The sequence below is a fragment of the Homalodisca vitripennis genome, chromosome 2 (genome assembly GCF_021130785.1).
Source record: "Homalodisca vitripennis isolate AUS2020 chromosome 2, UT_GWSS_2.1, whole genome shotgun sequence".
Taxonomy (NCBI): domain Eukaryota; kingdom Metazoa; phylum Arthropoda; class Insecta; order Hemiptera; family Cicadellidae; genus Homalodisca; species Homalodisca vitripennis.
Genome location: NC_060208.1, coordinates 29,175,738 through 29,236,473, shown reverse-complemented (window position 1 = coordinate 29,236,473; position 60,736 = coordinate 29,175,738). Strand labels below are relative to the sequence as shown.

The window sequence follows — 60,736 nt, the reverse complement described above, 5'->3', positions numbered from 1 at the left end:
AATAGGGCGAATTAAAGTTGTATGGGAAAAAATAAGTGACGAATCATCTGATTATTATAAAATATGAGTTAACCAGTCCTGTTAGAAGGACAATCAAAGCTCACACATGCTGTAAGCGACTCACAAGTATACTTCTGGTGATCTTGCATACTGGAAGATTGATGGTGCGAACCATCTCTCTAGACACTAACTGTAATCAATCTTATGCACTAATGTTGCAAACTCCATGACTGACGTAATTGCCTGCAAAATCAGATGATACAGGTACAATACATAGATGCACCGTGTGCTGAGCCAGGGGTCGCCTCGTGACTCGCCTTCAATAATCAAAGATTTTATCCTAACTATCATTAATGCCAATGGCGCAGTGTAGCACCCGCTATTATTATTATTATTATATTATCGCGGTTTATTATTATTATTATTATTACGGCGGTTATCGCAAGATAACCAGATCAAGCAACGTCGAGCGTGGCCGCTGCCTGGATAGGTGACCGCTGAGCGATCCTGTCCTTGCAAGCGGCCCGCCTGCCCGGCCATTGGTGGTGGTTCGGAAGTCACCTTTAAGCCGTTGGTCCCCAGATTGTGTTAGAGAGGGCTTCTTAGCCCTAACTTCGCCTGGTAAAATAAGACATTCTTTACTTTTTTACTTTTTATTAATTATACTGTGTAATATATTTTAGTCAGATGATCTAAATGATCAAATATTTAATCGAGATGGCATTTGTTTGTTACAATTTGATATGCTGTTCTAAGTTTCTCAATTCTGATACATATGAGTTATAGTATAATGCATATCATTGCAAACCTGGGTTGTAGCAAGTAAACTGACATATAATGGCTTAGAGATATATTAATTGTACTTCGCACAAGTGTAGAATTTTAATTTATGCCTACAACACTAGTATTAGGATTATTGAGGTAGCTTTACATTATTAATACATATTAAATGGTACACATGTGTGTATGTATATTTATATTTTGTGATGTGTCTGAAGAAGATATCTTCGATATCGAAAGGCCTCACAAAAAAAAATAAAAGTATTAAATATTGGTTTTATGTTTTAATGCAAGTAAGTAATTAGAACAGTAACAAACTCATCAGCGGCGTGCTATTCAGTTTCAGACAATATCAACACTGTACGAACCGACATAAAATAAATTGAAATGAAAAATACGTCTTTATTTCTGAGTTTAAGTTTGGTATTGTAAAAAGTCTTCTCTTTCATTTCACCTACAAAATTAAAATTAAATAAATAAAAAAATCAAATATGGAATTATTTTAATTGTAACGATGCTGACACTTCAGAACATTATTTAAAAATAATTTAATATTCTAATAATAAATCATTTCTGGTTGTATTAATTTTCTTATCTCCACCTTGCTTCGTATAAGAACACAGCATTGTTGTTTTCAAACGTTGGTATCACTTAAATCAGGTGAGCCTCTTACAGATCATAAAAAAAAACTATTGATATTCTTCTGCTCTTTGTCGTTTAACCTGGAGAGGTCGTTCAGTGAAGGTGTGATTTGTGGTAGTAAAATAATTTTAGAATGGCTGCGAAAAGAGTGGCTCAATCCGCCATAAATTGGGCAGCTATTGCCGAACGAGTGCCTGCTGAACAAAGGGCCCATTATCTTGCTTTTAAAGCCAAATCCGATGGATACCTTAGAAAGTAAGTTGTCTCCAATTAATGGGCACCTAGGGATATATTAACTTGTTAAAATGCTGTAGACCTAGTATAATAGCAGAGTATTAGTTTGCTTTATATGTGCAAAGACTCAATAATTTGAAATTTGCATTTTCTTTAATTACATTTCTTCTTTTTAATCATGCCTGCCTGCCCATAGACCAAAACAAAATATTCACATTGATACTGAATTTTACATGAAGGTCCTACTAGGCTATATAGGCTTTCTTTAATTTTATACTCATATTCTGTATTGTAGCCTATTGGTTTAGGATTTAAGATTTCAAGAGTTTACAATCAAAAACGTTTCAATGTTCACTTTCGTTTGAATGATTTGAAGGATAGGATACGACAAGCGGACCCGGTCTTTTATATCAAAGAATGTAATCATTGATACCTAATATTCGGATCTCAAATCCTAGACTATCAATCGATATAAAGTATCTATAGTTCCCAATAACAATCATATGTGTTAAATTAAAATCATCATCATCATCATCGTCAGACGTTTCCGTTCTCACGGGTCGTCGTACACAGCCTCCTCCACTTTAGTCTATCGTTCCAGGTCTCCTCTTCATCCACCTGTATTTTCTGTAGTCCCCTTCTCTCTATGTCTTTCCACACTTGGTCCTCCCATCTTCCTCTCGGTCTTCCTCTTGGTCTTCTTCCTCCTTCCTCCTTCTCCAGTGCTATTCTAGGCATTCTATTATCTCCCATCCTCTTCACATGCCCCATCCACTGTATTCTTCTTCCTTCCATTGTCTCTTGCAGTGAAACTACCTTCAATCTTTCTCTGGTTATTTCGTTCCTTATTCTATCTCTTCTTGTAGTCTTCTCTATCCCTCTTAAAAATCTCATTTCTGCAGCTTGCAATCTGCTTAAATCATTTTTAGTCCACGTCCACGTCTCTGCTCCATATAATAAAATTGGTTGGAAATAAGATTTATACATCAATACTTTTGATTCTTTCCCAATGTTCCAACTCCACACAATCTTCTTTACCATATTGAAAAACTTTCCACTCTTCCATACTATTCTGTTTCCTATCTCTTCTCTTATTGTGCCCCTATCTGTTATGATACTTCCTAAATAAATATGGATCTAATATTTACAGTGATGAAACAAATTATTATAACCAAAATTAGGAAAACTGAAGACGGCCATATTGGCTCCTCTCACAGTTACAGTTGTTTCTTTCCCACGAATTTTACATAATGGGTTTTTCCGCACGAGTCTAACATGTTGAAGTCATGAAAAACATATGTCTTATCATCTTCCAAAGCAATGTTGTTTAGTTTTCTAAAATTGACTGTCATTTGTTACTTATATAAAATTGAAATATTACCTTACTGACTTGAATTATTTTTTAGTGTTTACAGCTGCTGATATAGATTATTTAAGTTAATTGTTCAAAATAATTAATCAGTATCGATGGTTATGATTAAGTAATATCGTTTGCCAATTTCGATATAAAAAACCGGGTCCGCTTATCGTACCCTACCCGATTTGAATGGTCACTTTGCATTCGAAAATGTTAAAATTAGTAGGCCTACACTTAAGTTATCATGTACCTATTTTTTTTTTTTTTTTAATATAATCACTGAATTAATTCATTATGATATAAATTAAACAAAGTAATTTTATTATAAAAGTAAGAAACATATCTACCTATTAAGCATCACACAAATACTTTTACAAAATTTAATTTGTAACAGGATAATCGTAGAATAAGGAGCGTCATGTATCCTAGTAGTTTGCATATTAATAATGGAATATTTATAAATATAATTATAAAATCACTACTAATATAGCCTGATATTCAAAATAACAACATGGCTGACTGACTACAGTCCCAGTGAAGTGGCTCCAGTGAAAAGTGTATATAATGTGGTAATTATCCAACAAACATTGCTATATGTGTGCACACAACTTACCTGGAACATCTGTAAGTCCACTCACTTGAGTTTTCAAGATAATATGACGACACAAATAACTGACCCAACTTCAAGAAGCTATGCATTATTAATTATTATGCATTACTCTTTTTCCTTAATGGCACAATAACACTGTAAATTTGACCATATTCAACAAGAGATTCTTTATTTGACATTAATAGTCAAATATATGACGTCACACTTGCCAGATGTACAGCACTTAATCAGTGACATCATCACCAGCTCACACCAACAGGTGGCAAGTGTTCCACATCACTACGCTGTGACCTCTGCCACTGACCCTGACATTGCATCAGCACTACCTGACACCTCGGCACTCAGCACTACAGTCAGCCAGCTGTCCGTGCTGCACAAGACCTGAAATTCATTTTAGCCTCAACACATACTAATTTTAACATCTAACATTAAATATCAGTCCTGCTGTTTACAAATCACGTTATCCAAAAAGCTGTACTTTTTTATCTACAGCAACTACTGGAATCAGTCAAACCAGCATATAAAAAACTGTAATTTTTATCCTCCCTCACTACTGGAATCAGACAAACCAGCATATAAAAAACTGTAACTTTTATCCTCCCTCACTACTGGAATCAGATAAACCAGCATATAAAAAACTGTAATTTTTATCCTCCCTCACTACTGGAATCAGACAAACCAGCATATAAAAAACTGTAACTGTTATCCTTTCTTACTACTGGAATCAGACAAACCAGCATATAAAAAACTGTAATTTTTATCCTCCCTCACTACTGGAATCAGATAAATCAGCATATAAAAAACTGTAACTTTTATCCTTTTTCACTACTGGAATCGGACAAACCAGCATATAAAAAACTGTAATTTTTATCCTCCCTCACTACTGGAATCAGACAAACCAGCATATAAAAAACTGTAATTTTTATCCTACCTCACTACTGGAATCAGACAAACCAGCATATAAAAAACCGTAATTTTTATCCTCCCTCACTACGGGAATCAGACAAACCAGCATATAAAAAAAACTGCAATTTACAAAAAAATAATGTCAAAATTTCCGTGCGGAAAGTGCAGAACTGGAGTGAGATTTTCAGGAATCAAATGCACAGGTCCCTGTCAACAATGGTTTCACTCAGCTTGTCAAGATCTAGGACTACTAAATAAAAACACGAGCAAGTGGTCTAAGGCGCAGATTGAAAGCTGGTATTGCAATTACTGTATTAAGAAATCTCAGCCTCTAAATGAATCCTCCGTGAAAAACTACATTTTTAGAATGAACATACTTTATTTGACATTATTTGGCAAAAAAATAAAAACATTCCTTGAGATAGTACCTAAATTCAACCTCAGATCACGTGAGTGGTCATGAAGGTTGTCTTTAACTTTGGTAATATAATTATGATTACCTAATTCAAGTGCCTTACATGCCGCCTGGAGTAGCCATGATAGCCATGTGGTGATGGATAATCTCTCGCTTGAATATGAATGCGATCTAGCGGAATAAATAAAAAACTGTTTCAAGTAGTTTTTGTTGTTCCCTCTAGATTGTAGTTGTTCTTTTATTTATATCTTTCAGGCCCAATTGATGGTATTTAATTAGTTGTTCCAAGTAATCAGCTGATTCTATTTCTGTCTGTTTAGTGAATACAGGTTGTAACCTCACTTTTACATTACCAGTTGCCTTGATTGTAAACGTTTTGTTGTGTTTACTGTGAGTAAATAAGACTTACAGACAAATTTTTGGCTAAGATGCTCCCCTGAGACTTACTACTCAGCATTTTCCCGCCACCATGCCTGCTAAAGATAAAATAGAAAAGCCAAAGAGAGCATGCCACGTGTGCGGACAGACCAGCGTCGGCGAGCAGCGGTGCTGGGATTGCACCGTTCCACTTTGTGTGTCCTGACTGTTTTCGCGCCTTTTATACCATCAAAGATTTATGAGGACTTGTGTACTGCTGTTACTAACTTGTACCTAACCTGTACCTTAATATGTTTATGAGAAAATGCTGAATATTTATTTTATACTCATATTTTGTAAATATAATAACCTTTGTGCATAATTGGATTAATTTCTGTATATATTTAATAAAAACCTCACAAATGTTTGTTTAATTGGGTGTTTTTCATAAAACATTTACTATAGTAAATACAAATCACAAATCGCATAACAAAAATCGAAAATAAAAAGTAACTAATTTTTTAGGACACTCTTACTGAGGAAAACCCCACCAGTCAAAGGATTAAATCTGTACAGCTTATTACACATTATTCTTTTGAAAGGTGATTGATTAAGAACACATTTACTATGTGCTGATTAACAAATAAACGGAGTTTCCAAGACCAGTGGGGCATAGTCCGGAGAGATTGTGGAAATTGAAAATTGCCTATTTGTTAACCAGGAAACCCAAGAATGTTTATATAAAATTTCAGTACAATCGGTCCAGTAGTTTTTAAGTGATTAACACATACACATAGAGACACCACTATTTTTTATATAATAGTATAGATTTATTTGAATAAATTGTGTTTTAACAAAAAGTCTACAAAATACACATTGTGGGTCTGATATTTCTCGCTAGATACCAAATCTCCAAAAATGGTTACAACAATTATTAGTCACCAAAGGGTTTGACGGTATTTTAATGTTATATGTAAAATATTTATTAACCCTTAAAATGCTGAAGAAAATTTTGCTTCAGTTCATTTAGCGCACATTTAAAAATTGATTTTCAATATCTAAATCTGGTAATTATTTGTGTTTTTACATAAATGTTTCTGAAAATGAAATCCAATAGATATTACATTTCACAGTTAAATCTTACCATCGAAATTGCAATGTGAAAAATAAGTCTAATGAATGGACACTGAAGTTAGTTATATTGTTGACAGCTCTGCTTCAAGAAACATAATCTTATAAAACATCTTCTTAATAGTGTTGTACTTTCAGAGTCGTAGCTCTGCCTGAGCAGCCACCCAAGATTGATTGGGCCATGTACAAGAACAAGGTCCCTAATCCAGCCATGGTTGATGAGTTCCAGAAGAAGTATGATACATTCAAGATTCCTCTCCCAGAAGATAATGTGTCTTCAATAATAGCTGCCGAAGAAAAACAAGCGGTACGCAGCTATATTTTAATAATAAATAATAGTTTAGTTATTTTTTAGTTTAGTTTTTATAAACAAATACAAATTAGGTTCATTATCTTAAAAGTGTCGTCTATAAAATCGTTGTATTTGCCGGGTACAAATATTTCGAAAAAGAAAAATTAGTTTATTTATACATACAGAGTGTTCACAAAAGGGTATCACAAACTTCTGTGGGTGAGAGTATTCATAATTTCAAACAAAAAATGTCATAAATATAGGTCGAGAAATATCTCATTTAGCCACTAGCCGTCATTTTGTATGGTTTATTAAGAGATTAATATCTATAAAACTAGTTCAGCTAAAGAAATCAAATTTGGTACATAGGTTTAAATAGATAAGAGGAAAAAAGTGTTACTCTCTTTAGTATTAACAAAATGGTGTCTGTTGAACTTTTTAGTAAAAAAGAAACACAAAAACACCAATATAGTTATATAACATTTACTAGACACCAACTATTTAACCCTTTTAGGACGACAAAAATTTTGGTTATTTTTTAGGTACGCATTTTTTGACGTGACCATATTTCATAGCGAACATACCAAAGAAGACGACGGTGAAATTGGGCAAAATGTAGTAGTTTGATAAATATATTATAAGTCCATTATTTTAAATTGTCCTTACACACCATTTTTTTATCCACATGTACATAATTAAATTGTCTACAATATGGTAGCATTTATTACTATTTACAATAACCAGAAAAATTAAAAATTAAATAAAATTTTAGAATTTTTTATTTTATTTTTTTATTTTATTAGTTTGGCTTCAGTTTACTATGATAAAAAAAATTTTTTTTACTGTGGGAACTAATATTACTATGTTTCTTTACATAGTTTTCAGTTTAAATATACAAAATTTTATTAACATTGGTTGAGAAATAATTGTTTTACAACAAAAAAAAACTTACTTTCATTACTACAAAGTACCATAATTATATAAAACGGACTAAAATAAAAGTCAAACAATTTAAAGTGGTTTTTACTTACCATATAAAGTGGTTAACAGGTCAAATTTATCACCACAGGTATTGAAAATATGTAGTATTGCTAAGAAAACACTAATAAAACACTCACAAAAATATATCACTATATACAACATGGTCTAATTAGTTAGCACATGTATGTTTTGGAAAGCAAATCGGGTGACACCCTTCCTTGCAAATTGAACAAATATAGGAGGCTCGTTTCCTTTTTCTTGATTGTTGACTATGTCCACCTTTTTCTGAACAAAACCCAGCAAGTTTTTTGTTGATTTGGAGAAAGTTTTTACTAATTCCTTGTTTTGACGGTTACCATTGACTTGGTTATCCCCAGCGCCATTACGCATATCAAGCCAAGATTTAGAAATATCCCCTATAACATTTTCAATAAATGGAAATCTTGGCATAGGTTTTATTTGTATTTCTTTGCATTTTAGTGTGTAGAGAATATACGCATTTAATAACATTCTAGAAAACAAGTTAAATGTAACCTTCTTCAATATTTTACTTGTGCGTCTCTCGTCAATATATACACACATCATCATGTCAAAGGCGTCTATCCCGCCCATGAACTTGTTGTAGGAAGCCACAATTGATGGTTTTATTTCATTTATAATTCTCCCACGGCGACGTTTGGTAATTTCTTCAGATGTTATGGTAGTGTTTGTTGAGACTAATAAAACGGGCAATTTTTGGGTTTTCTTTTCGCGGTATGCCAACGCAACCAGATTTCTTTTTTTGTTGTACAACTTTTCTCCAACACTGAACTTCTTTTTTATACTTTGTGGTAACCCTTTCCTATTTCTGCGAATGGTACCGGTTACAAATGTTTCCTGGCTGTACAAAACATTGGCCAATTGAATGCTGGTAAAAAAAGTTGTCAATAAAACACATGATACCCTTTTCGTAGATAGTTTGCTGCTTCTAATAGCTTCATCACAATAGAGGGACCAAGACCATACTTTTTCATTTGCTCTTTATCTTCATTGGACGCCTTTCCTTTATAACAAAAGAATTTAACAACAATATTTGGATACCGAATCACAAAGTGCCCATAACTTGATACCCCACCTATGGTGATGTTTATTAGGCATGTATTGCATTAAACTGGTTTGATTTTTAGTGCCGATCATACTCTCATCGATTGATACTTGCTGGTTACATAAATAATAAAAAGGAAATAATCTGTTACAATGGTCAAAAATTGGTTGAAATCTAGCGCAGGCATCATAATTTGGCTCATTGGGTTTTGCAACTTTTGACGTGTCTACCATGTGAAAAAAAGATAACAGATTTTCAAATCGGTCACGTGAAAATACTCGTGTAAACCATGGTGTTTCAGAGCAAGTTTTACTCCAGTACGACTTTATCGTTGGTTTTTTTACCAAAACCCATGTTAAGAATTGTAGCTATAAATATACGCATTTCTGGGACAGTGACAGGCAACCAGGACCGGAAACGACTTCTTGGAGAAAGGGTGTCTCCTTTCATCCTGAGAAAAGATTCTGCATATCTGTTTGTTCTCATTGACAAAAACAATTCAATCAGTCCGGTAGTAAAAAATAATTTAAAAAATCAATAGGTTTTATTGCATTTTGTGGTATATGTTTTGGACCAGGAGTTTCTTGATAGTCAAAATGGTGTTCAATGTTAGGTGGGCTACTCTCAACTACTTCCTCCCAATCACTTTCAATATCATCATCGTCGTCATCAGAACTGCTCAATACTCTCCTATTTCCAGCATTAGGCCTACTGTCAACATTGTCAGATTCGCTGTCAGATTCATTGTGAAGGTATACTCACGGGTAACCTAATATTTTTGGGCGGGGATGGTGTGGGGTTAATAAAATCTTTTAGAGTCATAAATATATCTTCAAGCTGGAAGTCAGGGTCTTCGTCCGTGTCGTCTACAAAATCAGAACTAGAATGTTCAGATGCACTTTCTGAGTATTGTAACTCACGGTCCAGTTCACTGCTGTGATCAGCTAAGTTAAATTGATCCATATTCACAAAAGAAGTTGAACAAAACACATTTCACTATAAATCTATAAACACTAAGTTTATAACTGATCTGAAAACAATCAACTATAGTCAACGCGACCGCACTGTGACTGACTGAATGTAAACAAAACTAGACGGAATTGGCGCGCTCCGCCGACTGGCACTACAATAGGCGCTCACGTGCAGCTGTTCTAAAAATAGACATATGTTGTATTGTTTGGCCAAGATAAGTTCCGAAATACTCCATTTCCTGTCTCAGGATGTGCCTCTACAAGGAAAACTAATTTTGTTCAGCGTATTTTCGATATTACGTGAGTATTATGCAAACGTAAACCGGCGGGCACATAAAAGTCCGCTCGTCCTTCTTCGGTTTAAAACTAGTGCGGACTATTGAAAGCCCGCATCGTCTTCTTCGGCAAAACTAGTGCGGACTATTAATAGTCCGCTCGTCCTAAAAGGGTTAAACAATTTAACTACAATTCCAACGGTACTTGTTTCAACAAAATCCGTCAATGCATAGCGTAAGCGAGCACGGCCACTTTAAAGATAGGCTTGTACAAACTGGGAGCAACAAACATTTTGTATTTTGATAGGCATTAAGCAATGGACAAAGCACTATGAGTAAAACCCTTCACAAAAGTATTTTTTGCATTAAGATTTAAAATCAAATAAGCTTTATCCTACCACTAGATTAACGATATCTACAATCTTTTTGAAAATAATAGCAATAGTTTATCTCCATCTAAATAATTGACTACCCTATAAATTGTACTATTTTTCTGGACAGGATAAGTTACTACTACTACTTATAATTAGCTCTTGTTTATTTACCTAAAAATAATTATTGCAAAGTCTATGCACTATATTCTACGTTTTATTTTATAGTAAACCAAAGAACTTGATCAAAACATTTTATTTATGCCATAAATTTTGGCTAAAAGTTAAAAGTAAGTACAAGGGAACAGGGTCCAGGAAATTCCAGAGGTAAGAGTTAAATTTTTACACATGAACTAAACTATATGTTAACTCTGGCTACCAAGTGATGCAATTTCTAGATGTTAGCATCAGCTGGGCTCTCAGTTTGTGTGAAGTTTAATGTGGAATCATTTAAACTTGAACAATTTTCATCTATTAACCCCAGCCATTTTTCCATGGACTTGCCAAAAAGCTCCCACTCAGAGAGCGGATGAGGAGATATATTCAAGACAAGTCGTGTCATCTGCAAGTTGCGAGTTTCCTATTAATCTGGCGCACAAAACACTAGATTATTTTACATAATTTAGTGTTGTGATCTTTCTATTATTTTTTTATTTTTCTAGATTTCCGTGATTTTATTAACATTTCTCACGAGCAATGCTCACATGAGAGGATATACACTAGGTGTAACTCAGGTACTGCTGATGATTTCTGCAGCAACGTTCTATCACTCTCAACAAAGTTGCAAAAAAGCAATTTTATAAAGTAACTATAATGCTTTTTTTTCTGCAGCAACGTTCTATCACTCTCAACAAAGTTGCGAGAAAGCAATTTTATAAAGTAACTATAATACTTTTTTTTCTGCAGCAACGTTCTATCACTCTCAACAAAGTTGCGAAAAAGCAATTTTATAAAGTAACTATAATGCTTTTTTTCTGCAGCAACGTTGTATCACTCTCAACAAAGTTGCAAAAAAGCAATTTTATAAAGTAACTATAATGCTTTTTTTCTGCAGCAACGTTGTATCACTCTCAACAAAGTTGCGAAAAAGCAATTTTATAAAGTAACTATAATGCTTTTTTTTCTGCAGCAACGTTCTATCACTCACAACAAAGTTGCGAGAAAGCAATTTTATAAAGTAACTATAACGCTTTTTTTTCTGCAGCAACGTTCTATCACTCTCAACAAAGTTGCGAAAAAGCAATTTTATAAAGTAACTATAATGCTTTTTTTTCTGCAGCAACGTTCTATCACTCTCAACAAAGTTGCGAAAAAGCAATTTTATAAAGTAACTATAATGCTTTTTTTTCTGCAGCAACGTTCTATCACTCTCAACAAAGTTGCGAAAAAGCAATTTTATAAAGTAACTATAATGCTTTTTTTTCTGCAGCAACGTTCTATCACTCACAACAAAGTTGCGAGAAAGCAATTTTATAAAGTAACTATAACGCTTTTTTTTTCTGCAGCAACGTTCTATCACTCTCAACAAAGTTGCGAAAAAGCAATTTTATAAAGTAACTATAATGCTTTTTTTCTGCAGCAACGTTCTATCACTCTCAACAAAGTTGCGAGAAAGCAATTTTATAAAGTAACTATAATGCTTTTTTTTCTGCAGCAACGTTCTATCACTCTCAACAAAGTTGCGAAAAAACCATTTTATAAAGTAACTATAATGCTTTTTTTTTGCAGCAACGTTCTATCACTCTCAACAAAGTTGCGAAAAAGCAATTTTATAAAGTAACTATAATGCTTTTTTTCTGCAGCAACGTTCTATCACTCTCAACAAAGTTGCGAAAAAGCAATTTTATAAAGTAACTGTAATGCTTTTTTTCTGCAGCAACGTTCTATCACTCTCAACAAAGTTGCGAAAAAGCAATTTTATAAAGTAACTATAACGTTTTTTTTTATCCAGCAACGTGCTATCACTCTCAACAAAGTTGCGAAAAAGCAATTTATAAAGTAACTATAATGCTTTTTTATGAAAGTAATGGTAGCATTCAATAGAGGATAAATAAATGCATTGATTAGTATGAAGTTCGGTACTTTTCGATTTTTGATACGAGTTGGAGAGAAGAAGAATATTGTATGTAATTTTTATTCTTGTCATATCTTTTCTGTTTTTGGATAGTTTTGGATGTATTGGATAGTTTGTTTGTTTGTGTTTCTTGTTGCAAGTATATAATATTATTTGAAGTTGTTATTGTCAAGTGGTATAAACATGTTTTGAAACATGTTTTGAATGGTATTTCTCTTTCACGGGAGTGATGTTGTGAAACAAAAAATTAGTGTTTTGTTTCAAAATAACCTAAAATTTTTAATCTATGTAGGCCTAGGTAGGAGTGTCAAGTTTGTTATTTTAGCAAGTTTTATTTATTTTATATGTTGAATTTTACCAACATTACATGCATTTGAAGTGGATAGGAACTATTTAGATCAATCTAGTGATATAAGAGTTCTTAGAAAGTGAACCAGTAGACCATGCCAGCGTGGTGAATCTGATTGAGCATAGTTTGTTATCTCAGTGCCCCAACCAAAACTATGTTTAAAATTGTACATTTTTATAACAATTGGGAATATGTGATCACAAAACAGAATGTGTTTAGTGGATAAATAAAATTTTATTTTTTCAAATGAGAACAAATTTGAACATTGCTTCTAACTTTGAAGATATAAAGTTTGTCATGTAAGAAAATGTATGTTTTCTGAATTCATAAATATGATGAGTTATGCTACATAATTTTGTACTTATACTTGATGAATTATACGTTATTGCTAACTCCTGATGTTATATAATACTGTTCCATGTGAGGAATAACTTATTGTTGTAATATAGTATATTACCAGTGGGGCAATGTCAATTTTAATAAAAAATGTTTTGTTGCATGTTTTATAAATTTCAAATAAAGTTTAGAAAATAAGTCCATCAAACTATATATTTTCTGAAACTAGAGAAATGTATAAATAATTTTTATATTTTGGAATTTTTATTTAGTACAAATATTCTACTTCTGTATGTATCCCCACCCCCTTACAACAAAAAAAATATAAAAAAGTTTCAAATTAAAAAAAAAGAATTTTACTTATGTACACGTAAGCATAGTAAAAAATATGGATTTTAATGAAAAAAAAAATTATATATGACAATGCATAATCAAATAACTTTTATTAATTCTTATATTTTTTATAAAATATCTCTGCCCTGGAAAAGTGGTCTGCCAATAGAGGTAATTTAGTTGCTAGTTCTTCGGTTAAGTAACCAAATAAATTTATTTTGGACATATTAATATTGGAAAAGGAAAGAAAGAAAATCAAAAGTATGTGGATTTTTTATAAAATATGATTACTATATGAATATTTGAACTTTATTCATTAATGTCATATTAGTTTATGTCTAGGAAATATATTTTATTACATACTATAGATTATAAAAACTGCCTTTGATAATATTGACATTCTTTTAGACAAAATGAATATGTAGCCTAAAACTTCAAATTTTTCCTCATCGTCCTTAGATAATTACAAGTGCACTGAAAGTTAAATTTGCTTTCAGGCGGCTAATGTTCAGAAATTCAAACAAGAATCCGCTGCCCGTATTGTCCAACATGAAGAAGAATTGAAGAAGTTGTCTGCACAGATTCCTCTGAAGGAAATGACTTTAGAAGACTATGCCTATGCTTATCCCAATGACTGCTTGGACCCTGCCAACAGACCAACTTTCTGGCCCCACACACCTGAAGAGCAGCCCGGAGAAGATGACAAGAAGGATGAACATCACTAGAACTGGGGCGCCAATAACTAATGTAGAAACTTGATAACAAACTCTTCTCTCATTTGTTTTTCTTTGTTAAAATAAATATAATCAATAAAACCAATATGAAATAGTTTATGTTTGTCTTGAGCTTCCTATACATTTTCCTTGAGCCTAGCAAAATAATAAACTATAGTACATTGTTAGAAAGTGGAATGTCTACCCAATGATGTAGTTTTTCAGATTGGTTTATAACAAGACATTTAGTATATTTTACAAATATTCATATAAGATTGTTCAAATTTATGAAAATAGAATGAATAATGAACTAATATAATTTAAGAGATGTGGAATACACTAAAGTAATTCATAATATTTTTAGAAAAACAAGATATTTAGTTTATGAACATTATTTTTAATATTTAATATTCAGTTAAAGACATGTTGAAGATAGAGTTTGTATTGGCTATTCTTAATTTATTCACTACATTGAGAACACACCAACCAATACTAATCACTTTTTATTTTTGTGAGGCCTTTCGATAGCAAGGCTATCCTTATCTGAAGTCACCTTTAAGCTGTTGGTCCCTAGGTTAAGTGTTAGAGAGGGCTTCTTAGCCCTAACTTCGCCTGGTAAAATGACATCTTTACTTTTTTCACCAATAGGTGTAAAATATTACAGTAACAGTATAACCCCAGATGTTACTGTTAGACCATTATTGAGTTTTTTAGACTAATGCCAGATCAATATTACTCTTTTTTCACTTTGTATAACTGGCCACGCTACTGGACGAAGTGGTCAGTTTTATTTCTCACTCACTCAACTCATTATTTTTACAAGTATTTCAATATGGAAAATCAAATTCATTTATAATATTGAAGTTTAAACGTTTGCATTTTATAAAAGCTTAAACTATTACAAAATTTTTAGAACCAGAATAATTTTGTATTGTGATTTTCTTAAAAGAATGGACAAATTAATTTATAAAACACAACACATACATAAATTACAGTAATGTATTTGTACATGTCATGATAACTAAACTAAACATTGGCATCTACATCTGAGTTAATAAATCCATTTACAAAGTAACAGGCTTGATTTGTGAGCCGTTTGGAAATCTTTAAAATTTAATACTCTAGATTTTTTTAGGAAATCTGTTAAAGAGCTTGATTTTCAAGTACAAGTCATTGGTATGTCTTTTGTAATAATTAGAATTGGCAATATCTCTCGTACATAAACTAAATTTTGGAACATAGAAATGCATGGATGTCATTGTTATTATTAATAAAATATAACGCATAATTACCCCTGCCCAGACTAAACAAAATTCTAACGCTCCCTTCTGCTATAGGAAAACCCGACCTGTTTGCATTCAACCGATAAGAATGAAGAATCTATGGTAAGCAATTTTAACTGAGCCATTAACTCAGGTCTTCATTGTAAAAAAACTCGACGGCTTTGAAATTAAATTTTTTATCCCTTATAAACCTACGATCTAAAGTAACGCTTAAGACCATTATTAGCCGTAGACAATCAGTTGACTAAGAAACTTTAGCCCAGTATTGGGCTGAAAAAGTGCTCTAGTCTATAACGCATCAGCATTTTTGTACAACAGTACCACCACTAGTTGTGCATATACATTAGTGCCCCCCGATCCAGCTAAGACACAAAAAGTTGATGGAGCAGAGTCCAGACCCCGTTGTCAAGTAGTAGTACTACTATTTTTAGCAACTGATCTTCCACGGCTAGTAGCCCCAATTTGATTCAATACGCGCAACACCACCGTGGACCAGTGATACAACGGGTTGTACCACTAGTTGTCCACAGCTAATAGCGGGTTAAGAGCTTTACCGACTTCAAAATATTCTTGTATTTCAATATTTCTTAGAGAGAAAAGCATGCATTCATTTTTAAGAGATTGGACTCAAACCACAAATAGGCTGAACTTGTACCCAATTTTTTCCTAAGGGAAAGAGACTTTTGTCCTGCACTTAGTACTAAAATAACCTTTGCGCCTCCCTAACTTGTATTTATGTCCTCAAACTCTGAGACTTTTACAGAAACCAATCAGATCTGAGAGCTCCTGTTCTCTGATATCCTTGGGACTGAGGAGATATGCCCCTAGGAATCTTTTCCAAATTGTAGATATGGCAGTACAATTTAGGCATACGTGTTCCACTGATTCTTCTGCTTCTCCACAGACAGAGTCTGTATTCATCAGTCTGGCTGAGACCCACCTTCATAAGATGTTTTCTGAGGGGGCCATGTCATGTCAGATCTCTATAACCTTTACTCTGATCTAGGAGAGATGCCCAACCTTTAGGATAAGGAGAGATAGAACATTTTTTATTGTCAACCCTGAGGCCCTTCTCTAATTAAAGTATCTTATCCTATTTTCCCAATCTTTTACAAGAGCTTTGCTGTAGGAGAAAGCTACCCCGCAGCCCGGCTCTAGCCCTACCATAAAAGGATTCTGTTCCTTTTTGGCAAGGGTATCCGCTATTTCATTACCATGAATGCCCTAATGGCCCAGCACCCAAACAAGTGTAACTCTATTCTATTTTGCCAGTTATACGAGAACATTCTTGCATTCCCAGACAGTTTTCAAAACAAAGGAACAGGTGTCAAGTGCCTTTAGTGCAGCCTGGCTAAATATTTTGCTCCTTTTGGCCTCATTTGTATGTGTTCTTGCAATTTGTACCCTTATGAAAACTTACATTCCATCAACACATCACCTCAATGTAGGTTATCGTACTTTTTGTACCTTGTCACACAATTCAATAATCAATTATTTTGAGTACGAGAAAATAATTAGAACTTCACAGGATTATAACATACAGACAAAAATACTCAAGAGTAATGAAACGTAATAACTTAATAATTAATTCACTGTGACAGATTGTAAACTAGCTTCGCTTATATAGAGGAAAGGAATAGAAGCTGATCTCAGATTCTTTTCAAAACTACTAAGCTTGCATTCAGTATTATTTTACTGGATATTCAATGAAAGATGTTTACAATATAATCACTATATTTAATCAGCCTTGTGTATTTTATTATCCTTAGGGGCAATCTTGAAATATAATAAGTAAGATGAAGAAGATTGGAGGTTTCTCTTTATAATCTTCATGGATGGGTTAAAGAACTTAATTGCTTTATGTCACAAGTGAATTCAAGCTGTACTTGCATAACGAGATTGAGAAGTGTTGCTAGCGAAATGAGTATTCAATGTCCATTTAATCTACTTATGGATTTAGTGTTTATATAGAATGAGTTTTTTATCAACTAGAGGCTGAAGGACAAGGATTTAAAATTAAATTAAAATAAAATACAAACATTTATTTCGCTACAGCAGATCTGGCAAACTGTACAACCATTGGTTTATCTTTAAGAATGTATCCATTCGTATCTTTGAGGGCAGCTTGGGCTTGCTCCACGCTCTGTAATGTGATGAATGCTTGTCCTTTCATCCTGCCTTCTTGCATCAGCCTGATGTCAAACCTATAATCATATTTTGATACAGAGTTTACAACGTATACAATATTGTGTGATAATACCCTTTGCACTCAGATTCGAACTTGTGTCAATTATTGTCCTCTCAGCTCGTGGGGTCACTATAGATGTTCTCTGTGTCGGGTCGGAGATTATGACTACATCCTGTCCCTCAGCTCACCAGGCCACTCTTAATGGCCCTCGCTGTGTTTCTCTTCAGCTGATCAGGCCACTACATGTGGCCCACTGTATTGCATACTACTTGTTGCATTAATAATAAATAATAACCGTGCAAAGTTTTAAGGTTAATAAATTAAGTAATAAGAGTGTTTGAGAATTATATTTAAATCTGTCATTTAAAGGTCAAAGGTCAAATACTGCCATTTAAATACGAGTGAAAGTGACATGCATAGTTATACAATCGCACTATGCTGAGTGGTGCTGCAGAACACAGCCGTCCACTATGCGTGGCCTGCCAAGCTGAGAGGACAACTATATACCTGTAATTTCATCTGAGATGAGCAAAAAATCAATATGGGCCACACAATGGCCTGCCGAGTGAAAAGGGTTTAAACACCTGTTTAACATAACATCGTTGATCTGAAAATTAAATTTGTATCTGTATGTGTACAGGTACACATCAGTTTCTTTACAAATACAATCAGATTCAGTGCTCATTTAAATTGTAGATCCCTTAGTTTCCCTTTTTATTTGATGCCCTTACAACACAAAGCCTCAGATTATGAGACAAGCATTCTATTTGCTAGTGTTATTAGCAGTTAACAAAACCTGTGGCTTTGATTCCCAAAGTCAAAATTCAAACTGAAAGAATACAGTTTTCAAGAAGTACAGATTGAACAAATCCAATGGAGCAACTTTGCTGCATTTCATACAGGAAATTAAAAACTTGGAGCTATGGGAACAGCACTTGGTGAAATTTGAAGCATCATGAGTAAACTACTTTAAATGATTATAAATCTCAAAGGAGGTTTTTGAATGTAAAATATTACTTTACGTGAAACTTTTCATTTATAAAATACCGGTACCCAATTTTTGAAACATTTTTAACAGAACTTAATAATAAATGCACGTTTCCATGAAAAATAAATCAACAGTTCATGAACAATCTACTGCTACTCACATTGAACCTTGCACCTGGTCCAATTCTGGTCTGTAGTACCTTCGGTAGATGAAATGAAGGTCCCTGGTTAGGACCTGCTTGGCCAAGTTCTTGACGTAAAGTCTACATGAAGGAGCACCAGGCTGATAATTTTTGAAAACAGGCAGTACTCGTTGGTCTGGAAAATACCACCGTTAATTATAGAATAATTTGAATTCGGTCTTCATTGAATAAATTTAAATCCCTTGACTATTCCAAACTAAAATGGTTCAAACATTTTAATAATTAATGGCTTACACTTAAACATTATTTTAAACAATTGCTACAGGTTTCTAGTAACATTATGATTAATATCATTTACGTAGTCACCTGCCACAGTAATCCCTACTATGCAGTATATCAAACAAACTATTACACTAGTTACAGGACTTTTTTCAATCCAGTACCATATATTATTTGATAACGTACACAAAATGAATCACATTCACAATAAAAAAAAATATAAAAAAAACAGTTCTCTGACTAGCTAGAAACATGAGGTTAATTAATAAAATATTCACTAAAAATTATAAATTAATTAGGTCATACCGTAAATAATAAAAAAAATACTGCATCTAGATTTACTGAATCACTTACACATGTCTTCTAATTCGAATCTGAATGAGTATCTTATTATCGGCTGTAGTATTTCTTTGTACTTCATATTTCAAATTTGGCTTTACATACTTCATTTTGTATTAAGTATTAACAAATGATAGTGAAACTTTAACACTTAATAAGTGTAAAAAATGTTTAAAGTATATCTATCTTTAAGGGGGGTCGGACATGAATTTTCACAAAAAAAATTTTGTTTTGTTTTTGATGTAATTTTAAAGCTCGTGATTTTAGCTTTCTTTTCATACCACATTTATAGATTTTTGTCAATTTAGTTTTTTTTTTTTTATAAGCATATTAGTAGAGTGATGCAGCGCCAATTTTGACGGTTTATGTCCAAACGGTGACGAAAGTTGGTGTAAATACCAGCGAGCGATAGCTGAAAATACAATGTATGACCATGCTGCTCACACCCACTTACCTTTAGCAGTAATGGAGGAAATTAAACCCATTTTCAGAGATTTGTCAAACCGAGAATTGCTACGAAAATGCCTGCACAAAGGAACTCAAAAAATCCTAACGAGTTATTGAATAATATTATGTGGACAAGGATCCCAAAGACAAAAATTCGTCATGAAGAAAAACCCTACAATTTGGTGTATATGAAGCTATTGCCACCTTTAATTAAAGGTAACATAGTTAGATTAGAAGTTTTAGAGAAACTAGGAATTTTTCCAGGCAATCAATGCATTGTGGTAATGAAGTCGCTGGATGAGCTAAGGGTAAAAAAATTAGAGAAAGCGATGCAAGAAATGGAAAAAAAAGTGCCGTAAGCAGCTTGCCTTAGCTAAAAAGAGACTAGAAGACACTTATGAAGTGATGGAGGACCCAGACAATCCAAACATATGGAGCTGGAATGCATTGATTGTAAGTTTTTTGTTTACATAAGTTCTTAAAAATATTAAAATGCGATTTCCCGAAAACTTGCGTTTTTTTTATTTTAGGAACATATATCTCAAGAACCACAAAAGATATCATCTTGATTTTTTTTTAAATTTGTTTCTATTTTATAGCTTTACGTTTTAAACAGAGAGATCATTAAAATCATTCATATTTATATTTTTTCACAATATTTTAATCATTTTTTTCCATCGTAATTTTTAAAAAAGTTTTAAAATCTGTAAAAAATATAAATTAAATACTTTAATAAAAAACCCTCCGTTCATTACAACACTTAAATACATGTACTTTAAAATAAAAAAAATTGCAGCATCCTAAGTCAGATAGTTTTGGATAAATTATGAGCGGCATTAAGCAGAAAGGAACCAACCAACAAAATTGTAATTTTGTGAGATTTAGTGATGTCTGGTTTGTGAATAGAAGATTACGCATTCAGCAAAAAGGGAACCAAACTCAATATTAGTAGTAAGCATCGTAGAAAAATAAAAAGATATTTTTCTGTGAAATGGCGAATGAGACTTTTGATTTCAGCAGTAAAGAAACCATCATTGGCTCTTTTATAATATTTTGAGATGTTTTCATTACTATTTCAACAGAACAGAACCAACAGTAGTTGGTTCCACATCTAAGGGAAGTGTGTGCATTTGTATTTTAGCAGAAAAAGAAACCAAGCCACCCTTGGATCTGTTCAGCTGATTTTGGTGTGTACGAGTATTAAGATTCACAAGGTGTTATTGTTGTTGTTGTCAGTTGTATTGGAAAATGTCAAGAGGGACAGTTCTTAGTGTCTCTAGCTAGGAAAAGCCTTGAAAAAGAAGAAGGTAAGACATATTTTCTTTACTATTTTAGATTACTAACTTTTGTTTTAGTCTAAAACATGTTTTAGAAATAATTGAGGTTATGTTTAGGATTGGTTGTAATGGCAAGGTATTTTGTTGATGGACAACCCTGTTTCATGTTTGGATAAAATAAAATTAGCTTAATAAAGAGGCATTTGAAATGTCAGTGAGTACTGATGTTATTGCATGCAGCACATTGGCATATTTCAAGTTATTAAGTAGTGGCCAACAATCAATATTTGGCAAGAATGAAGGTTATACAACTGATATGGGCCTAAACTAAGAATATTGTATAGGAGTGCAAACAATGACCATATTACTCTCAGTAAATAAAAGTATTGTATAACAACAATACAAACTGTAGTCTGAAAGTGAGACCAATCCACCTTTGACACTACAACTGTTGCCGGTTCTACCATTGAATGGAGGCAGGCCCCAACTATGCATTTACCTTTATAGTAGTTGTCAGAAATAAATCTATCTTAAAGCTAAAGTTTAAAATGTATTATTGTCCTATTTCGTTGTATTGAATAACAACAATGCAAACTGTTCATTTTTAGCTAAATAAAGAAAGATTTTGCTTACACAAATATTTAATTTTATATAGGCACTGATCAGTTGATTTTTTCAGGAAGCGCTGATGTAATTCTCTAAGCCACAATTTTTCTGCTGAGTTACCAATAATACGTATGCAGTCTGAAAATGAGATCAACCCGCCTTTGATTACTCTGTCTGACTACCAGTTTTACCACCGAATGAAGGTAACAAGGATTTATATTAATTGTCAGAAATAAATCCATCATTGTAATTCATATTTTGAAATGTATATTGTATTTTTGTTTAATTGAATAACACCAATGCAAATAGTATTGTTGGTTGTTTTAGTTGAATAAATGTAAAAATTTTTCATACTGAAAAATTTAATTTGTAGGCCTAACAAGTTGATGTTTTCAGATACTGCTGATGTATATTCCCTGGACCAGAGTCTTTCCACTGAGCTGCCAAGTCTACAATCTTGAAAATGAGACCAGCCCACCTTTGATAATCACTGTTACCAGTTTTACCATCGAATGAAGGTAACATTGCATAGTAGTTATCAAAACTAAATGCATCCATCAAATGTCTATTGTTTAAAATGTAATATTGCAATTTTATTGTTTCTCTCACTAACACCAATGCAAATTTGTATTGTTGTTCTTTTTTAGTTAAATAAAAGATATACTGAAATAATTTATTTATAGTCTCAAGTAAGTCCTGTTTTCAGAAACTGCTGATTTAAATTCACTGGACATGAATCTTTCCAATGAGCTACCAAGTGTAGAGTCTGGATATGAGATCAGCCTACCTTTGATTACTCTGTCAGGCCTACCAGTTTTACCACCAATTGAAGGTAACACTTTTATTTTACGTTACTTAATGTATTAAACAACTTTTTAGAAATAAATCATCTCACGATAAAAAAAAACTATTTATAACAAAGCAGTTTGCATTTATAATTTTCAATAAAAGTCACCATAACAGTAAAAAGTGAAAAACATATTTATATTTATTTTGTAAAGTAATTTAATTTTTATATTTGTCTATATTAATATATTTTGTCTGTCCACATACTGAGGCTTTTGTTTATTGTCTGTTTCAGGAGAAGAAATCAATAAGGACCCATCTACATTCAGTGTACGACTCATCTCTGGTGGTGTACGAGGAAGGAAATTTGCCCTGATACCAACATGACTAGTCAAGAGTGCTACATTGTGGTATGTGCAGATGAGATGAATCCTGAAAATTCAGCTGTGCCATCACAGAATATTGTGTCAGAGGGAATAGAAGTTGAGATGTCAAACCAAATGATTGACCATGATTTAGAAGTGGATGTTGAAGGTAATAATGTTTCACAACATGATCCTGATTGGCTTCCTCCTTCTGATCACAGTGATTCTAGAGAGGAGTGGCCAGGTGAAACCAATCCTGATGAGACTATTGAAGGCGATGTAGTACAAAATAACTTGCAAGAAAGAAAAAAGAAGAGGAAGAAAGAGAAAAAATAGAAAAGTCAAACTAAAGAAATTGCTAAGAAGAAAAGAAATAGCAATGATAAATATTTTGATTATAAAGGGAAATTGGTTGAATCCAGGCAAATTCATAAATTTCAGATGCAACTGTATAAAAAAATGTCATGAGCTTGTCTCAGAAGATTTAAGAAAATCTGAATTTGAAAAATTCTGGAACCTGGGAGACTATAACTCTCAAAATATGTTTATTGCAGCATGTGTAAAAGAGATCCAGAAAAAACGACAGTACACAAAACAAAAACTCAAAGAGAAACTATTCAAGAGTATATAATATAAGATCAGTTCCAGTTTGTCGTGAACAGTTCATAGAAAACTTTTAGAATTTCTACTAAGAGGGTTAAAACACTGCTCTGTGTAAATTAAGATCTGATGGACCTTGGTGATCGGCGTGGAAAGGAACAGGGAGGTAAAAAACAAGATTAGTGATGTTAGAATAGAAGAAGTCAAAACTCAAATCAATAAAATACCAAAGTATGTGTCCCCACTACAAACGAGCAGAGAACAACAATGAATTCCTTCCTCCAGAAATGACATTACAAAAAATGTTTGATTTATACATCGAAGAAAAAAATTGAAAGAAATGGCGGAGAGTATTTGAAAAAAATAAATGGAAAAATTGGAAGTGAAAAAGAAAAAATAGGAATATTGAGGCAAATGTAGACGCTGTAAGCTTTTCATCATACAGACGGATCTTTTTGAAATATTTTAACTTAAAATTTAAAGCGTTAAAAAGTGACACATGCAATACATGTGACAATTTTTCTGCAAGAATTCAAATCTGCTACACCTTCTGAAAAGAATGAAATAGAAGATGCTCAAAATAAACATATAGCTCTGTGGAAAGAAGCAAGAGAAAAAATGAAAGAAGATGGTGAAGAAGCAAAAAGAAATAAAGAATTTGAATGTTTAACGTTTCGACTTAGAAAAAACACTTTACCCTACCGAGGATCCCTACCAACCTCATATTTTACAAAAGGCAATTATGGGTGTATAATGCAGGAGTTCATTCTTTCAAAAACAACACTGGATACTGTTATGTTTGGACTGAGGGAGAAGCGGGGAGGGGAGCACAAGAAATTGGCTCTTGCTTAATAAAACACATAGAGTCCCAACTTGGGAATGACATCAAACATTTAGTTCTTTGGAGTGATTCATGTGGAGGGCAGAATAGGAATATAAAAAATTGTTCTTATTATGAAATCATGTTTGGAAAGTCATCCCTCACTTGAAACTATAAAAACTAAAATATTTAATACCAGGGACATAGCTTTCTCCCAAATGACTCTGATTTCTCTGACATAGAGTCAGCATTAAAGCATGTTCAAAGACTGTATCTCCCTGACGATTATGTCCAAGTCATGAGAAGCTGCAGAAAGAAAAAAACCATTTTCTGTAACCAGAATGGGTACCAACTGACTTTAAAGGAACATCAGTATTGGAAAAGAAAATTGTTAATAGGAAGCAAAACAGATGAAGAAAAATCCTAAAAAGATTAATTGGCTGAAAATAAGGGAAATATATTTAAAAAAAAGAAAGAACCACTAAAACTGTTTTGTCGGAATGATTTTTACTCTGAATATGACAAAATTGATTTGGAAAAAAAAAGCAAAGAAAGGGAGACCCAATAGTGGAAATTTCAGTTTTAAGCAGTCCCTGCAACCTCTTTGGATTCATGGAAAGGAGATTTCTGCTCCAAAATTAAAGGATATAAAATCAATTCTACACCTCATCCCAAACGATGCTAAGGCCTTTTATCAGTCTTTAAGTGGAAGCAGGGCAGTAGAGGATGATATCGATGGGTACAGTGCTCCTCTGGATTTTGATCTTGAAGAAAACAACTAGCCAACCTAATCTGACACTTTTTTCCGTTTGTGTAATATATTAAATAAACTTCTGAAAATTTGAATTAATAAGCTGGAGTTTTTAATCTGCACCTTATTGGTTCCTTTGTTATAAAAATTCAATGTTTCCAATTTCAGATAACAGAACCAACTACTTGGTTCCTTTCTGCTTAATGGTGATGTACTTTTATTTTAAATAGCAAAAATAGATCCAGACCTATTAAAATTGTTTATATTACAGTAAATTTTTTGGTGTAAGCAAATTATTTCTTCATTAAAAAAAGGACAAAAATAACATTAAACAGATTAGTATAAAAAACAATAGTTTGAATGAAAGTATGATTTATGGCAAGGCTCTAACTTTGAAGGCTCCTAACACAACATTTTATTTTTGTGTGTTGGTTCCTTTTTGCTTAATGCCGCTCATATGTTCCTAAAAATCAACAAAATAGCATGGAATAGATCGGCCTGTCCGACACCCCTTAAATAACTCTTGTTTATATTGTGTTATTAAAAAAATAATTAATGTTTCATTAGGATTTTATTCATAATTATAAATTAATATCCCCCAAAATTCTATAACTTTTTTCCTGGAAAATGTAAAATCTATTTTTTGTGAACACAACAAATATGAGTACACAAATCTGCAAAAAGGTTTATAATTTATAATGTAACATAGCATAAGGCACAAAGTACTTGTGCACATTAAAAAATAGGTTGTACACACAATGTTGTTTATTTCCAAAGTAGTATTTCATCTCAATAATACTTTCCATTAAATGCGTGCCACACATAATGTGTAAGCACAAAGTAAAAAATATAACTGAAGATATCATTTTATTCATAATTATAAATTAATATCCTCCAAAATTCTATAACTTTTATTCTGGTAAAATGTAAAATCTATTTTTTGTGAACACAACAAATATGAGTACACAAATCTGCAAAAAGGTTTATAATTTATATTGTAACATAGCATAAGGCACAAAGTACTTGTGCACATTAAAAAATAGGTTGTACACACAATGTTGTTTATTTCCAAAATAGTATTTCATCTCAATAATACTTTCCATTAAATGCGTGCCACACATATTTAATGTGTAAGCACAAAGTAAAAAATATAACTGAAGATATCTTCAGAAATTTTCGCTTTACTTCTATAAATTTGCCAGTCATGTTAGAGGCATTGCCGTAGCCTTGATGTCAACATTAAGTTCAAATTCAATCAGAATTCACTTGGTAAACTATTAATTAATCTGTTATTTTGAGTAACAGGTAATTAATTATCTGACAGCTCTTGAAGATGAGTCTGTACACTCCATAATTTTCCAATTCACACTCCTAAGGATGAAAGGCAAATTTACTTTGGGCAAAAATAACATCAACAAAAGCTTTCTTGCAAGTCTACATCAATGCCTCATGTGCCTTCCGGTAAAATGTACCATGTCTGCCGGTATTTGAAAACTGAGTGACCCTCGTACTGTGATATAATTAGATCCTATTTTACTTAAATTAAACATTAACTTAAAATTCAGGATATGCTTATGTAATGTATGCGGGTCGACACTGTACTCTCTATGGGTCGGGAAGAATAATTAAACTACACATTTAGAGTAACATTGCTCTAGGACCGCTCGTAAAGGAACGGAACGGAACGCGGAGGTTACATGACGGTGTCTGGTGGTGTGACTCGGGGTGGACTGCTGGCTAGTGATGGGAGAATCGAATACAGAATCGAATAGTATTCGAATACAGCCAGAGTATTACACATATTCGAATACATCAAAATGAATCCGAATACTTTTGAAATGAATACAATTTCTCTGGAAGAATTGAATTCAAACCTGGAGTATTCGTTTATTCTGACAAATAATAGTACTCAAATAAAAATATTCAAGAGCTTTATTCGTATTTATATGAGGTTTAAAATGAATACATATATGGAGACTTTGAAAAGAATAATTTAGGGGAGCTTCATAATTTAAAAAAAAATTACATTTTTTAATACTTGAAAAAAAATGTATAATTGTATAATTATTAAATTTAAAAATACATATTATTTAAGAGTTACAGTTGTAGGTAAGACAAATATGAATGTTTATTTCATATTGTTATGTAAAAAACAAAATATCATTGATGTTTTCTGGCTTCAGCCTATTTCTACGGTAATTAGTGACAAGACCTGCTGTGAAAATAGTCTTTCAGACGGAACTGAAGTAGCTAGTAAACAAAGATATTTCTTCTGAAGTTCGTATATCATGGGTATGACTTGTTTAATCCGAGGCACCAAAAGCCAAAGGCACAAAAAGCAAAAAAGTATTCGAATACATATTCGAATACAGTAGTGAATTCGTGACAAACAAGTGAAATAACCCAGGAACAGAATAGATTGCGGGAAAGAAGTAGGACAGGTCTAGACACCTGTCTGTTAGAAACACCCCAGCTGAGCAAAAGTATTCGAATACATATTCGAATACAGGGGGTGAATTCGAATTCACTGTATTCGATTCTTTAAGTATTCGATTCTCCCATCACTACTGCTGGGCTGGCCAGCTTGGACCGTTGGTTGTAGGGTAGTGGCGTGATGTGACGTCACAGGAGAGCAGCCTATGAGCATTCTTTATTCTTTTAGACCACATCGTATGTTACATCGCCTGACAATACATACTGCCAACATCACTGGTGCAGACATTAAATATCACTATGGATACCTACCAACTTAGTACTTCTCACACTAAATACACTACAATCCTCCCCCTTAAATACATAAGTCCCCTACAATTTTAGAAATTTATCAATTACAATTTGTTTTACAATTCTCCAATTTTAAATCAATTACAATGAATAAGAAAAATTGACATTATACTCTTTTATTTTTGTAAGTATAGATTATAGAGAACAAAATACAAAACTCAATATAATCATTTTAACACAAATCACAAACACTTCAATCAAAACCAATAAATCAGAATATAGCAATTAATAACACATTGAATGAACATGAACAAATTAACAAATCGATAATAATAATGCTTAAACAATATTAATTATATACAAGTCACAATTGGGTTGTATTTACAAGTCCATTTTGACTAAAGGTATTACGATCCCTTAGTGGGTATCGTCTAACAGGTGTCATTTGTTTGGGTGAAACGCTGGAACTGTTATTGTTTACATTTGTACGTGGGCTGGGGCTTTGCCCCTGAGCGTTTCTGTTATTGTTATGGTTTTGCGGAGAGGGGGGCAAGGTCGTTGCTAAAAGTACTGGCGACCTTGCGCTCGCTCTGTCCCGCGACTGTAATATCGATCGTTTCCTGCGTGTGCTCTGTTGCCACGCTTGCGTCTGGGAGTCTAGGCATTGTTGTCAACTCAGACATTTCCGGACTACACTGTAAAACCTACCAACTGGTCGATATGTCGTTTCCACCTCATGCCCGTATTCAGTTCAACTAAATACGTGACTGGTCCTTAATCGTGAAACTACCACACCTGGTATCCACTTATTTCTACCTCTGTAATCTCTGGCTATGATTTGGTTGTCCAATAGCTAACTGGTCTAGTTTTACTACCCCTATAGTACAATCGTTGTTTTTCTTGATTATCTGACATTATTGCTTTAACATTTGGGCGAATTAAATCTAACCTAGAACTTTAGCGATCTGCCCAACATTAATTGAGCTGGCGATAGATTGGTAGTAGAATGCACTGTATTTCTATAAGTGGAACAGGAAGTTACTCAAAGCTAATTCTAAATCCTTGGAATTATGAAGAGCTGTTTTCAATTTATTTTTAATAGTTCTGGACTGACCGTTCTGCCAAACCATTGGTTTCTGGGTTGGTATGGTGGTGGTGAAAACGTGTGTTTGATACCATTTGACATCAAAAAATTCTTTAAACTCTTGACTGGTAAAAAGGTGGTCCGTTGTCGGACACTATGTGGTCTACAATACCATACCTACTAAATAATTCCCTTAATTTCACAATCGTGTGTGAACAGCTGCCGTTTGAAGCAACGGGCAACACCTCTGGCCACTTAGAGTACGCATCTTTTACCACCAAAAATAACTTGGACTGAAAAGGTCCCAAAAAAATCAATATGAATTCGAGACCAAACTCGTTCCGGAACATTCCAATGATGCAGGAAAGCCTTGGGCGGTTTTGCTCGTTCCTCCAATACAGGCTGCACAGCTGTTAGCTAGTTGTTCTATGTCCCGGTCGATATTAGGCCACCATACATATGCACGGGCTAATGCCTTCATGCGAACAATACCTATGTGTGAAGTATGCAATTCGTTCAGAATGTTTATTCTGAACCTTTTAGGTATTACCACCCTGTACCCCCACATTAGGATTCCTTGCTCCAAGGTTAATTCCGACTGTCTAATTTCAAATGGCTTTAGATCTGGTTCAGTTACAATAGGCCAACCTAATTCTACATAGGATATAATTACCTTTTTGATTTCACTATCTACCATTGATTCTCTTTTTATGTCTACATAGCTTAATGGTATGTCATTTTCAGCTAAACACTGCAAATAGGTACCTATGACATTAATATTAAGGTCATCATCCGAGATTTCATCTTTAATCTCACTATTTACAGGTAATCTTAGATATAAACCATCGGCATTGCCATGGTTTTGGGACTTAACATACACAATCTCATATTGGAAACCACTTAAAAACAAAGCGTATCGTTGTAACCTACTGGCTGCGAAAGCAGGTAACCCTTTCTTTGGTCCAAAAATAGCCACTAAAGGCTTATGATCAGTCTTTAACAAAAAACTGTGTACCATATAAAATATTGACTAAAATTTCTTAACACCAAATACAATGCTTAATGCTTCCTTATAACTATTTGTGAATAGTTTTTCTCAGCGCTATTTAACACTCTACTTGCGAATGATATAGGTCTTTCTGTACCGTCGTATTGAATCTGACTCAAAACTGATGCAATGCCATATGGACTAGCATCACTGGCTAACCACTAGTGGTAATGCAGGATCATAATGCGCTAAAACTTCAGCAGAGATTAACTTTTTGCTTTAATCTCTTGTAGTGCCTTCTTACATGCTAAAATTAAATACAACAATCGGTATCCTTTCTTAAACAACTGATACATTGGGGTTAAAATAGTGGATATCCTAGGAATGAAAACGTGAATAGTAATTAACAAGACCAAGGAAGGCTTTAAGCTGTGTCACATTTTGAGGTTCAGGTGCCTTGACAATTGCTTCAACCTTACTAGGTGCGGTATGCAACCCTTGTTTACTGATAACAAAACCTAAATATTCTAATAACTGTCACAGAAAAATTTACATTTGTTCTTGCTCACTGTGAACCCATTGTCTTCAAGTCTTTGACACACTAGTCTAAGTCTATGCATGTGTTCCTCATTGTTTTTTACCTGTTACTAGAATGTCATCTAAAAATACAGTTACCCCCGGGATACCTTGTAATGTTCGTTCCTATTATTCTCTGGAATATTCCCGGTGCTGAACTGAATACCAAAAACATAGGCGATTGTAAGCATACAATCCTTTGTGTGTGCTAATTGTACAATACGTTTGACTATCTACATCTAGTTTAAGCTGCTGATAAGCTGAAGATAAATCTATTTTAGAGAATTTTTCTCCGTTTTGTAGGCTGGCAAATATTTCTTCAATTTTTCGGTAACGGGTGTCGGTCTACCTCCAAGAAAGGATTTACCGTTATTTTATAATCCCCACAAATTCTTATTTTCCCATTAGCCTTAATAATTGGTACAATGGGAGTCCCCCATTCACTGGTATCTACTGGTGAAATAACGTTCTCTTGTTCTAGTCTAGTCAGCTCGGCTTCTACTTTTTCTTTAAGTGTAAAAGGTAACGTCTAGGTTTAAAGTATTTTGGTACTACATTTTCTTTTAACTTTAATTTAACTGGTGCACCCTTGAAACATCCCAACTTATCCGTAAATACATTTGGGAAACTCATTGTACAGTAATTCTACTTGTTTGTTGTTGTTGACAACAGACGGATTGACAGATGTTTGTTTGTTTACCTCTACAGGTGTGTTGTGGCTTCCACTGACAGGCGTGCATGCGTCTGCCGCGCTGCCGCCTGCAGTTGGCACAACCCCCACCATGCTCGTGCGATCGGCTGACTGTACATTGTTTACATTACTAGGCACTCTAACTGTTAAATCTAATGCTTGCATCCAATCACGCCCTAACCAAGGGATTAGCCCCATTAGCTACGATGTATAAAGCTAATTGTTTCTCTTTACCTTTATGTTGTACATTGACCATAACCTTACCTAAAGGCCTGATCTTTTCATGTGTATATGAACTTAATACTAAGCTAGTTGGATACATGTTTATATTTCCTAACTTAGTCTTACAATCTTTTTCTGACATAACTGAAACACAAGCTCCACTATCGACTTCAAATACAATTTCCTTACTTTCCACTAATAACTGTACCGTTATTGGCTCAATTTTATTAATCTTAGTTTCCTATTTCTTTAACCGTAAATAGATTGGAAATGTCATACACATTCGTCATTGTCTTTATGTTTTCCAGTGATTATCTGAACCGGACTCTGCTGATTCTTTACTTTCCTCTACATAGTGCTGCCTACCTTTATAAACATATTGCTTTTTATTGCTGTAAAACTGTTTCCCTTTAGACTGAAGGCTCCTTAGACCTAATTTGTAAAAACATTTGGTTTGTTCTCATTAGGTTTTGTTAACATAATTTTTCGATCTACAAACTCTTTTCAAGGTGTGTCCCTTCTTTTTACAATGATTACACGTGTACTCACGAAACCGACATTGCGATGCTGTGTGTGATCCTCGCTTGCCGCAACAATAGCAGGTGATGTCTCCCAGCGCGCTTCCCGCCGTCCGATGACCGTCTCGCTGCGATGCTCGCCGCCTGTGTCCTTTTCGGTATCGACCCGCTGCTCTGCATCCGGTGAATACGTCCTCCTGCAGTTGTCATCTGGGCCGCCCCCTTCTCAGCAAATTCCATTGCAGTAGCTAGTTGCACGGCTTTTTCATAAGTGAGGTTCTCCTCCCCGAGAAGTCTTTTCTGTATCTGTTGGTCTCGCAGACCCGCGACTAATCTGTCCCTTAAGTAGTCTGGCAATTTATCACCAATTCACAATACTTAGATAACTGTTTTAAATGCACAATATAAATCGCTAACCGTTTCATGATCCAATTGATTCCGCCTACTAAATTTAAATCTTTCCGTGATAAAAGAAGGCTTGGGATGCAGATGATTCGCTATAGTGTCCACAATTTCCTTGTACGACTTGTCAGACGGTTTGTCTGGTGTAATTAAGTCTTTCAGTAACGTATAGGTCCTTACACCCATAACTGTCAACAAAGTGCTTAGTTTCTTTGAATTATCGATATCATTACAATCAATAAAAAACTCAATATCTCTCTATATAAGACTGCCACGATTCTTCCGCACTATCAAAATAACCCATAGACCCGATAGTTGCCATTTTGTTTTCTTGTACACTCCGTAATAACTGTTATTAAAATGTCCCCGGTAAAAATAATCGTCTAACGGCATTAATTGCAACGATTAAAAATCAGCTTGTGCGCTGCTTACACCAAGAATAGTTTATATCGATCGGCGTACCTTACTACTCCGACCGTTGGAATGTCCGGAATGTCCTTGCACATATCGCGGTTATTTGCACGTGTTCATTACGATAGTTGCCCTTCCGCACTATATCACTGTAATTCACTGTTTCAATGTCCCGAATGTCCCTGCACATTCGTTGTTATTTGCACGTGTTCATTACGCTTGTTGCCCTTCCGCACTAAATCACTGTAATTCACTGTTGCAGTTGTTTTCCTCGTCGCCACTGTAAGCGACGTTCCACTGTTGCAGTGTTTTCCTCGTCGCCACTGTAAATGTATGCGGGGTCGACACTGTACTCTCTATGGGTCGGGAAGAATAATTAAACTACACATTTAGAGTAACATTGCTCTAGGACCGCTCGTAAAGGAAACGGAACGGAACGCGGAGGTTACATGACGGTGTCTGGTGGTGGACTCGGGGTGGACTGCTGGCTGGCCAGCTTGGACCGTTGGTTGTAGGGTAGTGGCGTGATGTGACGTCACAGGAGAGCAGCCTATGAGCATTCTTTATTCTTTAGACCACATCGTATGTTACATCGCCTGACAATACATACTGCCAACATCACTGGTGCAGACATTAAATATCACTATGGATACCTACCAACTTAGTACTTCTCACACTAAATACACTACAGCTTAGGAAACCCACACTTGTTCTAAAGTAGGGTTAAAAATCCACCAAATATTAAAAATGTACAATATTTTACCTCTCAATGAGATCCTGTTGGCAGCAAGCTGTTCAGCTGAAATAAATGTTGAACTTGAATCTTCTAAATTGCTATCCTCATTGGTGTCTGGTTCTACTGGATTTTCTTGTGTCTTTTGTGGCGCTTTTATAACTTCAAAACCTTCCTTTGCACCACCAGCAGCTTGAATTTCCTGAGCTTCTTGAATGGAACTTAAATCTGACGTAATTCTCATCTCTATTTTTTTAGGAACTTGTTCTTTCTGAGCGCTTTCAAAAACATCATCCGTTTTCAAAGTAGGAACCTTGACACTTTGAACTGTTGGAATCTGGGGTTTCAAAAATTTTGGCCTTTTTATAACTTTTCTGTGGCCTCTTTTTCTTTTCAATGGTATTATCTCTCCAGTCTGACATTCAAAATCACTCCCCATCTCTGACTCATCTTCTGATGTACTCATATCTTCTTGAGTTTTCTCCTCTTCAAATGTTTTTACCTTCTCGTAAGCTACAGGTTCAACTGGTTTTTCTTCTTTAAACAGATCACATTCTAGAGGATAATTATTGGTAAATGGGCAAGGCAGATTCATTTTGTTCATTAAATGTAGGACTTGATTGTACAGTTTCGGTATGTTGGCCATCGCTTTACATATGTTTTCCAAAACTATTCTTGTCGGGGGTGGATACTGATAATAGATGTTTAACGGAGGTGGTTGACTAAAGTCATAATTTTTTATTGAAAGGCCTAATTTCTTTAAAAAAGCTTCTCTTGCTTTCAAAATTAGATCTTGTTTGTCATCGTAAACATTGAATGTGCTGCAAGACAAGATTAATCATTAATAACATTTCATAATCATATAAAGAAAAAGAAACTTAATTCCAAGCAAACATTTTGAATCCAAAATTATTTCAATTTTAAATAATACTTCAACCTAACCTTGTTATTCAGATTTGTTGGTAACAAAGTTTCTTCCTTGTAACAAATCAAAATATATACTTCAAAATAAAAAAGGTTTGTTTTATTTAAAAAATTCTCTTCCTTAGTAAGTACAAGTAAAATGTGCAGTTCAATCTTACCTTACGCTATTTTATGATAGAGAAAAAAAGTTGTTTGTAGTTGAAGATTGTCAATTAGTAATTAAATAATGTACCAATCTTTCTTAAATAACTCGGACTATAGTATGAGACATATTGCAAGACTGGCCAGTAGGCTTTATTACTAATTAATAATATAAACAGATCTCAATTAATAATTTTAATACTAGTGTTGGTGCAATAAATTAATCTTGTATACTAATGCTGAGTTTAAACAATATAGCTCAGGCCTAAGTACATTAATTAACAGTTTATTTGCAACAACTCATGCTTGGAATGATATGTCTCGTACTATAATGAGTCAAGTGATTTTTTAATAAAATATGGAGATGCAAATAGTAACTGCAAAATCCTTATTTCAAATTCTTCACCATGTAATAACTTCTTCACTCAAGCAAAAATTAATTAATTAATCCATAAATGTTTCCTGCTACTTTTTGGAAGAAATCACTTTCAGCTTGGCAGCAGATGAGGACAGTAATTAATGCTTTTGATAATATAACTACTTAAAATCACAAGCAGCATTGCCCAAATTTGTTGGCTGAATACAGTTTGTGCAGTGTCAACCGATGGTCTATTCAAGATTGGATGTTCAATACAGTTTCAAACCAAAATAGAAAGTACAACACTGGAAATATGAGATATTAACATTTTGTAATCATCGAGTTTGTCCCCACTTCTCTAGCAACAATGACAAAATTGTTGAAGTATGGAAAGGTTCCACTGAGGTTATTACTTGTCACAAAAACTTGTAGTTAACATCTAACCCTGAAGAAGAAGTGGTTAAATACGTCATTTTACGTACAATTTATAGTTTTCAATCTAACAAATTTTATAAATAAGGCTTACATTTAGCTCTGTTTATACTGCCAGTCAATAAACAAACAACTGGTAATAATTTAGCTATAAAATCAATTTAATATAATGTGTTTTTATTTTTTTATTTGTACTTATTAAAAGATGAAGTTTTACTTGGATCTGAACTGTGTAGTAATTCTCTTTGCTCAGATTTTAGTAACTTGTGAAAGTCTGGCCAATTTTATAATCTTGAGCTTTTAGCGCCACAACAGCTTTCTGATTTATTTGAACGCACTTGTTATCATTATGGAATCTGTTTTGTGTAGATAAATTGCTTCTATATTTTAAAAAAATAAAAATTTTAAACAATTGTACTTTCTTATTGCACTTTTAGTGGTTTACACAAAAGTGAATGTTAGTTCATTTTTATATGCATGCCATTAGTGGTATTTGCTCTTATCCAATCTTTGTTGATCGCCAATGTGAACTACCATTCACTCATCCTTAAATTATTTTAATTTCTCATTGAAATTTAAATCCTTTCCACATGTTCAATGTATTGCAAATTTTATAAACTATTACTTTAGTTTAATCAATTTGTAAAACAAAGAAACCAATGTTTTTTTATTTATTATAATATGTCTTTAGTATTTCTCACCTAATTTGAATAGGATCATCCGGATTTGTATTGGGCCCTCTTGCTATTTCAGCTGATATCTTTTGGCCAAGAACATCCAACTGGTGCAATTTCTGAACAGCAACTTCAGCTGCCTTGCTGTTTTCAAATCTGAAATCATTGTGGTTTGTATAATATAGATGATATGGCAATTAACCACTGCAATGTTTGGTATGATTCTAAAAACCACATATTTAACAATAAATTAAATAGGCTGTATGGTTTAAGAATAGTTCAATGAACACAAAACTTTCATTACTAACCTGGCATAAACCAGATTTGTCTTTTTTGTTTCTGCACCAATGATTTTGACATCCTTAGCACCAAAATGTTGCAACAGGTCTGTCTTCTCTTGATGTGTTAGGGATGAGGGTAAGTGTCGAATTAACACAGTGTCTTGTAGCATGGTATCTTCACTTTGTTGTCTTTATATTAGTTGTCTTCACTAAAGTTGGTCAAATGGTACCTACAAAAAAATGTATTTTAACAACAAACATTACAAATTTACAACAAATCATGCACAGTATTAGCCATGACACGAAAGAAATGAACTTGTAATTTTAGTGCAAAACAACAAATATTGAGTTCTATGACAGTTGTTTACCAAAAATTATACCAAAACGATAAGAAAATATGAAACATGTGTAAACAAATAAATAAATATATATATATATATATATATATACAAGTAAATATATATATATATATATATATATATATTTTAGTGGTTTTTATATATTTCTTATATATATAAAATAAGAAATTGAAAAAATGCAATTGGTTAATATACAATGTTTTGTCAGGTCACAAAATATTGCTTTAAATATAAGCCAAAAAATGTTAATAGCGCAGTAATCCCCAATTTAGATTCTATTAACTAAATGCAAATTTCAGTCAGTAAAATAAGGAAAAATTAAAATTACCTAACAGCTCAGGAATGCCACAGTAAAACAGTAAATATTTTGGGTATAGTAGAATAAGCAGACCCGGTTTTTTAAATCAAAATTATCAAATGATATTAAATATTAACATTCATCAATATAATCAGCCAATAGTAATTAATTTGAACAGTAGGTACCCAAGTTATAAACACTAGTCTAACACTAAACACATTTTCAGATTCTAAACACAATTTATACTAAAAGTGACTTCTTTCAAATAATAGCAATAATTAATTTTAGAAAACTGAACAAAACAACATTCAAAGTTGGTCAACTGTATTCTTCTTACTTTTAAGATATATATTTTGTTATGATTTTTTTAATTATTTAAATGACATTTTTCCTATCACTTGTTTTAATTTTATCATTTGATTAACTGTTATGGTTTCTTTATTATTTATGATATTACGTAATTGTTTATACCGTTTCCATTAATTTGAAACTTCTGAGTTTTTTATTTTAGATACATTGATATCGATTGACAGTTATGTTATTCAATAAACTGATAAGTATTGATGATTGGGTACTTTGGTATTATTCCGGAGGCCACTTGAGTGCTTGTCAACTATTTATATTTATAAAACGTATGTAATGTATTTACCGACTCATATAGTCTAATAACATATAGTAGATAAGAGACAAATCAAATCAAATCAAAATCGAATTTATTTCAAAATTTGCAAACAAGCATAGTACACATAATATGAATGAAATTAGTCCCACATGGGCCATAGAGGCTTGTGCGTGGTGACGAGTCAGTTTCTAGTTGCTGTGCACAGCGGTATCATAATAGTTATCCTTAATAACAATAAATTATTTTACATCTATTTTTAAAACAATTATTAAGTATGAAATCTAAAATAATCTGTGTAATTTGTAGGCCACAGACAACATTAATTATGCCACAATACCCAGTAGTCTAATTATTTGATATAAAAAATCATATAAAAATAAGGTATGTTATTTGCTATAGTGTAAATAATTAAATTGAACAAAATTAATTACTAACGATACTTAGGTTAAATTTGGGTTATTAGAGGTATTCAAATCCATCGGAGAGGCGAAACGGCACAAGACGGCCATCGCAACAACAGTGGAAAACAGTTTGTTGCGTGTAATAAAGTAAGTTAGTCCAGTAAATAAACGTGATCATATATTTTAGTCTAGTATATAGATGAGAGCAGCGACTCAGCGTGTTCAGCGCGGACCTCCAACAGCCAGACAGAGACAAGATTTTTGTATGCGGACAGCGGGACTGCTACCTTGGACTACACCATAATAAACACTCATTGTGTCACTTAAATGATTGTTTATAGAGACTGTTTGTGTACGTCCACTCAAATAGCTTCTGAACCAGTTCAGCTCTAATCCGCGAACTCAAACACATTCTAATTTGTGAAAAAGCAGGTTTCTGTTTATACTATCAAAAGCTTTTGCCAGATCAATGTAAAGAAGTAGCACTTTATTATTGTTATTTAAGACATCTGGAGTCTGAAGTATTTTTGTTTTTGTGAAAGCCGTATTGGGACTCTGACAGAATATTATTATCTTCGAGGTATTTCTGTAATTGAGATTTTACACACTTCTCTAGTACTTTACTTAGCACACTTAGCAATGATATTGGCCTATAATTGTGCATGTCTGATTTACTATTGTTTTTATAAATTGGGATTACTTTTGCAGATTTAAATAATTTTAGATAAACACCTGAAGATATACTGAAATTTATTATATGTTTTAGAGGGGACGCCAGCTTACTAATTTGTTGCTTGAGCAGGGCTACGGGGAGGCCGTCCATACCGGGAGCCGATCCACCTCGCATTCCCCTGACACACTCCTCCACCTGGCTGTCCGAGACCGGGCGCAAGCGAAAATCATGCCCCCGTACCCTATGCACTGTATCACCCACCAGCAGGGGACCAGTTGATGCCGGCACTTCCACGGCCAACTTCCTTCCCACTTGCGAAAAGAGTTAGCCACTTCCTTAGTACTTCCACCAGGATTGTCACTGTTTTGAGTAAAATGGCGCACAGGAAACTCCTCTCTCTTTTTCCTGACAGAAATGAACTCGTTAACAGTTGTCCAAAACATTTTCATGTTTCCCGCTGAATTTAATAATTTTTCTTTGAAATAAGCCGTCTTTGCTCTTTTTATTTCATTGCTTAAGTTGTTCCTAAAAATCAAGTAGTAGTTTCGTAATCGTTCATTAAATGGTTGTCTTTTTAATATTTTACTTAATTTATCACGTTTTCTAACAGCATGAATTAAATTATATGAAATCCAAAGTTTCAGTTTTTTATTTCTTGTAGATAGATATTTTGTTCGTAACGAACGTGCTCTAAGCTTGTCAAACGTGTTTAGGAAAGCATTACAGCTAGCGTTTACTTCTTGTAAGCCGAGGACATGGTCCCACGTCTGAGCCGCTACCAGCCCATCCAATACCTTCATGTCCAAGTACATGTTATTTGTGTCCAAACCGCGAGGAGAAGTAATTGGGAGACGTATCATAACAGTGACAGCATAGTGGTTGGTAATTCCTGTTTTTAAAATACCTGAAGTAATAAAGTCATAGTTATCATGTTTTAAGAAGATATGGTCAATACACATCAAAGAATGAGCGGTAACCCGTGTTGGTTTGTTTATACAGTTGATTAGTCCAACTTTGTACATTATATTTAGATAACTGTCTTGTTGAGCATCGTTTATTGTACTATCTTAGATATTAATGTTTATATCACCAGTGAATTATGTGGGAAGTATTGTTTGCCAGTTTCGAGTAGTAAAGTTCTAAATCAGATAAGAATAATTGGCAGTCCATTGCAGGGCTGCGGTAGATAGCTAATATATCAAAATGTCGGCCGTCAACGTCAAAGTCGAGTTGTAGTCCAGTCGCTTCCCCTAGTTTAATTTGTCGCGAGCCGCCACATAGATCTGTTCTCAAGTAGACCACCGTACCGTCACATCTGTTCCAGTTGTCAATCGTACAAAATACCTCATATCCATCTATATTAGTTAGAGTCTTGTCTGAGTCAATCTACGATTCTGTAAACACAATGATATCATAAATAATGTTCAAACTTTGTATTAATATTAGTGCCTGGTCGATATGTTTATAATAACTACGTATATTTAGATGAAATATTTTAAGACTTCTGTTTATCCCGTTATGGAAACATTCAGTCAGTTCAGTATGGCAGTCAAACTCCTCACAATAAACTTGTCCGTGGCCGTCAAGCGCAAGTAACACGTCTCTATCCAACCTCAGCAACAACCCGACCGGTTGGGTTCCCTCTCATTGACATTGCTTCTTTTTGGGTGGGAGAAAACAAGAATTAATCATTATAATGACATGCAATTTTTCATAATATGTCAAATAAAGTTTGTTCTTTCCAATAATGTAGCTTTTTAGGTTCCCGGTATGAAAAACCCTTTCAAAAATAGAGGCTTCCGAATAATACCAAAGTACCAAAGATTGTAATAAGCAATATAGATCAGGTCAGCTTACCCTGCCAAATAACTTGTTAAAATATAAACGGGTTTTTTTTTCAAAAGAAGGTTATTTTAAAATCAATAACCTTAGTTTTACGATAATTAAGGCAATTTTTTGAAAATTTAATATGGTCATATTTAAGAAATGACTTGAGATTGAGGTTAAATATTTGGTATTTTTCTTAGTGTACACATCCATGAATATACAAAATTTTGGCATTAATCTAAGATAGTGAGGTAAATTGAATGTGTTGATTTGAAATGGAATGGCTTATACGCAGAATACAATAGTATCATTTCAAGTATTTTCAAGTATCAAAGGGAGCAGTATAATAAGCGATTATCATCACAATCAAAATCATTGATATTCATGACTATATCAGCTACCGAAACCAAAATGTCAAAACGAGTTACGTTATAGGTATTTCAAATTACAGTATACAGTAGTCCAGCTGTTGTTATATCTAAAAAAATAATAATTAATGGCAAATAAAAAACTATGATATTTGTATTTATTAAAAGTGGGTAGACTTTAATAAGCGGGCTACACTCGTTATTCGGTTGTTTTTATTGAACGGTTTGATGTTTTTATCCGAAGGAATAATACGATATTACAGTTTATTTAACTTAGCGTATGGTTTCAACTTATTAGTTATAATAGTTTTAATGTAAACAATAAACAGCAAGAAGTAACTAATATTTTGAGACTTAGAAAAATTGCAATGAATATGGGGAAATATGTGAGATTTGTTTAAGTGACATGTGGGTTTGGCTCCTGGTAACCCATGGGGAGAATTCTTTCCTGAATTTCACAAAAGCGTTTACACATCGATATCAAGTTATTAATATTATAAGGTTTCTTTGATATCTAAGTCTAGGCAATAGTGGTTCTGTTGTTTTGTAATGTTAGTGTTTAAATTTATGTTTTTAAAAAAAATTTTAATCTACGAGATTCTTCTTGTTTCGGTAATTAATAAAACTCTTATTGAGTATAATTGCCACATATTGAAGTTGCATAATATATCGAATTGCTCAATAAAAACAAACCAATAACGAGTGTAGGCCACTTATTAAAGTCTACCCTTAAAAGTAACAAACAAAGCAGTATAACATTTAGTTACTTATTACTATATTTAAAGACAAAGATGTCTAACAGGTTGTGACACAAATAATGATGCAACATGGTATTTATAAATACCCTTAAAACCTTCTAGACACATTTGACTAGCATTCAAAAAATGCTTGACACTTAGAGTTGAATCGGATAGGTTTAGGTCATAACCTCCAAATGTCATAATATTATAATAATTTAATCACACTAATTTTACAATTGATTTATTTTATTCCATTTTTGTAAAAAAAATGTTTTGCCAACTGATACAATTGTACATTTATAAGGATAAAATATTATACACACCATAACCCTCATAAATTAATACAAAAACTTGACACTGAGTACTGATGGTCAGCCGTCAACACATAACAAACAAACAGAAACAAATAAAAAAAAATGGTGGTGGTCGATGACACAGTAACACCAACATACCAAAAACAAAAACAGCATATCGTGAACAATGAAGCCGATATACATGTTACTGGGGGGGGGGGGGTGGGGGGGGGGGGGGGTGGGGGGGGGGGGGGGTGGGGGGGGGGGGGGGTGGGGGGGGGGGGGGGTGGGGGGGGGGGGGGGTGGGGGACCCAAAGTTAGCGGATTTAAAAACCAGCATCTGTTGGACCAAAATATTACAAATTTAATGAAAATCAAATGGCAACTTTTCATATTTAAAATTTAATACACAATTCTGTTTTTTTAAAATACTTTCAGAAAGTTGATAAACCCTTTTTTTGAGAATATTGATAAAAAATATCAAAAATTTGTCAAAAAATTGAAACATTCTTGTATTTAAATTTTCAAATGTTTTAATAATTTAAGGGGCCCAAATTTTTCATAGAAGAAAAAAAAAATACATGTATAGTTTTTTGTTTAATTTTTCAAATATTTTAAATAATAAAAAAAAAAAAATGTTTTTTAACCAGGGCGGATTCATCGGGCCCCGGACTTTAACGGACCTTAAGGGTTACAAACGAAAAAATTAAATCAAATTATAATTTTCTGACTAAAAAAAAAAAGTGCAGAAATTCTATCCGAAAAAATTGGGGAGATGTTATAAGAAATTTTTATAGTTCACAATGATTGCCTTATCTTTAAAAAAGTATTATTTGAAGTGTTTTAAAACCCCCAATAAAATATATTTCATAAGTATTACGAATTTATTTTTTCTGTCACCTTTTTGTTGAACAATTTAAAAAACTTTTTTTGGGAGGGGGGGAGGGAAACACTTTTAAGGTTTTTAAGAAAAAAAAATTGTCACTGAAAAAAACCGGGGTAAGGAAACACACGGTATAATGGGCGGTTTGGGGGGGCTGTATTTTCACGGGAACTTTTTTAGTATTGCTTCGGTGTTATCTCACGCTCTGCCGGGGGACCATTCGTACCCGGGGAAATTCCAAAAAAAAATTTTGTGAAACCCGATCAATGCGAATGGTGTGTCAATATAACAAAAAACTCATACTTTGATTGAACATGCAATATTGCAGCTTAAAAATTGCCTTTCGGAAAGATCTTGAAACTACCCCTTCCCACGGGCCCTAATACATTTTTTTTTTTTTATATTTATTTAAAAACAAAAATTTATTTTTATCCTCATAAATTTAAATTTTTTAAAAAGAAATTTTGTTTTCTTTAAAACATTATAAACAATAAAATAACAAAAACTAAATTTGAGATTAAAAGTATACTAAGGTTAACTCTACAATGGGTTTTTATTAACTTAAGTTTAAGATTTTTTTAATTTGGGATTTATCATTATACTTCGAAATAAAGTGGGTGTGGTCCCCTCGACCAATAACACACAGGCCCCGTTCTTTGGTTTTAAGTCCGCAACCAAAACACGGGGTTTTTAAACGTAATACATATTCCCAAAAATTGAGAAATTATTCGCTTAAGATAATTTGCCTGACTTTACCTATCTTAATGCATTGATAGGGAAACTTTATTGATTTACGCTTGGGGAAATCTAAAAAAAATTTAAATTTTAAAAAAAATTGGTTTTTTGTGGTTATTTCTTTGGATTGTAGTGCCACCGGGTTTTTTCGTCGCCCTTTTGAAATGTACAATTCCCGTTTACATTTTTTGTTTAAGTCGTGGGGTTTAGTCAGTATTAACAATGAAAAGCGCTCAAAAATTTAATTTTTGCTTTTTGCAAAATTTCTTTGATTAAAATATTTAAAAACAAACCAGGGAAGCCAGTAATAACGAATCCCAGTTAAAACCGTATCAAAATCGGTGAGTTAGAAAATACGATGCCTAGACCACAAAAGGCCTTTTTTTTAAGATTGTAATGTATTGATGTCACCATTTTTCTAAATTGGGGATCTAAGGGGGCTCAAAGTAGTTTTAAGCTTTTATAAATAATAATTACATAATAATATAAATTCTGTAAATTAAACACTCACCCAAAAATTTTTTGGGTTGTTCAGTATCAGTATTTTTAACATTATTAGTAGCTCCACCACTTTCTAATATTTAAATGTCCTACTTATCGAATAACTCATTTCTTTTTTTCGTATATCTTTCTGCATTTTAAATTCAGTAAGGGATATGGCTCTAAAAATAAAAAAAACTAACTCTAATTAATGAACATTAAAAATAAAACCAAAACCGTTGTTATTTGAGAAAAAAATTTTTTTGTTCGGGTAAACACCATCGAATGAAGCTCCACACCGTTCAAATCGATGTCTACCGGCGCGCGTAGGGCCCAACACTGATCTAGTGCCAAATTTTTTGCATGACAACGCATAACCTCTCCTAACCTCAAAGTTACCGTTGATTTTTGCAGATCATCTATTTTAAAAGGTTGTGAACAATTAAAAAAGCACCGATAATAAAAATTAGGGATAGGGGGTCGTAAAGCATAGAAACAAATTAGTAACCCAACAGGTTTTTTAAATTTCCACTTTTTGTTCAATATTTACTTTGGGCTGAAACCCAATTTTAAAATGAAACTTGATAAATTTTTGGGGTTTGGGACGATAAGCGGACCCGGTTTTTTTTTCGAAATTTGGCAAACGATATTACTTTAATCATAACCTCGAAATGAATCTATACTGATTAATTTTTTTTTCATTAAATTAGTACTATACAAACTTAAACATTAAAAAAAAACACGAGGGTAATATTCAAATGTACATAAATAATTTTAATTATTAAAAAGGCAGCTATTTTAAAAAACTACATACATTTTCTTGAAAAATATAAAAACATAAATAAAATAGGGTTATTGTTTTTGTGGGTTTAACATGTTGGACTCGTACCGAAAACCCCATTGTGTGAAAATTTTTGGGGGAAAAAAACAAAATTAACTGTAGAAATCAAATAGGTAGACTTCTTTTCCTAATTTTTTTTTAAAACTTGTTACACGTAAATATTTTATTCATATTTAATATAAAAATATGATTGTTATTGAGGGCTATAGATCTTTTATATCAATTTTTTTTGAGACAAATTGGGGATCGAAGACTACATTCTTGATTTAAAAAACCGAGTTTTCCCCCCCATCGTACCCTAAAACCAAATTTTGCATTTGTTCGGGGCCAAAATAACTAACTCTACAATATTTATTGTTAATTTATTCATAAATTTTTTTTAATTTGATAAATGAAAAATTAAAAACGGGGTCATTCCAAAAATAAACAAAAGTACAAAAAAAAACTGAATAAAAAAAGGAAAAACCACTATCAAATAATGTAACATTTTTAGGGAAAAACCCAAAAAAACAATTTTTTGGGGTAGTCTGTATGAATTATAATCATTTTTTTTAGTCGGAAAATTTAATTTCCCCCTTTAAACCCCTTTTGGGGAATTATGAAAACAGCTATGTATTTCAAAGATACTTCACCCAAAACTAAAATTTTTTCCCCCTGAAAACGTTGGGGGTTTTTGCCTTTTTTGGGGGCAAAATAAAGGGAAACATAAATTATAAATATATTAAAAAAAAATATTAACAACTTTTTGTATTAATAAACTCGGGAAAAAAAATTAAAACATTTTTAAACCCTTTAAAATTTTAAAATTTTTAAAAAGGAAGTAATCACAATGAGATTAAAAGGGTTTTAACACCTGAACAAAAGATTTAATATAGTAGCGCTATCTATGATATAAAAAAACAAACTAGCTATACCGAACAAAATTTTTTCCCAAACAAAAAACAGGAAATTTCCCCGTATGTTGCAAGATCTATTCCCTGAAAGTCAAAGATTAAACTCAATAATTTGGGTTACTTTAAAACGAAGAAGAACTTTTTTCTTTTATTTTGTGTCCTTGAAAAGGGGTGTTGTTGTTTTATTTCCACTATCGTGATTCTTCAAAAAAAACGAAATTGTATGGACGAGGGTTTTCAAAAAAAAAACTCGGGTTTTTCCCAAAAAAAAATTTAAAATTTTTTCTGAAATAACGCATGCAATTTACGTGTTTAAGTAAATAAGTCAAATCCCTTTGGGTTTAAATTTTTTTTTTTTCTATCAAAAGGCACGGGGTCACAAAAAAAAAAGCAATAAAAAATGTTTTGTTCTTTTCAAATTAATTTTTTCTTTAAAATTATGGGGTTGGCAAAATTTGAAATAAAGGTGGGGCTCCCATTTAGATCTATCTCAAATTTAATGAAATTGATCATATTAATAATATATTATTTTAAAAATTTGGCAGTTTGGGCGGATTTTTTAAAGTACCGAATCATACTTTTGTAACCAATAAACCTGTATAAACAAGAACATACATGTATTCAAACCCCAAAGGAAATAAATTTCAGATGTTTATTTATTATTAACTTTTAAAAAAAAACAGTCTACCTGAAATTTTTAAAAAGGGAAGTGTTTATATATTTGGGCTAAAACATGTGAATTTCTAACATTCCGAATACTTTTTTTTTAAATAAAAATGTGGATTTTTGATTATCTTGAAGAAAATTTTTACATACTTTTTATTTTGAACTTAAAAATTTTTCAAAAAATTTTTCAGGATTTAATACTCCGCTGACAGTGTAACTTTGATTTTTGTACTCTGCTTGTCTATATATTAACACAGCAAAATTATCATACCAATTTTTTTAAATATAAAATGGCAATAGTTTTTTAATTTATTAGTTAACATGTTTCATGGGAGTGTAAATAACTTCGCCATTTGGACTTGAAGAGCCGCTCTGAATGCAGTAAAAAAATTTTTACCCCCTAGTTTTTGAATTTTGAAAACAATTTTACCTTCATCCCCCACGGAACATGCGCCAATGTAGCCTGATCGTAAAAAACCCGGGCACCCTGCGAGTATATACCACAGAACACCACAATTGGGGGGGTGAAACTTTTTTAAGTTTGCATAATACAATATTTCCCTTCGATCCCTTCTTTAATTGTTAAAAAGAAATTTTTGGGTTTTTTTATTTTATAATGACCCCAAAAAAAAAAATTAAAAATATTAATCAATCAATCAAACACTTTATTTTCCAGAAACTTTAAAAATAATTTTAAACAATCGTTAATATTAACCCAAAATTTCAAAAAGTCACACTACATTTAGATTCCCCCTCGAACATTCAATTTTTACTAACTACTTCTTTTTTTCATGCCAATTTCCCCCACTTCCAAACCCGATTCTCAGACGCTAATTAAAGGGGGTCAAACCCCTGGTTAAAAGCCAAAACCGTTAGCTAAATGCCCTTTAGATAATAAAAAGCGTTTTAACAGATTTTTAAAGCCTTGGGGTTTTGGGATTTTTTTTTTTGAATTTAGGGGCCCCCTTTTTAAAAAAGCGACCCCCTCGTGTAAGGCAATGTTTGAAACACCCATCCTGTGTCCCCCCATTGTACTATTTTTTTCCCCCCTTGGGGTTTCATAAGAATGAATGTCTCGACCGCTAGCCCCCAGCACTTTTTAAACATACAAATAATTTTTCCCTAAAGGGGGAAGAGCCTTGGCGGGGGTCAGTATTAAATTTTTTTGAAGGTTTCCCTTTACTTTTCTCTCTTAACTTCACCCCTTTTTAAACCTTTTTCCCCGCTTTTTTTTTGGGGATTTTAAAAGCTCGGGGGAACTGCCCTTTTGTGCTTATTCCCCACAACCTAAACCATAGGAGTTGGGGATGTAAACCCAAAAACGCCCCCTCAGAACCGGCATTTTTTTGGGCTAAACGGTAAAAACATAAATCCCGGGGGCATTTGGAGCCAATGGCGCATTCCACTCAATCATCTCCAAAATTTTCCCCAAGGGAAAAAAAAATTTTTTCCATTAAATCGGGCTGATCACTTTGCGAAATTCAAAAGATTTGTTTTTGGGGAAACTCGTTTTAAAGAGAGGCCGTTAAATTTTGGATAATGTCAAAAAGACTTTTTGGCGTTCCATTTTTTTTTTTTATTCTTTTCCCGAAACAAAATGTAAGCCCCATCATGTACGGGTTTTTTGTACCCCCTTAAAAGGGTTTAAACTCTACATCATTAACATAGACGGGGAAAAAAAGGGGACTGAAAATTTTGGATCCCTGGGGGGGTTTCCCAAAAACCCCCGGAAAGGGGGTTTAAAAAAGTTGATTTAGATGGCCATTTTTTTTAATTTGGCTTTAATATTTTTAACATGTTTTTAAAAAAAAAACGTTTGGGGTTGGGGAAAAAAACCAGAATAAACCCAAAAAACGTAAATGTAGTGCCAAATATTCATCTAGCTAAAAGAAGGTCTCTTTTTTTTCCAAAAAAGATTGTACCGATTTCCATTTAAAAAAGTTTTTTTAAAAAGGAATTCCCGGGGGACACAACCTCTGTGGGGTAACCGGGGGGCTCTCTTGGTTGAAATACAAATTTTTCATTTTTTTCTATGAATTTTTTTTTTTAAGAAAGTTTCTTTTAAAAAAATTTTATAAAAAATTTTAAATTAAATTTCCCCCCTGGGGAAAAAAATTTTGAAACAATTAAAAAGTTAATAAATTTTTTTCCCCCACTTTTTTTTTTTCCCCCGGAAAATAAATTTCACTAAAAAAGGGGGTTCGCTCACGATTTATTTAAAAATTTTTTTTAAAAAAAATAAAATTTTCAAAAAATTTTAAAAAAAAACCCCCAAATTTTTTTTTTTTAAATTTTTCCTTCACGTGGCCACCACCTTCAACACTAGACTGAGTGGCAAATGAACGATTAATGGGGGTCCGTTTGGGAAAAAACCCAAAATCTATTTATTCCCCATAAAAAGACTCTGAGAACCTTTCAGAGGGAAAATTTCCCTTTTAAACCGGAATCCCCCGGGCCCCTAGGGGGGGGTTCCCCAAAACCCCCGGGGTTTTATTTTTTTTTTTTTTTAGAAAACTTTTTTTTTTATATTTTTCGTTTTTTTAAAAAAATTTTTCTTTTAATAATTTACCTACTTTTTAAAAAAAACCCCAAATTTTATATAAAAAAAAATTTTAAAACCCCCCCCTTTTATCTATTAACTTTTTGGTCTGACATCAATCTCTTTACAAAAAAAATTTTGGGGGGAAAAAATTCTTTTTTTGGGGGCCTAAAAAAAAAGTTCTAGCTTAATACATATTTATAGTAAAAATTTTTTATTTAGTATAAACGATTACACAATTAGTTTTTATTTAAGGGGTTTTTTAGCGAAAAAAAAAAAACACCATTAAACTTATTTAACCCACTAATTTTTAAAAAAAATTAAAAAAGGGGAAAATATTAACTAAGCATATTGTCAAAAAAATAAAAAAATTTCAAATATAAATTTATAGTAAGGGGAATATTATTAGTAAATTTTGGGGTTGATCAAAAAATTTTAAAAATTTTTTTGGAGTTTTTGGGGATCTAAAAGGGGGAAAAAACAACGCCGTATTTTTTCAAGTTTAAAAAACCCGTAATTGGGCCCAAAAATTTAAAATTTGGGGTTTAAATTGGGGAATGTAGGGGGAAAAGGGTTTGGGTAAAAAAAAAAACAAAAAAGAGGAATTTTTAAAAAAAAACAGAAAATATTTTTTAAAAAACAAAAATTTTTCTTTTGGGGGTTGGGGCCCACTTTTTTACAGTTGGATTCTCAAAAAAATTTTTGCAAAAATTTCCCAAAGCGTTTTCAAAACCCCCCCCCAAATTTTTACCTTAAAGGGGCCTAAAAAATGTATTTTTAAATCCCCCAAATTTTTAAAGGGGTTTAAAATTTTTCCTGGGGCCCCTTTTACCATTTTTCCCCAAAATTTTAAATTTAAAACCCCTGGGAAAATTTTGAATTTGGGGCCGGGGGGAAATTTTAAAAAATTTTCTTCTCACCTCCCCAAATAGTCACGATGACCTAGTCTCTAAACCCAAATAATTTTAATTTTTGTTTTGAAAGGGGAAATTTAAACATTCCCCCGTTTAACCAAGTCAAGTAGGGGGCCGGAAAAAAATTAAAACCCCTTTTTAAATTTTTTGGTAAAAAAATTAAAAATAACCATTTCCAAAACCCCCCAAAACCCCCCTAATTTTTTAAAAAAAAATTTTGAAAAGGGAAACGAAACTGGGAAAAAAAAACAAAAAAAACCAAAATTTGGGGTTGGGGTATGTGATTTTTTATTACCCCATAAAAAAAAATTTAAAAAAACAAATTTTTCCCTTTTAAAAAATTAATTGGAAAGGGGTTTTTTAAATTTAAATTTTTTTCTAAGAAAACCCCAAAAACCCAAAAAAATTTTTGGGGAAAATACTGATTCTTTAAGAACGTTTAAAAACCAAAAATTTTTTATTGTTTTTTTTTTTTTTCCCTTTCAAAAAAATTATTACGTTATTTCCATTAAAATTACATTATAAAAAATTTTTTAAAAAAACCCTTATTCGATCTAATTAAGCACCCTCGATTATGTGCCCCACCAAAATTTGCTGTCTAAAGTTTTAAAAATTTCTAAAAAAAACTTTTTTTTTAAAATTTTTAATACCGTCAACGACACAAATTTTATGACTGCATATAAAAAAATTTTAAAATTTTTGGCAAAAATAGAAACTAATTTAAAAATTTTATCCCAAAATTTTTTTGTAACAAAACCCCCAAAAACCCTATGGATCGGAAAATGTTTAAATCAAAAAAATTTTGGAAGGGGGTGTTGTTAAAAATAAACACTTTTTTTTTAATCTCTCTGTATAAAGGTGGTTATGGACAAAGGGGGGGTTTTTCCAAAAAAAAAAATTTTCCTCCTTCCGGGGGAACCATGCAGGGGGGGGGGCCGCCTCCCCCATCCATCCCCCGGGGCATTTTTCCCCCAAGCTGCCTTCGGGGGCCGTCACCAAAAACAAAAAACATCTCTCCCCCCTGTTTTAAACGACTGGATCCCTTCCCTTTTCCCAAAAAATTTATCTATTAAAATTTTTTGGGGGGTTTTAAAAATTTTTTTACTAAAACTAAATTTTTTAAGTTTTCGCTTTTCTAAAAAATTTCTTGGTGCATTCCGCGTCAAGTACCACCGAGAACAATCGGCAACCCGGGGAACCCGGGGGGAACCTTTTGGGAGCCCCCAAAAGGGGACAGGGGCCAGTGTATCCCTGGTTTTTTGTCACCACCCCCCCCAAATGCTCTTTTTTGGGGAAAAGGGCCCTGGCATGACCCAAAAAAAGAAACCACAACTAAACCCCTTTGGCAAGCATACTTGCAATATTGCTTTTCTTAAATATCCGTATTTTTTTTTTTTTACAAGCAAAATCAAAATAAAATTTTCATTTTGTTTTTTTTTCGGGCATCGTTTTTTTAAAAAAAAAGGAAAACGTTTTTCTCGTAAGGAAAAGGATTGATGGGGGGATTTTAAAAAGGGAAAGGGGTGAAAAACACAAAAACGAGAGAATATTTTCCTACGGACTATGTTTTTTTGGGGCCCTTTTAATTATCCATCCATACGTATTTTTTTTCAAAATTTTTTCCCATTTTAAAAAAGGGGATTTTTAAGCAAATTTTGAAAAGGGGGTTTTTTAAAAACCCCCTTTTTAAAAATTTAAACTTTGAAAAAAAATTTTAGGTTTTAAATGGTGTTTTTTTAAAAAACCCTTTTAAAAATTAAACCGGGGGGTTCGCCCCCCGGGGTGGAGCAATACTTTATGTGAAAAAAATTTTTTAAAATTAAAATATTTATATTTTTTTTTTTGGTGAAAAAATAAAAATTTTTTTCCAACACATTTTTTTTTTTTCCGAAAAATTTAAAAACAAGACATATGTTAACCCCCTTTTGGGGTTTAATGATGTAAAAAAGGGGAAAAAACCCCCAAAAGTCTTATTGTATACAAAAGGGGGGGGTTAAAAAATTTTTTGGTTAAGTTTAATTCCGTGATTTATCCACACTTAATACGCCACTTCAACAATTGAAATTTTAACTCATATTAAAAAAAAGTTACACAAAGTAAAAAAACTTCTTATTTTGTACAAGACAAAACAGGGGAAAAAAACCTTTTTTAAACATTACCTAAATCAATCCTTTTCCGGGGGCCCCTTTTCATTTTTCCTCTATTTTTTTTTAAAAAAAAATACTCACGAATTTAAAAATTTTTTTTAATCTTTCTTAAAATTTTAAAAAATTTTAAAAAAGGGGCCCTTTTTAAAAACTTATCATTATTTCCCCGCTGAACTTAAGGGGCCCAAAAAATTTCATGGTAATTTAAATAAAAAAATACCATTATAAATACATATCTTTAAAATTTAAAATTGGGGAAAAAAATAACGAAACCCCAAATTTGGGGAGGGGAATTTAAATAAAAAAATACCTTTTTAAATACATATCTTTTTTTTACTGCTAACAAACGTCAACAAATTTTTCTGGAATTTTTTAAAAAAAAAAATACCATTATAAATACGTTCATTATTTACTGCTGAACAAAAAAGGCCCCAAAACACTTCTTTCTTTCAGTTTTACTAATCAGAAGAGACTGAATTATACGGGGTTTTTTTTTTTAAATTTTTTTATTTTTGAATACAGTAATGATGAGGGAACCCGGGGTTTCACCTAAACTGTGAAAGGGGTTTTTTTTTTTTCCCTGATCATCAAAAAAATTTTTTTAAAATGTTTTGGTTTTTTAAATTTTTTTCCCGGATCACGAAAAAACTTCAAAATTGGGGGAAAAATTTTTTGGGGTTTAGTAATTTCCTAAAGTTTTTTTGCATTCAGTTAAATATTTATTAAACCCCCCCATGGGGGAAGCCAGTTCGTAATTTTTGTTATTTTTTTAATTTGTTACGGGGGCCCCAAATTTAAACCCAAAAAAAAACTTCTGGGGAAAAATTTAAATTTATTTTCTCCCTTACTTCACTTTTACATTAAATATAATTTTTCCCCCTAAAATTTTTAAAAATTTTAAAACATTAAAATTTTTAAATTTTTTGGGTTTGTTTTTTTTATTAAAAAAATTTTTTAAATTTAAAATATTAATGAAATAAATTTTTTTTACGGCCCTTTTTTTTAAAAAAATAAAAAAAAATGCAAACAAAGAAACCAGTTGTTTTTTTTTTTTTTAAAAATATTTGGGGAAAAAATTTCAATACCGATAAATTTTTTATAAAAAAAAAAATCCCCCTTTTTAAGCTCCAATTTTTCTAATAGATAAAAAGTTTTTTGGGGAAACCCCCTCAGGGGAAAAATTTAAAGAAAAAAAAAAAAAAAAAAAAAGAACCCCCACCAAAAACCCTTTTTTTTTAAAAAGATTTTTTTTCAATCAATAACCAATTTTTACTCTAAAATCTAACTAAACCGGGGAAAATTTTTTCCCCTTTTTTTTTTATTTTTCCCAATTTTTAAACAAAAAAAATTTTGGGGGAATTTTGTTAAGAAAAAAAATTTCCTTTCCCCCCCAAAATTTTTACAAATTTTATTTTTTACAAAAAAATTTCACAAAAAAAATTATTTTTCCCTCGTCTTTTTCTTTTTCTAAAAATTTTAAACCCCAAAGGGGATCTTCCCCCCTTTTTGTATATTTTTTTGGCCGCACAAAATTTCCCCCAGCACGAGATTAATTTTTTTAAAACTTACGGGGGAATTTTTAAAAAGTTTTTTGGGGGTTTTTTTGGGGCCCGGTTTCTGAAAAAAAAAAATAAAAAAAAGGGAAAAAATCTACGTTCCCCCAACCACAATTTTTTTTATAAACTTACATCACGATATAACGTTCTTCGAAAACTTTTTAAAAAAAAACAATTACCCCCCAAAAAAAAAATTTAAAGGGGTTTTTAATTTTCATATTAGCCCCCGTTTGATAGCCGGGAAGAACAAGAATTTTTCTAAACCCAAAAACAAAAATTTTTCCCCTTTTAAAAAGCTTTTTTGTAAAAATTTTCCCCCAAAAATTTTGGGGGGCTTTGGGGAAAATTTTTTTTTTTTCCCCCTTTTTAAAAAAAATTTTTTAAAATTTTTTGAAAATAAAAAACTAAAAAGGGGGTTTAAAAACTTTAAAAAAATTTTATTCCCAACACGTTACCTTCTTTTTCCCCAAAATAAAAAAATTTTTATTTATTGTTTTTAAAAACTACCCACGCCCCCGTAAACATAACCTAATTTAAAATAAAACCCCTTTAAAAAATACTGGGGGGTTTTATTTAGGGTTTTTATGAAATAAACTTTAAATTTCATCATTCATTTAAAAAAATTATAAAATGGACATTAACCTCAGTCAAGCACGTAAATTTTTTTTTTTTTTTTCTTTTTTTAATTTTTTTATTTCACATATCGAAAACCCAATCAGACAAAACAAACTTTAAATAAAAAAAAGCGGGGAATAAAAAAAAATCGTATTCATTTTTAAATTTAAATATTTTAAAAAATACACCATTTGAGATAAATTTACCTTACGAAACTTAAAGAATACTTTATAAGAAAATTGCTATACAGTTATCCTTTCAACTTAAATAAAAAGATTTTATTTCTCTTTGCAAAATAAATAATCATAAATCTTCTCACTTTTTAAATAATTAAAAAAATTCTTAAAAATTTTGCTAATGCTCAGTCAAATAGTATTGGAGTGAAAAACGCTTCCATCATTGAACTCACTATAAAAATGAAGCTTCATTCACAAATTTAAAATTTATAGGTTCGTTATCGTAATATCGTTGGGATGATAGACAGACAGACCATAACTGAAATGTTTTCGGACCAATTTGAGGTATCAAGTTTTTCGCTAAAACGTCAGCTAATAAAAAGGGGAAAGAACTATGTTAAAAAATAAAAGAATTTACTCGCAGGTTGTAAAAACAAAACGGTTGATGTATTGGGGTTATTTTAATAATTTGAAAAATTTTGTAAAAATCGCAATAATTCTAAAAACTAGTTGTTTCACATGGTATTTTAAAATTTTAGGGTTTTTATAAGTTTCATCAATTTTATTTAAACTGTGTTTTAAAGTTGGTTAAAATTTAAAAATTTAAATAACTTTTACAACTCGGTACTTAACATATTTTTTAGGATACCAAAATTTTTAGAAAGTGGAAATTGCTATTAAAACGATATACAAATTCTCACCCCTACTTAATATTTTGTATTCATTTCTATCGTTTTGTACAGCACTATGTTTAGGATCATCCAATTTCGCTATCCCTTCTGCACATGACAGTCCTCCCAAAATTGAAAACCCAACAAACCCCTTCGTTCTGGAACTGTTCCAAAATGTCTAGCATATGAAGTTTAATTCAGTTACCAAGTTTTGGCTTTCCTAATAAAACAATGTACGTTTAATCTGATTGGACTTATCAACTTAACTTGACCAATTATTACTTCATTGATGGATTTCCAAGAATGACAATGTCACTGTCAAGACGATGAAGGCAGGGTAGCGTGCGACGGAAACCCCCGTAATGCCACCGAGAGTGTGTTGGGACAACTGACAGGCAGGAAACGGTCTTTAACGGGCGCTTACAAACCGCGAGCTGTCGAGATATGTGAATGTAAACATGAGAGATGAGGGACGGAAGGTTTCATGCTGTGGAGCTGTAACCGAAAAGGGTGATATGGTTCTCACGTGGATGTGTCGGAGGAAAAAATAATTTCCCGAAAATCTTTGGGACTGAAAGTAGGCAGCGTGAGTTTTTTCACGGTCAGCTTCTATCAGTATGTACGTACCACGATATTATACAGAAACATACATAGGGGTAACAGGATTTCGGACATTTGCAATCTCTATAGGTCTATAAAAGGTATGAAACACAACATTTCCGAAGAATTTGGGAATCTGTCCTCTTCGTCAGGTATGGTAGCAGTATCCCACACTGTAGTCAGTGATGTGCTCGGGGGATCTTGCATCCTGTGCCAAGTGACAAAACGCCCTGGACTGGACTCCAAGCAGTTTTTAGGTAGGAGGTCTACGGTTTGAACCCTTTTATTTCCCTTCTGTTATATTCTTTTCTGTTCGTTTTATTTTTGTATGTATTAATAACTCCCCCACGTAACGAACAGAGGATAGGAATACTCGAATAACGTTGTTACTTTTTATAGCCTAAAAAACACGATGGAAAATGTCAGAAATCCTGTAATCCTTTAAACCCTTTCGTCTGTCATATCAACCAAACTTAAAACAAAGAAATATGTATGGTGTTCACAGTAACTCACTATACCTATCCTATCAGGTATTATTCTGAAACTACAAACAAACCTAAATATATTCAAAAACTTTCCAAAAACTCAATAACATTATCCATAAATAAAACCATTTTATATTTTTCACCACATCAGTTTTTAATTTAGAACACGACTTTATAGTAATATGTTGAAAGTTTGTTTATATGCGTTTATAACTGAAAGGGCCTAGATTTCTGTAAAAAGTTTAAATAGGTTTTTACAAGCACCATTTTCAAAATGGTGGCTTCTTAAATATCCTTTATGCGTCAATATCTTTAAAAAAACTCCTACAATAAAAAAAAGTCTTCAGTTTTTTTAATAAATTTTATTTCAGACAAGCTTAATTACAAAATCTAACGATACAATGTTTAAGAAAGAAATCGGTTCATCAATAATTGGAGATAGTTGCGCTTTTTAGAAAGCTGGTAGTACTAAAAACAATATCAGTCATTAGCGTGGATTGCCTATTGCTTGTGGAACTAAATACCTGTCAAGGATTCGTAAGCCAGCGAAGGGGGTCAAGGGTGTTCGGATCTCCTCAAAAATTTTTTAAATTGTTTTCAATTTGAATTTTTACGATTAATCCATTAATATTATTGAAATAAGTCAGGTATTACTGACATGTACTGTTGAAGATTGTTCTCAACAAAGGAAAATGTTTTTTTTAAAAAACTGTTTAAAGAACAATATGGGGCTTACTCCGGTTTTAATTTTTAGTTGCTACTATACAGGGTGAGTCATTAATATGGTAAAATATTTTTAAGGACGCGATTTCAGGACTAAATATAAGAAAACAATGTTGTAATTAAAGTAGGTACGGTAAACGCTCCATTAGTTAAGTTAATGGCTGGCGAAAGGGTTTTTTGCCTTTGTTTTCAGTTCCACCCTGGTGAAACTTTAAGTGATTTCTGAAATGGTTTTGGTTCTTACCTTTTAACTCTAAATAAGGTTTGATTTTATAAGGAAATTCACCTGAGGAAAAAATCAAATTAAAAATACCGACTAGAATAGAGGTTGTGGTAGTGAACAGTTTTTGAGATATAAGTATGTGAAAATTTCCCAAAAATCTTATAAACAAAAATACCGTCTTAAATGTTTGATGTTCAATGAGCATTGTTAACATGGACCATATTTAAACAAATTGGTTTCCCCTAATACAGATCGATAGAGAATTTAATTCTGAAAAACAACCATTAATAAGCAAAGTTAACTAAAATGTGTATAAAAAGTTATAAAATTGAATCCTCAGTATTACACTACACAGCAAACTTTTGCTGTTTATGAAATTTCATGAATTTATATTGCGATTTCAACTTAAACCTTCCACAAAATTATCACAAATAGTATATTTCAAAATAATGTCCTAATACATATCTTAATCAGCTGGCATAATTCTAGATAGAAAAGCTCTTAATACCATTACTCTAGATATAGAGATTGCCAGAAATATTATTTTCCAAAAGTAAAGTTAGCCGAACAATTTATTTTCTTCAACATTTTGTTAGCCCAACAATAATGTTTTGAAAGTACCGCTGGTCCAAAAAACCGTTGGGATCCTGTATGATTTGATTTGTTCGAAATGCTATTTGTCAAAAAATAATTAATTCTGAATACTGCGTGTCCAAAATTTTGGTTTGAGAAAAATACTGTTTGTTGAGAATACTGCTTGCCCCGAAATATCGTTTGTCCACAATACCTGTTACCCGATATGTTGTTCAACTGTTAAAACCGTTTAACCTCAAATTGAAGGTGAAATTATTTCACTGATCTTTCTGTATTTTCTCCCTCATATATAGAATATATACGTATATTTAAAAACCGATGCAATTCATAAATTACCTCTAAGGCTTTATTTTTTAAAATAGCGGCTTAATCGTAAATATCTTTGAAACAGCTTTAATGTAAATAAAGTTATTATTTTTTATAGATTAATAAACCACGATGTTCATATAGTCACTATTTTCGTTCGGATGTCGAGACTTTATTTTTTGTATTGCTTGTGCTGTCTCATCTAGGTTGGTGGTGGGAAAGTTGCTGACAGTTTTCCGGCGGTAGCCGCCATGAGCGCCACCTGACAGAGACCTTTCATATCTGCCTCATTGTACCTGAACTTCAGAACTTTTTAACAAAACCGTTTGCAGTTTTACACTTACGCAAATTCCAATTTACGCCTGTATATATTCAAATTTGTAAAAAAATTCACCTTTTTATTTTATGAAGCGTTGAAAATACCTTAAGATTTAAAAAAAACTTTAAACCTGATGTGCAAACTTAAGTTTAAATTGAAATAGACCATTTCAAAAATGTAGGTGCGTATTCAAACATTTAGTTACTTAAATGTTATCAATATGTTTGTAATTGGCTCAAAAAATGAGCCTAAAATGAGGCAGATTGAAAACCCTTGCTTCAGTGTTCACCAGAGGTGGTAGGTTTACGGAAGCTCTGTACACATAGTAGGCTGCTTGCCAGTGTAGGCTACGGAAGTGACGAAAATCATGAGTAGGTTCTCCCAGACAACTAACTGCCTATTATTGATCTTTACCTTCCCCAATATTAAACAGCTCTCGAGATATTGCATGTGGAGAGACACGCAGAAAATACACGATTTTGCCAAAATTAGTAGGTTCGATAGAAAAAAAAATGTAATTTGTGGAATCCCGTTCAAGAAAATTAATTAATAAAACATGTCCATAGGCTGTGCCAATAAATTGCCGTAACCTGGTTCTAACTGTACAAAAAGGGAACATAAAATATTATAGATACACAATATTCAGTTTGTAAATATTGTGAACTTACTCCGTTCGTTGAGTAACGGAAGTGATTTGAAACAGACGGATGGAATATAAAAAATTAAAACCGAATTATATGGACTCGGATATATGGTTTACGGAGGAAGTGGGAATTGATTCTCCTTTCAATAAGTTATGGTTGTCAATCATTCCTCATGTGTTTCTGAGGAACGAATGGTGGGGGGGGGGGGGGGTGGAGGACCTATTCCGTGATATCATGCAAGTCCCGTAAAACTTAAATAAGTCGTGCTGGTTAACGTAATTTTTTTGTTTGTTACTTTTTCTCCTTATATTTCACCACGTTATCACGAGGAAAATATTTTATGTGTAATCATTTTTGCAGATTATGTTACATATTTGGTACAACACTTTAAAAAACTATACAGGTATTTTTTGAAAATCGACTCATAATTTGATTTGCTCAATGTAGGTAGACATTTATGGTCTTAATACACTTAGACTGCTATTTTATTTTTTGAATGTTATGTTTTAGTATTTCAGCCGCAACATTTTCAAAATCAAATCTTGTATAATTTATAAAACTGTATGAAATGATTATAACGATTAAAACGATTTTAAATCAATTTACTTTCTTTCAGTCGATTAACCCTAAAATAAAACAATCCGCGTTTTCTTCAAAGATCTTGTTAAAAAAATACGATAATGAAAAAATTAAAACATGGTTTTGTGTTAATGACTACACCTAATCCACAATGTATACCACATAAATCGTTTAGTTTTTATATAAGTGTGTCCATTTTTAATTCTAAAAGTAATTTCAATAGTCAAATTAAAGATTTATTGTTCTTATTCTGTAGGAGTTATTATCATTATATTTAACCTAAAATACGAGGCGTGATTTAATTAGCACAGTTTTTAAAATTCCGCCACTTTAAATTGTACTTACTTAAAAATAAGCTTCAAAAATTAAAATAAACAATATAAGCATTAAAAACAAATCTAAATAATTGGAAATAATTTTTCTCTTTAAAATCGTTAGACGAACATGACACCAGAAGTCAAAAGTCTGTGACAGCGGTGAAAATTCCAGACGCTGCACTGAGAGGAATGTGAACTGAAGCTAAACTAAACATTCACATTTGAATATAACCCTTCCCACCATAGCTAGCTATATTATCTGTGTTCTTGGTAACTTCAAAATTGTTCCAGAATAAGAAACATATTATTACTCGTACATGTATGGTTTTGATTGTATCGCGTAATGACGCAAGCTAACTTTTGTTTGTTTCACATTTGCCTATATAACATACAGAGTTTGTTTTTATAGAAGTTGTTTATTAAAAATATTAATAACAATAACTACGTACCTTCGTCAAACAGTTCAAACTGTAGGCATACAGTACCATAGTTTTCGATTTTTAAAATAAGTCATCTTCTGGTGTTGGTGTCAATAAATCTATTAAAAGCGAGGGATTATCCATCTGGAGTCGTCATAGTTCAAAAATTCACGAACAAAAACGAATAAATAAAAGAGTAGCGAGAAACACAAGGCCTGTCAAAATGTCCTGTCACACACGAATATTAAACATGATAGAACATCACGGCCGGCAGAAGACAGGACAACTGACACTGGGTTATTCCCAGTTGCCGGTGCATCGACTTTATCAGCTGATTGGTCGGGTCGGCAACAATGGAAGCGTTGTTACAATGGAGTATTGTGTTAAACAAATAATGGGAGGTGAATTGTAGCTTCTCATTTAACACGAGTTCACTATTAAAACATTCCTTTTAGAATGTTAATAAATTTCATATTCTTCAAGCGTGTTTTAATTTGTTGCCTTTGCGACATGATTGTAATACTTCCATATTTTCAATTAATAATTCCGTTTTTTGTATGGTTCTCATCCGTCAAGTGTGTAGAGCGAA

At 32.6% G+C, this 60,736-nt stretch overlaps 2 protein-coding genes and 1 long non-coding RNA gene across 4 annotated transcripts; 2 read left to right on the top strand and 1 right to left on the bottom strand.

Moving 5' to 3' along the window:
• Positions 1-1,476: 1,476 nt before the first annotated feature.
• On the top strand, positions 1,477-14,329 carry LOC124353743 (ATP synthase subunit d, mitochondrial). Its single transcript, XM_046803731.1, has 3 exons — positions 1,477-1,677; positions 6,571-6,739; positions 13,996-14,329. The coding sequence occupies exons 1-3, from the start codon at positions 1,556-1,558 to the stop codon at positions 14,221-14,223; spliced, it is 519 nt and encodes a 172-aa protein (XP_046659687.1). The 5' UTR covers positions 1,477-1,555; the 3' UTR covers positions 14,224-14,329.
• A 3,186-nt stretch (positions 14,330-17,515) lies between these two features.
• On the bottom strand, positions 17,516-41,953 carry LOC124353742 (RNA-binding region-containing protein 3-like). Of its 2 annotated transcripts, none has more exons than XM_046803729.1 (6): positions 41,853-41,953; positions 36,269-36,471; positions 35,988-36,116; positions 33,462-34,252; positions 18,831-18,987; positions 17,516-17,698 (listed from the first exon to the last, which is right to left on the bottom strand). In XM_046803729.1, the coding sequence occupies exons 2-6, from the start codon at positions 36,409-36,411 to the stop codon at positions 17,536-17,538; spliced, it is 1,383 nt and encodes a 460-aa protein (XP_046659685.1). In that variant the 5' UTR covers positions 36,412-36,471; positions 41,853-41,953; the 3' UTR covers positions 17,516-17,535. The 2 variants fall into 2 exon arrangements, with proteins under 2 accessions (XP_046659685.1, XP_046659686.1); XM_046803730.1 differs by having other exon boundaries at positions 36,269-36,450; positions 41,853-41,934.
• Positions 22,249-22,870, top strand: LOC124353744. The gene is made up of 3 exons (XR_006921619.1): positions 22,249-22,278; positions 22,467-22,592; positions 22,842-22,870. It is a non-coding gene; the product is annotated as an uncharacterized LOC124353744 (long non-coding RNA).
• Positions 41,954-60,736: the final 18,783 nt, after the last annotated feature.

What these genes read in the sequence shown, in the direction of transcription:
- LOC124353743 (XM_046803731.1), top strand. Translation starts at nt 1,556, where the DNA reads ATGGCTGCGAAAAGAGTGGCTCAATCCGCCATAAATTGGGCAGCTATT. An exon ending in TCCGATGGATACCTTAGAAA is followed by an intron (nt 1,678 to 6,570) that starts GTAAGTTGTCTC and finishes TTGTACTTTCAG; the next exon opens with AGTCGTAGCTCTGCCTGAGC. An exon ending in CTGCCGAAGAAAAACAAGCG is followed by an intron (nt 6,740 to 13,995) that starts GTACGCAGCTAT and finishes ATTTGCTTTCAG; the next exon opens with GCGGCTAATGTTCAGAAATT.
- LOC124353742 (XM_046803729.1), bottom strand. Translation starts at nt 36,411, where the DNA reads ATGCTACAAGACACTGTGTTAATTCGACACTTACCCTCATCCCTAACA. An exon ending in ACAAATCTGGTTTATGCCAG is followed by an intron (nt 36,117 to 36,268) that starts GTTAGTAATGAA and finishes CAATGATTTCAG; the next exon opens with ATTTGAAAACAGCAAGGCAG. An exon ending in CAACAGGATCTCATTGAGAG is followed by an intron (nt 18,988 to 33,461) that starts GTAAAATATTGT and finishes GGTATTTTCCAG; the next exon opens with ACCAACGAGTACTGCCTGTT.